Genomic DNA, 72,089 nt, shown 5'->3' on the forward strand with positions numbered 1-72,089 from the left:
GTCTGGGTCAATTCCACCCTCTGTTTTTCAAGGATGGTCAAACTCGCCTGTATCTGAAGAATTGAGACCACTCCATGTCAGAAACACAGTATTAACCTGTCCAGGCGGAATTCTATTGCGGGGTTCAAGAGTTGTGCTCCCATCACAAGGTAGAGAGCCAATCTTAACAGAGCCCAGTGCGCATCCAGGCACATCAAAGATGAAAATGCTTGTGCCAAGCTATGTCTGGTGGCCAGGCATTGACAGTGACATTGAAAGCGTGGTCAAGCACTGTCTCCACCGTCAGCAACAACAGAATTTGCTTGTTGCAGCTCCCCTGCATCTGTGGGAGTGGCCTGGTCGACCCTGGATCCGACTACATATCGGTTATGCAGGACCATGTTCGTGTGTTAGTTGTAGATGCATATTCAAAATGGATGAATGTTTACGAAGTCAAATCGTCAACACCGAACGCAACTATCGAGAAGCTACGTCACTGTTTCGGTATACTTGGCCTGTCTGAAATTTTCATTCCTGTTAATGGTACAGCCTTTACCAGCACCAAGATTCAGAAACTTAAGGATCTGAATAGAACCTGCTGTAGAGAGATAGCTCCTTGGCATCACTCTTCGAATGGTCTCACCGAGACGGGTGTAGAAACTTTTAACTCTGGTGTGAAAAAGTAATCGGAAGGCACTCTGGAATCTTGACTTTCCTGGTTTCTCTTTAGTTATCATACAACACCACATTCAACACCGTCTGAGTTACTAATGGAACGGCATCTGTGTACACGTTTACAGTTGGTGTTTCCGAATTTAGAGGGGAAGGTAACACAGAACCAGAGTAATCAGAAAGTTAACTATGGCATACACGGTAAAGCTCACACATTCAGTGTAGGTGACACGGTTTACGTGCGAAATTTCGGCAGTGGACCCTGCTGGGCTCAGGGAGACATTGTTTCATAGGCTGGTCCATTATCTTTCCGAGTACATGTGGGAGACAGAATCGTCCACCAGCATAATGGGCCATATCTGTGCCAGAGAGACATTCCAACAATTGACTGATTAACCTGTGATTAACGTGGAACCGTCGACTTCTGAGGTGTGTGATTGATCTAGGACAGACATTCCAGATGTTTCAGAGGGGTTGCCAAACCCTGAACTGCCCAGTTCCAATGATGTGCCTCATAGTGCAGCTCCAGATGCTGTCAGTCCTGTTCAAGAACCTCCAGTGGGAGAGCTACACCGCTCTAGCCATATACAAAGAGCACCTCAAAGATTTGATTTATAATCACCTGAAATTGTATATATGCTTGTTGGATGTTCAAATGTGTTTTGTGAAGAGGAATTTTAAAAAAACTAAAAAGGGAGGAAATGCAGTAACTGTATGTATTGTCCTCCCTCCTGTCAATCACAGGTCATATGATTTACTGCAGGGGCTTCAGTCAGTGAGCTGTTAGCACGGGCAATCTGGGGGCAGGGTTTTTCAGACGAGGGTTGGTTTGAAGGTGATGTGGTATGCTACTTGTAACTCCCCCAGTCCATGAATGAGGGAATTCTCTCTCAAACTTGGCATGTCTATCTTGATTGACTAACTCATCTATCTTGCAAATAAAGCTCATCAGTACAAGCTTTGCGACTTTAGTGGGGAGGAATCGTGATCTTTTAAAAATTCATTCATGGGATGCGGGCATTGTTTGCTAGGTCAGCATTTATTGTCCATCTCAAATTGCCTCTTGAGAAGGTGGTGGTGAGCTGCCTTCTTGAATCACTGCAGTCCATGTGGTGTAGGTACATCCACAGTGCTGTTAGGGAGGGAGTGCCAGGATTTTGACCAGCGACAGTGAAGGAACGGTGATATATTTCCAAGTCAGGATGGTGAGTGACTTGGAGGGGAACTTCCAGGTGGTGGTGTTCCCATCTATCTGCTGCCCTTGTCCTTCTAGATGGTAGTGGTTGTCTGTTTGGAAGGTGCTGCCTAAACAACCTTGGTGAATTCCTGCAGTGCATCTTGTAGATGGGACACACTGCTGCTACTGTGCGTCAGTGGTGGAGGGAATGAATGTTTGTGGATCTGGTGCCAATTAAGCGGTTGCTTTGTCCTGGATGGTGTCAAGCTTCTTTAGTGTTATGGGAGCTGCACTCATCCAGACAATTGTAAAGTGTTCCATCACACTCCTGACCTGTGCCTTGTAGATGGTAGAGTTGAGGAGTCAGGAGGTGAGTTACTCATCGTAGGATTCTTAACCTCTGACCTGCTCTTGTAGCCACGGTATTTATATGGCTAGTCTAGTTCAGTTTCTGGTCAATGGTAACCCCCAGGATGTTGATAGAGGGGGATTCAGCAATGGTAATGCCATTGAATGTCAAGGGGCGATGGTTAGATTCTCACTTGTTGGAGATGGTCATTGCCTGGCACTTGTGTGGCGCGAATGTTACTTGCCACTTATCAGCCCAAGCCTGGGTATCATCCAGATCTTGCTGCATTTGACATGGACTGCCATATTTCACCTTTCTCCTAACTATACTCAGTTCTGCCGAAGGGTCATGAGGACTCGAAACGTTAACTGATTTCTTCTCCACCGATGCTGCCAGACCTGCTGAGTTTTTCCAGGTAATTCTGTTTTTGTTTTGCCTCAGTACCTGTTGAGTCAAGAATGGTGCTGATATGACTTCAACCAGCAGGGAGTTTTCCCCCTGATTCCCATTGACTCCAGTTTTGCTCGGGCTCCTTGATGCCACACTCGGTCAAATGCGGCCTTGATGTCAAAGGCAGTCACTCTCACCTCACCTCGGGAGTTCAGCTCTTTTGTCCATGTTTGAACCAAGGCTGTAATGAAGTCAGTAGCTGAACGATCCTGGCAGAACCCAAACTGAGCATCAGTGAGCAGGCTATTACTAAGCAAGCACTTGATAGCACTGTTGATGACACCTTCCATCACTTTACTGATGATGGAGAGTAGACTGATGGGGCTGTAATTGGCAGGGTTGGATTTATCCTGCTTTTTGTGTACAGGACATACCTGGGCAATTTTCCACATAGCCGGGTAGATGCCGGTGTTGTAGCTGTACTGGTACAGCTTGGCTAGGGGCGCGGCAAGTTCTGGAGCACAAGTCTTTGGTACTATTACCGGAATATTGTCAGGGCCCATAGCCTTTGCAGTATCCAGCACCTTCAGCTGTTCCTTGATATCATGTGAACTGAATCAAATTGGCTGAAGACTGGCATCTGTAATGTCGGGGACCTCTGGAGGAGACCGAGATGGATCATCAACTCGGTACTTCTGGCTGAAGATTGTTGCAAGTTCTTCAGCCTTATCTTTTGCACTGATGTGCTGGGCTCCTCCATCATTGAGAATGGGGATATTTGTGGAGCCTCCTCCTCCAGTGAGTTGTTTAATTGTCCACCACCATTCACGACTGGATGTGGTAGGACTGCAGAGTTTAGATCTGATCTGTTCATTCTGGGATCACTTAGCTCTGCCTATCACTTGCTGCTTACACTGCTTGGTATACAAGTAATCCTGTTTTGTAGCCTCACCAAGTTTACACCTTATTTTTAGGTATGCCTGGTGCTGCTCCTGGCATGCCCCCCTGCACTCTTCATTGAACCAGGGTTGATCCCCTGGCTTGGTGGTAATGTTAGAGCGGGGTATATGCCAGCCCATGAGGTTAGAGATTGTGTTTGAGTACAATTCTGTTGCTGCTGATGCCCCATTGTGTCTCATGGATGTCCAGTCTTGAGTTGCTAGATCTGTTCGATCTATCCAATTTAGCACAGTGGTAACGCCACACAACACGATGGAGGGTATCCTCAATGTGAAGACAGGACTTCATCTCCACAAGGATTGTGAGGTGGTCACTCCTAACGATACTGTCATGGACAGATGTATCTGTGGCAGGCAGGTTGACGAGGATGAGGTCAAATATGTTTTCTCCTCTTGTTGGTTCCCTCACCACCTGCTGCAGTCCCAGTCTAGCAGCTATGTCCTTTAGGACTCGGCCAGCTCAGTCAGTGGTACCGAGCCACTCTTGGTGATGAACATTGAAGACCCAGATTACATTCTGTTCTCTTGCCACCCTCAGCGCTTCCTATGGATGATGTAAAGGACTTTAAAGTACTTCCTCTTCTCTTATAATGAATGGTTACAGTCATCTGGCTTTGTGCCTTCAGTGGAGTGCCCCCTGGGCCATGGAGTTGGGTGGTGGGCAGCTGGGGGAACCCAGGTTTCACCCAGTGTGTATTATCAGACAGAACGTACACGCCCACTCCTGTGTCCAATTTAAAAGTCATCTTGTGGCCATTAATCATTAGTTCAGCAGACCAAAAACGCCCTTTGGATTCTGTGACCTCAGCTAACAAAAGTGGTTGGTACGCACAATGATTGCTTTAGAAGCTGTTGTTGGGAGTAGCGTGCCTTTAAACTTTTCATCTGGAACTGAGAGCTTTCTATCACGGTAGTCTGTTTGAAAATGCCCCCGGTCCTGTAGCAGGAGTGGCACCCAGTGTTAATAGCTGGATAGGCATGGTGCCAACCTGATCACTTCTCAACACAACAGAAACATCTAACATTGGCCGCACCTGCACCCTGTCTCTTCCCGCTCTGCCTGCTGGTGGATGTTCTGGCTACCCTGCCATATCCCTTGTGAACTGGCAGCTGATAACAATCGTTTTGAAAGGAATCCGTGCGCTGTAGAGATTTGGGTGGCTCTATCGAACTTTCCCCAGCCTGTATCATGTTTCAAACTAAAGTAGGAGTCGAAGGCACTAAGGACTCAGCGGTTTCCTCGTCAACCCGCTGCCATATTAAAATGTCTTCGGTTCTGCTGCCAATTGTGTACAGTAGCACATTGACCTGATCCTTATCTCATTTCTCTATGAGCCTGGAGGCGATGTTGGCGACAGTGGAAGTGGTGACACCAGTTGATCCAGTGCACAGCCTGGCCGAGGCCCTCTGCATGGTTCGGGGGCTCGAGAAGGGGTAAGGCTCTCTCCATTTCTCTGTGCGCCTATTTTCAGCTGTTGTGGGAGTCCGTTTGCTGCTATAGGTGTTTCTCAAGTGTGCTCTGCTGAGCTGACTGCTTTTCTGCTTTCCTGCCTTCCTTGGCATCAACGGGGATCCTTAAAAAACGGTTCACACACCACTGCCACCTTGCACTAATACCATGACTGGGGTCTGCATGCCTTTGATAGAGGAGAGCTGGAAACCATGCCGTTATAAACTAATAAACATTTATTGGCTAGTTATTTACAAGGTAGGCGGTTGTAGGATTCCATCGGAACCTTTCTCTCCCAGGCTAGCTACATGTGATGTTATTGACGTTGCACTCTAACAATTAGCATAATAGCTATTAAACCTTTATACTACAATACCTATAAAGAAAGAGATCCATTTCTGTAGGAATAATCTTTTATTATTTGGTGGCTAAAAAATTAGACTTTGTAAGGCATAATAGGTGAACACATCATGTACTAGTTATTGTAACCCCTTGCCTTTTTTAAGTATGTAACATTAACTCTTTGAGTTATTGTTAGACAAAGTCCTATAAGTATTTAGTCACTATGGTGAAGCTACACACAGTGAGGAACATGGTGCTTCCCCAGCAACACTCCCCATTAGAAAAAAGAACAGTAGCTCAGAAAAGCACAAATGAAGGGGGAAAAGTCTTCACCAATATAGAATTAGTCAATAAAGCAATTTTCAATAAAAATTGATGGAATATTCAAAAGTCCTGCCATATTGGAAGACATCATGTAAATTATGGGCAGGGATTTCGGGTCATCAGGGGGCAGGAGGACCTGAGAGCAGCCAGGACATGGTCTGCTGCCCGGGATCAGCCCCCGACCAGGATTTCACACTGGCTGGTCAATCAATAGGCAGCCGGTGTGAAAGGCACATTGAGGGGCTCAGGGGGCGAGAGGACCACAAGCGCTAAAGTCTGCTCTGCGCATGTGCAGGGGGAGCGCACATTGAAAACTCCCTGAAGGCACAGAACTACCCCCGGGAGCTGAAGCAATGTGGATTCAAAAATAAAGATTTTAAAACTGAGAGAAACACGTCCTCACATGTGACTCAGTCACATGAACAGCCACATATTAAAAATGATGTGTAAAATTTTTAATATTTTTTTAAATTATTGCTGGAAACCTCATCCCACCCGTGGGTGAGGTTTCATAAAAAATCCAAAGGGTGCCTGGCCGATTCGCCTGCCTGTCAACTGTAAGGTTGGATGGACAGCAAAAAATAGCTTTCAATTATTTGATTAAGGGCCTCAGTAGGTCTCTGAATTGTCAGCAGGCGCGCACCCGCCGACTGAAATATCGTGTCTGGTTTTACGCCCGATCAGGTCGAGCATGTGCCCACTCTTGGGATGTAAAATCCTACCCTATGTTACCAGCAAATTATCAGCATGCTTACGGGACTTAATTCAAGGCCATTCTGCTTCATTTTTAATTAATGACTGAAACTCACAGAGCCAGCAACCCAGCACCCAGGGGGAGGTCAAAAAATTTCTAAGATGTTTGAAAAATTTCCCCAAATCTTTCTCCTCTTTGAGATTCCAACATCCCAGGTGTGATCTCCCAGGTGGGTCCCTCTTGTCCCAATTGAAGCTGCCCAGCTGTTTGTATCCATCAGCATTCCAACCACCAGTGCGTCAGCAGCTGGATCTCAGACCAGTGACATGGGGCCTCCTAGCCTGGGAATCGCTGCTACCTGCCATACCTCCTCCTGTGCCATCAGCTTTTTCTTTGGGAGGATCTGTGAACAGAAGAGCCACATGTAACACCAGGGGAAAGCCATAACCTAACATATCCAGGTTTTGGTCTAATTTTCAGCTACTCTTTCAGGACTTAAGGTAGGAGTGCAGTAAAAGATGGGTTGATTTTTTGTCCCTATATTTATAATCCAGTTGTACTGTGCAAACTGTAAATCAAAGAAATTAGGAATAAATAGTTAATACCATTTGTTGTAAATAGTTAATATCAGAGGCTAGGAATCCTGCAATGGGTAACTCACCTCCTGACTCCCTAAAGTCAGTCCACCATCTACAAGGCACAAGTCAGGAGTGTGCTGGAATACTCCCCACTTGCCTGGATGGAGTGCAGCTCCTACAACACTCAAGAAGCTTTACACTGTCCAAGACAAAGCAGCCCCGCTTGATTGGCACCGCATCCACAAACATTCACACCCTCCGCCAGCGAAATTTAGTAGCAGCAGTGTGTATCATCTACAAGATGCACTGCATGAATTCACCAAGGCTCCTTAGACAGCACCTTCCAAACCCACAACCACTCCCATCTAGAAGGACGAGGGCAGCAGATAGATGGGAACACCACCACCTGGAAGTTCCCCTCCAAGTCACTCACCATCCTGACTTGGAAATATATCACCGTTCCTTCACTGTCACTGGGACAAAATCCTGGAACTCCCTCCCCATCAGCACTGTGGGTGTACCTACACCACATGGACTGCAGTGGTTCAAGAAGGCAGCTCAGCCCCACCCTCTCAAGGGCAATTGGGGATGGGAAATAAATGCTGGCCCAGCCAGTGAAGCCCACATCCCGTGAATGAATTAAAAAAAAGTCTTCGGATGATGACAAGAGTCCAAATTAATTTGCAATTAAACACTGGCTGTGAAGTACAACTAATTGGGAAGCGATAAGTTCTGCCACTGACTGGTCTTGTCCCAGAATAATAAATCACAGTAGATTGATATCGACTTTGACACTAACCCTGGAGATCATCTCGTCCCTTTTTGAGCTCCAACTATAGATGAGGTAACATGTTGAATACAAGCATGAAGAAAGAATGAAATAATTTTCATTCCTATACTCCAATCTGTAATAGAGAAAGATGTGACCAAGTGGCTTGGGTTTAGCTAGCTTGAAAATAAAGATTCACCTGGAACAACAGAGTTGTACTTTTGTTATTTTCATGGAGCGGAGGGTTGTAGAAAAACGGGAAAATTTGTATTTATGTTGTGTTTTTGAAAACCTCAGGACCTCAAAAAAACAACCTCAAAACACATCACAGCCAAAGGAGAGCTTTTGAAGAGTTGTCAATTTAGCAATGTAGGAAACACAGCAGCTAACTTCCATGCAGCAGGCTCCCACAAACAGCAAGGGATAAATAAACAAACAGAGATAAATGACCAGATAATCTGTTTTAGTGATATTGGCTAAGGGATAAATCTTGGCCAAGATACCAATGAGAACCTCTGTGGTCTTTAAATGGTGCTGTGGGATATTTTACATCAACCTAAGAGGGCAGATGGGGTCTTGGTTTAATGTTTAAAGGTGACATCATTGACTATGCAGAACTTCCTCAGGCACTGCACTGAAGTGTCAGAGTCTCTGGATTCAAGCTTAAAACCATGGCTTTCTGACTCAAAGGTGAGAGTGCTACCACTGAACCAAGGTTGGCACCTTAATTCTGTTATCATGTGTCTATGGAAACTTACCAGCCAACTTTCATTATTTAACTATAACAGCTGGAAAGCTGGTCTGGCAGCATCTGTGGTGAGAGAAACAGAGGTAACGGTTCAAGTCCGTGTGACCCTTCTTCAATAACTTATTTAACTCATTTTCAAGTTTGTATATGGGCTTGTGTGTCAAAATAGAGTGGAAGTGCAATATTAACCAAAGGAAAAGAATTACAAAATGTCAGAACAACAAACCGGTGTGAGCTTTTCCCACATCAGGCGGACTCGGTGGGACTGGTGGGGGTGGGGTCGGAGCGCACGATTGGCTCGGCACCGCGATTTCACACGGTGGGGGGGCCAATGAAGGGCCGCCCAATGTGGAGCGTGAGCGGTAGCGCTGAGCACGACCTGTGTGCGTGGGTGGGGTTGGGGGTGGGGTGGCGGGGGGGAGAAGAGGGGAGGGAGAATCAGATCCAGCGCATGCGCACGAAAGAGCGCTTCACCCTCCCCGAGACACGGAGAGATCAGGGAGATTGAAGCGCTTTTTGAAGAGATTATTAAAAACATTAAAAATATAATGAAGCATTTCCTGTGTCACATGAGATGGGACGTTTTTATTTTTCAAAAATAGTCTATATTCAGTTTGTAAAAGCTGTAGGAAATCCCATCCCGCTCGTGGAAGAGGTTTCCTAAAAAACATAAAAGCCGCTTGGCCTTTTCATCTGCACGCCAGCCGTCAGGTTGGACGGGCAGCATAAATTTCAAGTTAATGAGGTCGCTAACGGCGTTAATAAGCCTTTTAATTATCGCCGGGTGTGCGCTGGAGTCGGCTGCACACCCACCAAACAAAATATCCCAATACAGGGCGATGACATCGGGACACACGCCCAACATCGTCACGCGTCATTTTACACTCCAGTGTGTCAGGCCCACTCCCACACACCGAATATAAAACCCTGGCCCACTCCCACACACCGAATATAAAACCCTGGCCCACTCCCACACACCGAATATAAAACCCTGGCCCACTCCCACACACCGAATATAAAACCCTGGCCCACTCCCACACACCGAATATAAAACCCTGGCCCACTCCCCACACACCGAATATAAAACCCTGGCCCACTCCCACACACCGAATATAAAACCCTGGCCCACTCCCCACACACTGAATATAAAACCCTGGCCCACTCCCACACACCGAATATAAAACCCTGACCCACTCCCACACACCGAATATAAAACCCTGGCCCACTCCCACACACCGAATATAAAACCCTGACCCACTCCCACACACCGAATATAAAACCCTGGCCCACTCCCCACACACCGAATATAAAACCCTGGCCCACTCCCACACACCGAATATAAAACCCTGGCCCACTCCCCACACACCGAATATAAAACCCTGGCCCACTCCCACACACCGAATATAAAACCCTGGCCCACTCCCACACACCGAATATAAAACCCTGGCCCACTCCCACACACCGAATATAAAACCCTGGCCCACTCCCACACACCGAATATAAAACCCTGGCCCACTCCCCACACACTGAATATAAAACCCTGGCCCACTCCCACACACCGAATATAAAACCCTGACCCACTCCCACACACCGAATATAAAACCCTGACCCACTCCCACACACCGAATATAAAACCCTGACCCACTCCCACACACCGAATATAAAACCCTGACCCACTCCCACACACCGAATATAAAACCCTGGCCCACTCCCACACACCGAATATAAAACCCTGGCCCACTCCCACACACCGAATATAAAACCCTGGCCCACTCCCACACACCGAATATAAAACCCTGGCCCACTCCCCACACACTGAATATAAAACCCTGGCCCACTCCCACACACCGAATATAAAACCCTGGCCCACTCCCCACACACTGAATATAAAACCCTGGCCCACTCCCACACACTGAATATAAAACCCTGGCCCACTCCCCACACACTGAATATAAAACCCTGGCCCACTCCCCACACACCGAATATAAAACCCTGGCCCACTCCCACACACTGAATATAAAACCCTGGCCCACTCCCACACACCGAATATAAAACCCTGACCCACTCCCACACACCGAATATAAAACCCTGACCCACTCCCCACACACCGAATATAAAACCCTGGCCCACTCCCACACACCGAATATAAAACCCTGGCCCACTCCCACACACTGAATATAAAACCCTGGCCCACTCCCACACACCGAATATAAAACCCTGGCCCACTCCCCACACACCGAATATAAAACCCTGACCCACTCCCACACACCGAATATAAAACCCTGACCCACTCCCACACACCGAATATAAAACCCTGGCCCACTCCCACACACCGAATATAAAACCCTGGCCCACTCCCCACACACCGAATATAAAACCCTGGCCCACTCCCACACACCGAATATAAAACCCTGGCCCACTCCCCACACACCGAATATAAAACCCTGGCCCACTCCCACACACCGAATATAAAACCCTGGCCCACTCCCACACACCGAATATAAAACCCTGGCCCACTCCCACACACCGAATATAAAACCCTGACCCACTCCCACACACCGAATATAAAACCCTGGCCCACTCCCCACACACCGAATATAAAACCCTGGCCCACTCCCACACACCGAATATAAAACCCTGGCCCACTCCCCACACACCGAATATAAAACCCTGGCCCACTCCCCACACACCGAATATAAAACCCTGACCCACTCCCACACACCGAATATAAAACCCTGGCCCACTCCCACACACCGAATATAAAACCCTGGCCCACTCCCACACACCGAATATAAAACCCTGGCCCACTCCCACACACCGAATATAAAACCCTGGCCCACTCCCCACACACTGAATATAAAACCCTGGCCCACTCCCACACACCGAATATAAAACCCTGACCCACTCCCACACACCGAATATAAAACCCTGACCCACTCCCACACACCGAATATAAAACCCTGACCCACTCCCACACACCGAATATAAAACCCTGACCCACTCCCACACACCGAATATAAAACCCTGGCCCACTCCCACACACCGAATATAAAACCCTGGCCCACTCCCACACACCGAATATAAAACCCTGGCCCACTCCCACACACCGAATATAAAACCCTGGCCCACTCCCCACACACTGAATATAAAACCCTGGCCCACTCCCACACACCGAATATAAAACCCTGGCCCACTCCCCACACACTGAATATAAAACCCTGGCCCACTCCCACACACTGAATATAAAACCCTGGCCCACTCCCCACACACTGAATATAAAACCCTGGCCCACTCCCCACACACCGAATATAAAACCCTGGCCCACTCCCACACACTGAATATAAAACCCTGGCCCACTCCCACACACCGAATATAAAACCCTGACCCACTCCCACACACCGAATATAAAACCCTGACCCACTCCCCACACACCGAATATAAAACCCTGGCCCACTCCCACACACCGAATATAAAACCCTGGCCCACTCCCACACACTGAATATAAAACCCTGGCCCACTCCCACACACCGAATATAAAACCCTGGCCCACTCCCCACACACCGAATATAAAACCCTGACCCACTCCCACACACCGAATATAAAACCCTGACCCACTCCCACACACCGAATATAAAACCCTGGCCCACTCCCACACACCGAATATAAAACCCTGACCCACTCCCACACACCGAATATAAAACCCTGACCCACTCCCACACACCGAATATAAAACCCTGGCCCACTCCCACACACCGAATATAAAACCCTGGCCCACTCCCACACACCGAATATAAAACCCTGACCCACTCCCACACACCGAATATAAAACCCTGGCCCACTCCCACACACCGAATATAAAACCCTGGCCCACTCCCACACACCGAATATAAAACCCTGACCCACTCCCACACACCGAATATAAAACCCTGGCCCACTCCCACACACCGAATATAAAACCCTGGCCCAGTCCCATACACTGAATATAAAACCCTGGCCTCTGTTACTGTATCAAAGTAAAACTTTCAAATACATCATACAGTAGAACTTTAATGGTATATTACACACACTCTTGATTTTGAATGATTGAATTATTTGAAACAACATGTGATCTGATATTTTTGTTTAGACATTGATTCATTTTATTTAATTAGTTAATGATGGTATAGGATGATATGGAAGATCAGATAAAGAGAAGGAAAGCAACTCAACACTTGGGAGATGCTTCTTAAAGGGAAACTTTAACACCCAGTTTAGGATGTAGACTGTGCGAGGAAAAAACTCATAAAGGCCGATTTCACAATAAATTTGTTGGAGTTAAATGGTGAGCGAATGAATAATTGCGCTGCTTTGGTTCCACAGTTTGAAAAACCAGGTTGCACGATTAAAGCAGCCAAATCAGAGGAATTGAACTAAAAAGAGTGGTAAAATGTGAATTTGAGTCATCCCCACAGAATCCTGAGGAAATACAGCGTTCGAATGTTTAATCCCACTGTTTGGAACATCAGCAGCTGGTCAGCGGGCGATAGCAGAGTTCCGGAGCTCCACCTACTGGTAATTCAAACTCTTCATAACACGTCTATTTGTGCAGGAAAGAGAATAAGAGCAGGTTTTATAGTTTTGAGGGCAGTGTCACTCGGACGTGTATTTCAATGCAGTTGCTTTGTTAAAATATTTTAGGACACTCTATTTGCACATTGCAACAGCCTATACACTTTAAAAGTAATTAATTGGCTGTAAATTGCTATGGGACATCCTGAGGTCACGAAATGCACTCTGTAAATGCAAGTCATTCTTTTGTTTCTTTCACTGTTTTTACAAGTCTCGTGTGAAACAGGCTGTTAAAGTAGATAATATTGAGTAAACAACAACAGCTGAGCATTGTTCTGCAAAAGGAAGGAAGTCTCCCCCTTTTACTTCCATAAAGGGAACATCTGGGATCCAAACTGAGCACACAACACGTTTTGTGTTTCATCTCCCCTTCCCAAACACTGGAGGACCATGGGAAAGAGAAATTAACCGATGAGAATTATTTTTAACCACAATTTCCTTTTGTATTTTGCTTCAATGAATGCTGGTTCAAGTAGGAAATGCAGATTTCAGATTACACACAAACAACACTCAAGACGTGAACTGCTCTGGAGCTGTTCGACAGTGGCCGACTTCACAAGGAACAAAGTTCCAAACTTATTAAAAAGTGTTCCAGTTTTTAAAAGTGAAAAGAAATGTGGTGAAGGATGGAAATAGGAACACAAACAGGAAATGCAGGGAATGACACAGCAGTCAGTTCGTAGGTTGTTGCCCAGCCTGTTGTGCATGTCTGGCATTCCTATCCTTAGCTATCATTTTAAGTTTGATGAGCATTTTATAATCCCCTCTTTCTCTTTGTAGTTCTGCCCATTATGCCACCACAACTCTTTCATCTGAGTAGCGGTGTCTCATTCATAAGCCCCCTCGAACTGACCTTATGTTGTTCAGTCCAAGAAAACATCAGGGAGGGAATTTTCCCAGGCAAGGAGAGGCAGGCTGGGGGAATTAAATCCCATAATAGTCATGTGGGGTCAGGATTCCAATGTCATCCCACCAGCTTCCAGGTTCTGCCCGGGTGGGTATTTGGTGAGCATGGAACCCACTTGGAGGTGTCAGATCAGTAACTAAAATATATTAATAGGTAATTAACTCCTACTTTAACAAACTATTCTGGCTTTGAGGGGCAATAGACCTATTTCCCGAGCTGTGTGGAATTCACCAGGCACAGAGGTGAGTCCACAGCACGGAGAGCATCTTCCGTGAAACTGACAGGCTGGGTAGGCTTTGATCAGTTAAACTGAAGAGTTCCAGCCACGGCCTGGTGAGAGGCTGCTGCTCTTAGCACATCTTCTCAGACAGTGCACCCACTGCTTGATAGGCAATTGCTAACTTCTATGTCTATCTTGCATGTCACTCAGCCTCAGCCGCACTTCCCTACTGCCAGCCCTCACCATAGCATGGGAGCGGACTATACAGCTCTTCCTTGCACTCTGGTGAAGAGCAAGTAGAGCTCTAGTCTGGCTTACGTGTGATTCCAGAACCACAGCAATGTGGCTGACTCTTAAATGCCCTCTTAAATGGCCTAGCAAGCTATTCAGTTCAAGGGAAGTTAGAGATGGGCAACAAATGCTGGCCTTGCCAGCAATACCCACATCACATGAAAGAATAAGGAAAAAACAGCAAGAGCATCATTGAGAAGAGCACCAGCTGCCTTCTCCTTGATCACATGTCTTTCCACAGGGCACAGAGGATGGACACAGGGAATCAGTTCCAAGGAACAGGGTCTAAAGCCAGAGGATCAACTCTCTCGATATGCCTGAGCACCAGGGTCTTAGGAGGTTCAGGTTTTCACGGCAGGCCATTGCTGATATCAGCAGACTTCTGGAACAAGACCTCCTTCCCAGTGGCCAGGTAACCATGTATTGCCAGTGGTCATCGAGGTGCCTGCACTGGAGGACTACCCTCAGAGTCTCTGCCTCTCTCTGAAGTTGTGTGTTCCCTTCTCCAGCATGGAGAGAAAGCAGAGGGGTAAGAGTGCTAGAAATGGCTTGCATAGAGAGGAGGTGGGCGACTGTGAGGCATGGGTGAGAGGGGGCAATAGCATGAGGTGGGTTTGAGTGTTGGCTGTTCAGATGGGGATGTGAGGTGCCTGGACGAAGAGGAAGGAGTGGAGTTATAAGGTTTGTTGGTCTGAGGAGTACTGTGCAGGAGAATGCTGGAGAAGTCAGAGTGTGGGACTTGGCACCTGAAATTGTTATACTACTCACCTTTCCCAACCTCCAGAGTTCATGGGTCCTCTTGGTGCCCTGTCTCCAGGGTCGAGGGAGCACATTCCTGTCGCTGACTTAAAACAGAAAATGCTGGAAAAACGCAGAAGGTCTGACAGCATCTGCGGAGAGAGAGACAGAGTTAACACTTCGAGTCTGTATGACACTTCTTCAGAGAATTAACCTGTTGCTGACTTCCTCGGCCATTTCCTTCTACAACTGCTCAGTTGGAGAGGTTTCCTTTACCTCCCGTCCTTGGGTAATCGAACCTCACTGAGCCCCTCCGATCCCACAGCAGGATCTCCAGGTAAGAGTGGAAGATCTGGGGAGCTACCGTCCCAGGTCTCATTTCCAGAATCGTGGTGCTGCAGCCTCAGGAATCCATGTGTGGCTCAGTCTTTCTGAGATAAGCAAGGGTCCCTTTAATTCAAAATCATTCCTTTTTCAATGATTTTGAAAGGAAATTGGATGGACAAGAGAAATAAACTTGCAGGACCCCGGGGATAGAACAGGGGAATGGGACTGACTGGATTTCTCTATTGAGAGCCACAAGGACTCAAAAGCCTCCTCCTGGGCTGTAATACTGACTGTACGGGCAGTGTTTAATGGAGGTGATGGGGGTCTCGCCCACTGGCTGGAAAGCTGGTGAAAGTCCCTTGTCACCTCTTTTAGAGGAAGGCCCACCAAATTAAATGCCACTCAGACACTTCACTGGACTGCAACGGACCCTGTTCTGAGATCAGGGGCCCCAGGGGTGGAGGTCCTGCCTGTCGAGAGTAGCTGGCCAATAAGAGGCTGGCAGCTCTATTGAATGGCAGCGCCACAGGGGAGATGATAGCTGCTGCTGGTCCCACACCCACCCGAGGCCTAGTGTCCTCGCTGGATCCCATGCCACAAGTGAGCGAGGGTAGGAAGTAGGGGGTTGGTGGTCGCAGGGTGGGGATCATTGGGGAGGTGGGTCAGCAGCAAGCGGAAGGGGCGGCTCTGATTAGGCCCCGCCTTCCCAATGCTAGGTCCCTCAATCAGGCACTATGTACCTTTGAATGAGGGGCCCACCCTGGGATCCTGCAAGCAACCCAGCACCCAGCACGAGTTTGCTTCTCATGCTCCACCAGCCTTCCCGCCACCAACTTCATCAGGGTGGAGGAGGATAGACACTCCTCCCTCGGAGTCCCCAACCACCGCCTTCCCACCTGATTAAATGCCCTCTCCGCTACCCCACCCCCCCCCCCCACCCCCACCACCAAACTTGCCATGGGGGAGGGCATTAAAGCTCTTAGACGCTGTGACTCTTTCATAAATCGAGCACGTGACCCCCATTCATTCTCTGATTGATTGGGAAACCTGGGAGCGAGATCAGTTTATCAGCTGGTGAACTATCAGTTTAAAAATCTACCCATCCAGTCCAGCCACCATGCACTTGGCAGACAGCATATTTATAATGTGATTCAAAATATTAATTTCACAGGCACTCCTTCCTGACTAAATAGTTGTGTCTCTGTGCACTCACCTGTTTACTATTGTCATGACAGCGGATCATAGCCCTGAATTACTTCTGGGCATATTGAACTTTTTTAAAGAAGACATGTGTTTTTTTTTTAAAAGACATACAAACAAAAGCTGGCTGAGAATGCCAAGTCACCACTTTCTGGAAAGTTCCTGTGTGGATTATACTTGACTGAATAGTCCAGAGAGACCATGGAATGTCGCACCTAAAAAGGTGTTAAGGCCCACTTTAGCCGGAGACACTTCAAAGGAAGAGGTGCAATGCAAAAGACTGAACTTTAGTCTCCTGTGGTTGCAGAGACAATGGAGATTAATTACCACATCTCAGCACAAACTGTCTCCTGTTGTGTTATATCTCAGGATGTGGAAATGATCTGAGTTGAAAGAAAGCAGATTCTAGGTGAAAGACATGTTTGTTTTTTCCCTTCCAGGAATACACAAGAAAAGAGGTTAAAAAGCCAGTTGCAAACCTGATCTGTGTGTTTTAGTTCTGGTGTGCTAGTGTGTCTTGTGAAGGTCACAGCAGAACAGCAACTAGGCATCCCTGCAACTTTCAGGTAAAAGTTCCTCTCTCTCTCTGTTGCTGTAGGCAAGTCAGCAAAGCCACGGTCAAAGAGGAAACAGGACAACACCTTTAGCTGACCTGCAGAGCCAAATGTGTCCAAACCAATTGCTCAACTGCCAAAGTGAGCTCCACTGGAAACACCCAACTTTACAGCCATAGCGTTTCGTCATCTACTCCCCATGGACAAACCAAAGACTGATTCATATATCTTTTCAAACTTTTATTTTTGGACTCAACTTCCCATTTTTGATCTCTGTTGCATTTTTATTATTTTTTTCTTGGGTTTTTTTAGTAATTCATAAACTTACCCTTTCTTTGACTCAAGAAAGCGTGGTTAAATTGACTCCTTCTAAAACATAAATGCATTTGGATAGGGAAAAGGTATTCATGAGGGAAGGGGTCCTTTTTAAATTCAACCTTGTTGTGACCAACTGAGGGGGTTGAATAAAGAAGGGGAGCCAGTTCATTCCTCCTCACCTGGGAGCATAACAAAATTGGGGTCCCAATCGAGGTATCTCGTTCAGGATCATAACAAACTGGGGGCGGGGACTGGTTGTAACACTACTCAGCACACCAATCCACAGGACCCTATTAATTAACTCGGGATATAAGTAATATGCATGTGCTATCATTTTAAAGTACATGGCGGAAAGTCTATGATAGGTTTCTCAGTAAATTTAATAAGTCTATCCAGTTTATATAAAACTGAATTATTTATGTAACCTTGTCATGTGCACCAGCAGATATAAAATTTGCTCTGTATTCACTCAATTATTCTGTTATCAACTAATTGCTAATAGAGCCATGGTTGGTAGAATCAGAGAATGATACAAAACTCAAGGAAGCCTTTCATCCCATCACGCGTGTGCCAGCTGTTTGATACAGCTGTTCAGTTAGGCCCATGTCCCTGCTCTTTCTCCATTGCCCTGCAAGGTTTTCCCCTTGCACATATTTATCCAACAGCAATTTGAATGTTACTATTCAATCTGCTTCCCTTTCCAGATCAAAACAACTCACTGCATAAAAATATTCTCTTCTCACCTCTGGTTCTTTTGTCAATTATCCTATATCTGTATCCTTTATCAATCCTTTTGCCACAGGTTCTCTTTATTTACTGTTCATGATTTTGAATATCACTATTAAAACTCCTCTTAGCCTTCTCTGCCCTAAGGAGACCAAACAGGATTTCTCCAAACCCTGAAGTCTAGTAAATCTTCTCTCCACATCCTCTGAGACCCTGATATCTTTCCTAAAGTGTGGTACTCAGGATTGGAGAATATACCCCAGATAGGGGCCAACAAGTGATTTATATGTTTTATGATGTTTAGGATAACTCCCTTACTTTACTCTGTGTTTATAAAGCCAAGCAACCTGCATAATTTTTAAACAACCTTCTCAACTTCAAAAATTTGTGTACATGAAACCCAAGGTCTCTTTGCTGCTGCACCCCCTTTAAAACTGTATCATTTAATTAATGTTGCTCATTCTTCCTGCCAAAATGCATGACTTGATAATTCTGTGCATTAAATTGCATCTGCCATGTGTCTGCCCATTTCACCAGTCGATGTCCTCCTGAAGTTGGTTACTATCCTCCTCATTGTTTACTAACTTCCTGAGTTTTATCCAGGGGTTGGGGTGTACCTGTCATTCAGCGGGCCTATATGCCGGCTTTCACTTAATTAGCCCTCCAGCCCCCCACAAGGCTCGGGACAGGAAACCCTGCTTGGGGATCCCCCAATGGTAACACTGCTGATTTTGTTTGTGGTGGACAGGGGCTCTCTCCTGAGACCCTGAATGAACTGTAAGGAAGACCTGAGATCCTACGTATCAGGATCACATATCACTGTCCTTCCATTTGACTTGGGGCGTTGCGTCAGAAGGGCTGACAACTTTGTGACTGTAAAAGTCACAAGAGTTAAAATTCATGGCTTAAAGATCAGAATCGAGTGCACAGGGAGTGGGGTGTGGACTGCACATGCAGTTAACATGCAAGTGGGCAGCTGCCTACTGACTTTATTAATCCAGGCATGCAGCCATCACTAGCTGTGCAAGTCATTGGCTGCACATCTATTGCAGATACAACAATCAGGAATCTGCGACATCACTGCAACAGCACCTTTTAGAGTGAAGTGGGGTGTTCTCTCCACACAGAACAAGGGAAAACTTGGTTAAAAATTAGCTGAAGGGGGGGCGGGGGTTCAAATTTCTCCCATGCTGCACTGGAGTATGTAGGGTGTAGGCAGGGGGAGGAGAATCCTCTTCAAGGGAGCAGGAGGGACATCCTCCCAGAGGGTCAGGAGGAGGGAGATCCTCTTCCTCCCAGGGGATCGGAAGTCCTCTAGGCATCTTTTTTCCAGACAGTAGGAAAAGAAATTGCCGAGTATGTCAAGGTTAAGTCCATTGCACCCAGAGCTTGGCTGCAGTGCCATAAGAAATCCAATGATATAACTGAGTTATTACAATAAGAAGCTGTCCCACTTACATCCTCATTTATAACAACACTGACAGTGGGTGCAAAACTCCCCTCCCCAATTACCCTTTGTTTCGAGTTCCCAGAATCACAGAAACTGTTTTAGTGTAGAAGGAGGCCATTTGACCCATGATGTCTGCACCTCTGAGCGTTTTAACTTAGTGCTAATCTTTTCCCCATAACCCTGCACATTGTTTCTATTTAAATAATCATCTAATGCCCCCTTGAATGCCTCAATCGAACCTGCCTCCACCACACTTGCAGGCCGAGCATTCCAAACCCGAACCACTCTCTCTGTGAAAAAGTTTTTTCTCACCTCGCATTTCAAAGGCAACGGTACTTCTTAACGTCTTTCTCAATGTGAAGCCTTTATTGAAATGATGTAAAATGACAGCTTACAGACAGATTCCCTCGTGGCAGAGGTCACATGAATACAGCAAGCCAGGTAAGACATGTAGTAATGTTGCACTTCAAAACCCAAACACCCTTCGCTCTACTACAATCACTGCACCACTCATCATCACACCTTCCTCATACTCCCACACTCACCACTATTACACCCTCATTTACCTATAACTCGCATAAAGAAAGAAAGACTTGCATTTATATAGCACCTTTCATGACCCCAGGACATCCTAGAGTTCTATGCAGCCAATTGATTACTTTAAAGTGTAGTCACAGTTGTAATGTTGGAAATATAGCAGCCAATTTGTGAACAGCAAGCTCCCAGAAATATCAAGTGATGATCACCAGATGGTCTGTTTTTCAGCGATGTTGATCGAGGGATAATAAGATAATAATTGAGATAATTCTCTTGCGCTTCTTTAATATAATGTCATTGTATCTTTATGCCCACCTGCAAGGGCCGATGGGCCCTCGGTTTAACATTTCATCTGAAAGATGGCATCTCAAACAGTGCAGCTCTTCCTCAGTACTGCACTGGAGTGTCAGTTTCACTCTTTGTGCTCAAGTCCTGCAGTGGAACTTATGGCAATCTGAGGTGCAATACAAGTTTAAGAGACTGTGAGCAGATTGACCATGCTACTGTAAGACCCAATAGCTGTGTAGCGCAGGCTATAATTTTAATGTTAGTCTAGAGTAGGGCCTGTCTGGAGAAGCACACATCATGTTAGTGCTCTGTTTGTGTAAATAAATAGTATGTGCTTCATTTTATATTGGTCTCTGTGTCTGCAGTATGTTGTAATTGACTCTCCTGCCGACAGATAAGTATACAACCGGTTCACAAGCAAAGCAACTCCACAGTAAAACATAATAGAACTTGAACACAACCTTCTGACTCAGAGGCTAGAGTGTTACCAACTGAGCCATAGCTGACACTGTCACCATGGCAGCCAGGTTCTCCAAACACCTCACAAAATACTCACTAAAACATCTCCTTCTTACTTGCAGGAGGAGGTGGGGCACTATACTAGACAGCTAGCTGGAACCAGAGAAGGATGAGTCTGTACCCATATCCTCCCTAGAAGAGACCATGCTAGCTATCTTGGAAAGGAACGTTGTGAAACCGATTTTTGGCCTTCTCACCATATTGTCCGCTCACACCACCTAACACGCCCGACGCCAGCGGGCACGGACGATTCCGACCAGAGAGTCCTTTCATGGAATACTCCAATGGTTTAGTACAACAATTTTACAAATACACTTCATTTGGTTTCATCACATTGTTTAATCCTCCTTGTGCTCTAATCCAAAAATCTCTCTTAGTTGTCACATGTGTGCAGCTGCTGCAAAACATTATGAAGTTCTTGAGATGGTGATAGCTCTTTTCTCAAGATACCCATGACCTGAGAAGAACATGGGATATGGGGAAGGATGACTCTTTGTCATGAACCCTTTGGAAGCCTGGTTCTACAAAGCTGATGATGCCATGATCAACCTGTACAGTCCTCTGGACAGGCCACACTTCAAGCAATGAGTCCTGTTTTGATTGACATGACCCAAGGGAGACACTCTCGCATCAGTGCAGGAAGAAGCCACAAGACTGATGCCTAGGGCTAGAATGTCGGCAGAGTTTTCCTGATCCCTCACTGTAGCAGCGGTGGAAGATACCAGGATCAGCCATGATTCCAGTGAATGGTGGAATAGGCTCAAGGAGTTAAATGCATACTCCTGTTCTTATTAATTGGCTGAATCCCTGCAGATAAACTCTAGCTGCTTTATGTCATTACTCCGAGGTTTCCATCAATCTTCTGTCAAAGTTAATGGTGGACGAGCAGGAGAACCCGGCAGAAATTCCAGAGGCTAGTGCCAAAACTGAGTTATGAAGAAAAATATGGCCATTCCAGCCTGGAAGTGATCGTCATAGAATGATAGAAAAATCCAATAGAGCAGGAGGCCATTTGGCCCTGCACGCCTGTGCAGGTATATATATAATTGTGACAGAAATAACCGGTGAAATTATGAAGTTGGCTTTGGGGGGGTTTAATATTTTCTTTCTCGATGAATAAGTCCCACGTGTAAAAGCTGCCACATGAACAAACCTGACAACCAATGATGCCGTGTTATGAATAGCATTAGGGATGTTTTCAATAGAAAAAATAATCTTTTGGCCCATTTGATTTCCTAGGCAATCTCTTGAGATTTACTAATCTTCCTACCAATTTTTTAATGCCTAATAAATGAAAGGAAGTAACAGAGGAAACAGCTGCCTTTAGGGGCGGGGATATGGAACTCCATTTAAAGAGACAGTCCTTCCTACTCAGGCCGTGCTTTTAAAAAAACCTTACAAACAAAACAATCAAAATGACACAACAATTGACTTCATATACTTCAAGAAGCACAGTGTTTTTAAGAAACATCCCTGCTTGAACTCATACAGCTCTTTGTGCATGCACTGCAGCTTATCTCGCTGAGGGTTCAGCAACTGAACGTATAGACTGGGTCATTACCTGGCCTGAAAGAAGAGCAAATCTCTGCTGACTGCTCTCATAGAGTTTGATGGACATCCAGCCAGGATGCCGAGCACAGGGGAAGTGGCATGAAGAAGGGCTCAAGGAAGGTGACATCATCTCAAGGTGTTTACATATTCTTCCCAAGTCCCGTCAAAGGACTGACTGCCAGTGCCTTTCTCCTCTCTGGCACGTCTTCACTGTATCGTTGGAAGTTGCTGCAGCGGCCGCAGAGACATCACGAGGTTCTGTACCAAGTGGAATCAGGCCATAACCATCTCAAAATGTTCACAGCAGCTTCTATCGCCCAGGAAGGACCAACACAACCTTAGGTTGATGTACAGGACAAGTAGACATTGCAGGGACACCGAGTGGACCCACACATCACACTTGACCATTCCAAATAGTATTTAGTAAATGGGAAGCTTTACATTTCTCCTTTGTACATTGAGTGTATTTTGAGTTTGCTTGAGGAGAGGTAGTATCAGCGCTGGGTAGAGAACTGAAAGATGGGAGAGCAGCTGGAGTGCAGGGAATGGACACTGTCCTCTTGGTTCTGCAACGTGTGACTGACCGTAAGGAAAACCAACATTAGCCATTAATAGTGGGGGCCCATTATCGGAAACAGTTCGGGATCATTTCCACCCAGGTTACCTGCCATAACTTCACCAGAAGGCCCAGGGAAACAGCATAAGTGGTGAAGTTGTGAAAGGATAACCATGTGAAAGAATATAGAAATTTGCTCATCCTATACAGCAGTCCCACATCCATTTTTCTGCTTGTACATTATTTCCACCTGTCACCTTCCTCCTTGCCTTTCTCTTCTCCTGTAGGACTGCACAGCCATAGGCCTCAACTCCCATCTGCTGCACACTCACTCCCTTCTGGAAACCAACATGATGCTGCTGTTGCACTCAGTGATGATCTTGCTGACTTTGGTTAAACTGTAGAGCAGCATCATGCCAAAGCATTCAGTGTCCTAATGGTGTGCTCCTGAGAAACTCAGGCACTGCCTAAGCTTTCATTGTATTGCATTCTACCTCTGGGACTTTGTCAGTCATAGCTGCCAAGGGTGTTATAACAGCCATTTGTCGAGCCCAACCCTGATAATAACAACATATAGACCATTGCAGAATAAAAACATCATGGCTGCTTCCAGGGTAATACCATCAATGTGGAGAGGTCTCAATTTGCATTATAGATTGGTATCCCTTTTTTAATTTGTTCATGGGATATGGGCTTCGCTGGCTGGGCCAGCATTTATTGCTCATCCCTAGTTGGCCTTGAGAAGGTGGTGGTGAGCTGCATTCTTGAACCGCTGCAGTCCATGTGGTGTAGATACACCCACAGTGCTGTTAGGGAGGGAGTTCCAGGACTTTGACCCAGGGACAGTGAAGGAATGGTGATATATTTTCAAGTCAGGATGGTGAGTGACTTGGAGGGGAACTTCCAGGTGCTGGTGTTCCCATCTATCTGCTGCCCTTGCCCTTCTAGATGGTCATGAAGCTTTTAGAAGGTGCTGTATAAGGAGCCTTGGTGAGTTCCTGCAGTGCATCTTGTAGATGGTACACACTGCTGCTACTGTGCGTCAGTGATGAAGAGAGTGAATGTTTGTGGATGTGGTGCTTTGTCCTGGATGGTGTCGGACTTCTTGAGTGTTGTGGGAGCTGCACTCATCCATGCAAGTGGAGAGTATTCCATCACACTCCTGACTTGTGCCTTGTAGATGTGGATAGGTTTTGTGGATCCAGGAGGTGAGTTACTCACTGCAGGATTCCTAGCTTCTGACCTGTTCTTGTAGCCACAGTATTTATATAGCTAGTCCAGTTCAGTTTCTGGTCATCGGTAACCCCCAGGATGTTGATAGTGGGGGATTCAGTGATGGTAATGCCATTAAATGTCAAGGGGCGATGGTTGGATTCTCTCTTGTTGGAGATGGCCATTGCTTGGCACTTGTGTGGCACAAATGTTACTTGCCACTTATCAGCCCAAGCCTGGGTATTATCCAGGTCTTGCTGCATTTGGACATGGATTGCTTCAGTATCTGAGGAGTCATGAATGGTGCTGAACATTGTGCAATCATCAGCGAACATCCCCACTTCTGACCTTATGATGGAAGGAAGGTCATTGATGAAGCAGCTGAAGATGGTTGGGCCCAGGAAACTACCCTGAGGAACTCCTGCAGTGATGTCCTGGAGCTGAGATGACTGACCTCCGACAACCACAACCATCTTCCTTTGTGCTCGGTATGGTACCAAACAGCGGAGAGCTTTCCCCCTGATTCCCTTAACATACGCATAGCAGTTAGTATGGTGTACTTATGGCTACGTGGGTTCCATTTATAACCTGGATCCTTAAGAAGCCTGACAACTGATAAACCTTCCATTCCCTTTCCAACGGGTGTCTCCTTTCCACTGAGGACAGGATAAAGGTATCTCTTTAGCAAATTGGCATCAATCATGAGTTCTAGACATGAATTAATTGTGCAAAAGCTAAATACTAGCAATGCTGGAAGAAAAACAGAAAATGCTGGAAATACTCAGCTGTTCTGGCAGCATCTGTGGAGAGAGAAACAAAGTTGACATTTCAGGTCATTCAAACTGGGACAAATAAATAGTAGACTGGTTTGTCTGGCAGATATCCCCTGTGGCCTTAAACCACAGGGCTCAATGACAAAGGGCAGAATCGTTCCAGGTTTATACTAAGTGCGGTAGTGAGTGGGTAAAACAATGTTTAACCCACCAGCCGTGATGGTGGGTTTTCAAGCCGTATTGTTCCAAACTCAGCAGATTATTTACGCAGTCCTGGGAAACACGCCATTCTCCTTCGCCCTCCCGTCATCATCTCGCCACTTCATCACGCCGGGCACCATATTTAAAGCCCAGCTGTGCGCACACATCTCCGTGCTTCCAGCCCATAACTGCTGCAGGGAAGGTGTCCACGAAAGGAATAAAGATTTCAGCCCCAAGGTTTAGCGACGCGTCACTGGAACGCCTTTTGGATGCCGTGGGCTCCTGCCGGGTGTCCTCCACCCCCACTCTGGCCGCAGGATGGTCAACAGCGTGACCAACCCGGCTTGGGAGGCAGCAGCAGCTGTGGTCAACACCAACGCCCTTCAGAAGAGGACAGACACCCAATGTTGCAAGAGGATGAATGATCTCCTCCCTTCCGCCAGAGTAAGTCACTCTACTCATCACTCCCAACTCACACACTCACAAACCCATCACACACTCACAGGGATCTCACTCACTGCCAGTTAAAAGGACATCACCATTCACTCTCTCACACTCACTGTCATTGTCCTCATCCCGTCCATGGGACCACTCACCACCCACACAGGCCAGGCACATTTATCATCTGGCCTGATAGATGTCCTGCTTACACTCTCTCCATCTCTATTCACGCAGGACAAGCTGGCACACAACAAGAGGGAGAGGGCGCAGACCGGTGGAGGAATGCCTGAAGTCAAGATCCTCATGGACTTTGAAAACAGAGCCATCCAGCTGGCCGGCGAGGATCTGGACCATTCCTGTGCTGATGGTGAGGTCGGCGCTGCTCTACCAAGTGAGGATCCAGCAGTGCAACATCCATCAGACAACCATGCTGTGAGTGATGTGTCCTGTTTCACAGGCCACTGCCAGGCACTAATTATCTCCCCTTGCTTTCACAGGCACATCTGGGAAACAGCCGACAGAGTCCATGACCCAGGGTCTCCAATCAAGCCCTGAGGGAAGCTCGGAAGAGGAATCTGAAGGCACCCTCCCTGAAGTCCCATCACAGCGTCACCCACACCCTCCACCAGCACAGACACACAGTTTGGTGGGACCTAGCTTTAGAGTAGCCTCGGGATCACAATCTGGTGAGCACATCGCACAGTCTGATCCACAGCAGGTGGAGACAGGGACTTTCCAGGTCCCCGACACTCGGAGGGCTGCTGGCGGCCAGAAATTTGCTGAGTCCGAGTCAGATGACGAGCCTCTGGACTCGGTCATGTCACAGTTGCTGGAGCTGCAGAGACAAGCTCGGGAACATCAGGAAGAGATGTCCAATGCAATCAGCAGATTGCAAGGCACAATGGAGGAGTCCATCCACCTTCAGGCTGAGGTGATAGCACCGGCATTGCCAACACACCACGGTCAACACTGGCAGGATGGCGGCCGCCATGGAGACCTTGGTCTAAGATGTCGCTCCTGCACTGCTGCTCGGGCTCAACTCCATTGCTTATGCCATCATTGGCCTCCAACAATGTGTACGCGGGAGGGGTGCAGGGCAGCTCGATCTCACTCCAGCTTCCCCTTCCCCTCAAGGAGTTAGCCTGGGGCCCCCAGGCACCCATAGGGAGAAGGATCAATAGGTGCACACCCTGGGGCCATGCACCCAGCTGACTCCGGGAGTATCCAGCCCATCCGGAACCCCTCTTCCTGTGGCATCAGCAGCTCCAGCTCCACAGGCCGAGGAGGGTGTCACTGCCACACAGCAGGTCCCCGAGAGCAGGCCAGGGCCCTCCAGGTCTCAGCCCCCCAGAGGACGCTCTCCAAGGTCATCACAGACAGGGTGTCACAGTCAGCAGGCTGCCCCCACCTCTGCTGTGGGTGTCCAGGGAGCACCAAGACCTAGTGGCAGGGTTAGGAAAATTAAGGAGAATTAGTTGCACAGCCTGGGCACGGGTGTTAATCACTTGTACATATTGTTCACCATTGTAAATAAACTCCCAATAATGTCTCCCCACCTATGGCTCCTTGTTCTGATGAGCTGTGTTCTTATCACTCAGATGTGAAGCCTTTCTGTACAAGATAAAGGCAGGTATCTCAGTCCAGGGCCTCTTCCCCGTGCTCTATGCAGCCTTCAGACAAACGTACTGATGCCTGCACCTCGATGGTGCTGGTCATTGCTGCCAGAATGTTATGGGCAGGCGTCACAGAGTTCCCTCATTCTCTCTGTGTGCTCTCAGCATCTTTAAGGTGGGGCTGGCCCCCATCTCTTCAGCATCTGTACCGGAGATGCTGTGCTCCTGAAGGGCTCAGGTGCTGAAGGCAGACAGAGGATCAGATGCTTTTAAAGTTTCATGGCTGCATCGCTATGATATGACCCTGATCACAGAGCGCAAGTGAGCTGCCCTCGGCCAGACAGGAGTCAGCCATTCTCAGAGGCTATGTGAAGATCTATGGAGTGTCCTCACTGCATGTCGTCATCATCCTCCTGCAATCGAGCGACTGTTGGGACCTCCATTGTGCCTCCATGACAGGACCGTTCTCACAGAGGGTATTGGCGCTGCCGTAATACAGACTGAAGTCAAACGTTCATAAATACGATGTGAGGATCTATGGTGTCACCTCACTGCATGTCATCATCCACCACAAATCCAGCAGCTATGAGCACCTCCTGAGCACACCTGCCACGTCTGGCCAGTGCGAGGGCCTCATCCCCTTCATCCTCGTTGACATCCTCCTCAGAGGAGGAGACCTCCATCTCTTCCATCTCCTCCTCAGCCAGCTCCCCTCCCTGTTGCAACCCCAGGTTGTAAAGGGTACAGCAGGCGACAATGCTGTGTGACCCCCTCTGTGGACTGTATTGCAGGGCTCCACCAGACCGGTCCAGGCACTGGAACTGCATTTTCAGCATCCCGATGGTTTGCTCCACCAAGTTGCAGCATTAGCCTCATTATAGCGTCGCTCTGCTGCGGTCTGAGGTTGCCGCACGGGTGTCATGATCCTGATGTATTCCTCCTGCAGTATGAAAGAGAGAGACACGTGGGTTAGCATGGGTGTTTTAAGAATCTGTCCTGGTTAAGTCTGAAGGCCCCTTAACGCATCCTGGGGAGTGCTGTCCACCACTTGGATGGCCAGAATTTAGTGACCTGCATGGCTGCCCGAAACCACACCCACCTCCGCCCCACTCCACCTGACCGATTGGCAGCAGCTTTGCCCATTGGACTGCAGGCTGTGCTCTCAGCTCAGGCACAGACATTCTCCTAACCCGCACTGCAAGGCTGCACTGTTAGCTTGAACCATGGGGGAGACTGGTCCAGACCGGGATGATGACATTGCCAAGGGGCTGTGAGCGTCCCAACCAGTGACTGTTCCATGGCTTTAGTGAGGAGATTGTACAATGTACCCAGTCATCCAACTGTTCTGCAGTTCACTAAAATGCTCAGGACTTTGCAGACTGTGCCAGCGAGGGGAGGTGAAAAGCTCTGGAACACTTGGTGGCTCTTTGATGCCTCTGTGTTGCTTGAGTGGGCAGAGAAGCTAGAGACCCGACTCCAATCAGATCAGTGTGGCTGCGCCTGAACTGTCTCAGCTGCAGCGGAATGGTCGCTTTATACAAGGTGTCCCTGATGTATGCCCGCTTCCCTCACCCACCCTACCCCCCATCCCAAATGCTTGTGCGCTATAGTCAATGGCAGGGCCACCCTTGGGCCCTCCCCCGCCCCCTTTAAATGCTGTCGTGAAACACATCGGCGTGCAATCCCACCGACATGAACAGATGACCCAGCAGAGGGGACAATTCCGGCGGTCTGGCCTAATGTGCATCTGTATTACAATGAGGTTCCTGACATCCGATGGCGGGAAACGCAGCTCACGGTGGGCGGGCTGAGTGGATGATCACAAACTGGTTTCACGCAGTCGTGAAACCGATTGCACCATATTGTCCACCCACGCCGCTGACCATGCCCGACACTGGCGGGCACAGAAAATCCCGGCCATGGAAGCTTAATGCCATAGTGATTGTTATGGCTTTGGAAGGAGTCATCCTAGTCGTTGACATGTGTGTAGATAAGCTTGCCGGAGTTGCTTATAGTTCTGTCACTGTCTCTCTTCCTAATGGAGGCATTGATATGTTTTCTCTGGTATTTCCAGGTAAGATTAACTGGGCCAGTAAATACAAGCATTTGAGTATTAGGGGAAGTGACTTTTGAGGTAACTTTAGGTTTGAAATTGTGTCTTCATGAATTGGGCCTCCTATTCCAATTCATGGTTCGCTACATTTTGTACTGGAGTAGGAATTGGTTTTAACATGAGGGAATATATTCCCTGAGGTACAGACTTGAAAACATTACGCCTTTATGAATTGTTCTCCACATCCAATTGACCACAACTGTGTGGAATAGCCAAAGGGAACTTTCACCTTGCCAGTTTGGTTATCTGCACCTTGTTTTACTGTAGCAATTGCCAAGAGTTCAGCAAAGTACATCTTAACAGAATTGTTGTTTTCCATAATGACATTCCCATGTAATTGTATTCAGAGCTTTGGATTTAACTTATATGTGAAGTTCCTTTCCGATTAATAGCGTGCTCCCTACTCTTGCCCAAATCTGCACTAACATCTCTGAATAAAGATACAAATGACCTGACCCAGGAAATTTGAGTGTGTTTAAGACATTACCACCCAAGTGGAATTAACACCAGCTTTTAACCTTTCAGACATCACTTGCCCCTTAAAGCTTAAACATTTTATGCAACTACAGAATAAAGTAATCCAAATCAAACATGTCCTAACTCACTCATGATGTTCAATAATTCAGAAGTGTTAACCTACTCAGTGTTGATTGTCCCTTGATCTTTTTACAGTATTAACACCACAAAAATTTGCATCTTTAAATTAAGTGCCCAGAACAGACTGTGATTAATATTTCAGGATCACATTCTGTAGCTCTTCAACACAGGTCACTCCAAGTTGTAAGGGTGCACCAATATTTCAGTATTATCTACCAAAAACAGGAACAGTTTTATCAAAGAAAGATAAAAAGTATATTTAGCTCGGAAATACTTTTTACAAAACGTCAAGCAAACCTTAACAGGAAGGTGGGCGATATTACTACCTGTACCACCTCGTACATCTGTATTTCTCCTAATTATTTACATTCTAATTGTCAGTATAAGCAATTTAATAATTTAATGTGTTCACTGATCAGAGCACAGAATTTCAGGCCCTGATTTCATTGATTTCCACACCCACCACCAACATCCCCCCACTCCCCTAAACCCCACCCCAAACCCCACCTAACCTCTATCTGGCAGAAACAGGTTCGAGGGCTCCTACACACCTTACTCGCCCCCACCCCCCATTGCCTCTCTTTAAAATCAGGCATTGATTTTTTTTATTCATTCAAGGGATGTGGGCTTCGCTGGCTGGGCCAGCATTTATTGCCCATCCCTAATTGCCCTTGAGAAGGTGGTGGTGAGCTGTCTTCTTGAACCGCTGCAGTCCCTGTGGTGTAGGTAGACCTACAGTGCTGTTAGGGAGGGAGTTCCAGGATTTTGACCCAGCGACAGTGAAGGAACGGCCGATATATTTCCAAGGTCAGGATGGTGAGTAACTTGGAGGGGAACTTCCAACTGGTGGTGTTCCTATCTATCTGCTGCCCTTAGTCCTTTTAGATGGTAGTGGTCATGGGTTTGGAAGGTGCTGTCTAAGAAGGCTTGGTGAGTTCCTGCAGTGCATCTTGTAGATGGTACACACACTGCTGCTACTGTGCGTCGGTGGTGGAGGGAGTGAATGTTTGTGGATCGGGTGCCAATTAAGCGATATGACTCTGGTCTCGAGGACAATTAATGTGACCCAAACCTCTGCTCGTTTTGATCAAGGGAGGACAATATATGTGTACGGTGCATGTCCCATGCTAAGCCAGAGTTTAACTTGATTAAAACTTTAAGAAAGCCTTTACAAACTGAACTAGAAGTAAGTAAATGGCTGCTGTTGGTTGATTGTGCATTGCCAACTCTGTATTGTATTTGGACAGTGTTAGTTCCTGGCAATAAGATGAAAATGCCACTATAACACTACTACATTTTCCAGCATTCAGGGCATGAAATTAGTCTATGCCAACAGGGTGAGACCGACTCATGATAAATCAGCAGCTGATTTATCACCATGTCTGATCTTTCCACTGAAGTTCATAGAAGAATAGTTCTAACTCTTAAGAATCTTTCCTACTCTCACCTGCTGCTTTTACTTGGTTTGAAATTAAAATCCTGGCAATATTTTCCAAGTCAATGGAAAATAAACAACTGCACTTTGAAAAATCAGATGCCAATTCAATATGAGCGCATGTCACACTGGGTCAACCAATTTCACCTCCTTTAAGTTTTAAATTTTGTTTTTAATATTATTATTTTAGTTCCAAATTTATAATTGTGTAAAAAAAAACATAAATTGTTGGTGATGTACAGCACTGTATCAAATAGTATCACAGGTTGTTGTAATGCATTTACTCCTGTTTATGGCACTGTCCTTTTACACGGATACTACACCTTGAAATTTAAAATGGAAACCTGTAAAATTGTGGAATGGAAATTGGTGCACATCTTTCTCCAGATGGAAAACAGGGACAATAAGGGGTGAATTCACAGGGTTCTGTCCTGCTCCCCAAAGCCTCAAACAATATTCAGGGCACTTACTTTAAACAGGTTTTACATCCTTTGAATATATTAATGAGGGGCTTAACGCCTGTTTAAATCACTTGCAGAAATGTATCAATGCTAGGGTGCTAGGAGATGTCTGCATTTTCCAGGCACAGTCTTCAGATGATGTAATGTGCTTGCAGATAAACAGTGTTTCCCAGAAGAGTCTCCAATTCATTCGATCCATCCCTGAACACTGTAACTTTAATTTCTTGTGTTGGAATATGTCTAATGTATAAGGGAAGTACTGAAGAGTTCCTAGTGTAAGTCGCTTTGGGTGAAAATGATGTTAAGTGGCTAATTAATAATATTAAATACATTAGAGAGAAATATCCAGAGATTTCTATTATTGTTATTATTATTACATAGATGGTACAGCACTATTGCAGTCACCATAGCTACAATGCTGACTGAATGGTGAATGACATAGAATACATGCAAGATTCGAGAGTCAGCGTAAAGTGAAAATGATAGTGTCAGAAAAGCGTAATTGCTGCATTAACAACAGCTTCAAAAGAATTTTCTACATCTAGGACAAGCCAGAAAAGAAACATTGGCCTGAATTTTCGCTCCCAGGTCAGGATCCATAAACCCGACCTGAGAGAAAGTGCCCTAGAAGGCCAGATTTACGGCCCGGGGGGTGGGGAAAGGGTGTTGGGGGTCTGGATGGAAGTTATTAAGAGAATAAATAAAACATAAAACAGCCCTCCAGCCCTCACACCTCACACCCCCTCACCCACTCAAACACTCTCTATGCCAACCTGTGCCCCTCTACCCACTCCCATGGCCCTTCGTACCTTCATACACTCCACGTCACCTATGCCCCTCTAGCTATCCATGGCCCCTCATACCTGCCATGCCACCTCATATCCCCTACCAGCCTCCATAGCTTTTATAGCCCCTCTGCCAACTTAGTGCCAACCCATGCACCACACCCACTGCCCTTTGCCTTTTGCCATTCTCACCCTCCATGCTGCCTCATCCAGTTTCCATCATGGGCAGACTTCAGGGCCCAAGCTGAGAAGAAATAAAATAAAATTCTAATTGCCTATTGCAGCCTTTATTAAAAAAAACACTTCCATTCATAAAAACCCATTCACTACATTTACATTCCTTCAACTACATTAACCCTTAGAAAACCAAACATTTTATTTGTGCTTAATCCTTTATAAAAACAAACATTTCATTCAAGTGCTTGACACCTTATAGAAACGAGCATTGGGATTCATAGTCCCACATCAAAGAGTCTATAACTACTTGTAGCTGTCAATCAAATAGTGAAATGGCACATACCCCACAGTGATAATGGAAGTTTGCAAAATCAATCATGCAGCTCTAACCCAGTAATAATAACTCTTAGGTTTATGTCAATATATAGAAATAAATAGCAAGCAATGTTTTTTTTAACTCTCCACACAGTTTTCTCAAAGATTTTAAGGGGGGTTCTAAATGCCTTGACAGCTTGACAGTTGTGTTTGACAGTTCCTTTTGACACTTTTGACACTTTTGATGGTTCCTTTTGCCAGCTCTCTTGACAGTTCCAATGCATTTATGCATTTTTTAATGCAAATTCAGGCCCACTTTTAACAACTCCAAAGGGCGGCTTAACCACTACCAAAGGACACCTGACCTCCCCGAAAGATGTCCTGGGGCCATATCCAAAAGTTTATCCTCTTCTCCAAAGGATTCCACAAAATTTAGTTCTGCTCCCACCAGGACTAACCCGCACACATCATGCTTCCCACTCCTGGCTATCAAAAATCAGCTGCTGTTCTTTTATATGGGCAGCTGCCTTTGCAAAATGCGCGTGTGCAAAACCTGACCCACCACCATTCCCACCCCCCTGAAAATGGCAGGTGCCAAGTTCACAGGCAGGACTTCTGGATTTTGGCCTCTGCCATTTTCACAACGATGGAGGGGCTCTTCGAAGCTGTGAAAATCCAGGCCATTGATTATGCTTTCTGTCAGACAATCTAACTCATGTGGGGGCAGGACAGCTATAAAATAACACAAAGGTGCCGTTAAAGGTAAAGCCGCTCTTCCAGCACATTCTGTTCAAATACTATTACCGACTGTTTTTCTGTTGTAAAATTGAGGCAACACAGACTAGGCCTTATAGGCAGTGTGTTCAAGGAACTGTCATTCCTGAACAGCGTTATTGTATAATTGTACTTATAAATAGTGCTTGAATGCACTTCAGTAGCGTGGTGTCGCATCTGCAGTAATTATTTACACGTTTGTTTTGCATTCATATTCTATATGTGCAACTGTTAAAAAAGAGGCTGCTAATGTTGCCTCACTGTGCTGTACACCTACATCTCCATCCTCTGGCCCCTTTGCTGTGCTCTCATGCTGTGTCATGGATTTGGTTCAGAAAATATCATCCTAGTCAATACTGAATGAAGGTCAGTGACAGTCCTGGAAACAATGGCTTGATGTTCAGTGGTGGGGTCATGGTCCAGGGGGAGGTAGGAGGAAGTGTCTGATAGTTGGCACTCAGCCTCTGCGAGGTAGAGGTCAGTATGCCAGACAGCAACAGCACCACCCTTGTCCACAGGTTTGATAACAAAGTCAGGGTTGGACCTGAGAGAATGGACTGCAGCAAGTTCAGAGAGAGATAGGTTAGAGTGGGTGAGAGGAGCAGAAAAATTGAGATGGCCGATGTCGCGCCGACAGTTCTCAATGGAAAGATCAAGGGCAGGTAAGAGGTCAGAGGGAGGGGTCCAGGTGGAGGGAGAATACTGGGTGTGGGTGAAAGGATCCGTGGAACAGGGAGAGGACTCCTGCCCAAAGAAGTGAGCACAGAGACGAAGGAGTTCAGCATCGTGCCGAGCCCGAAATCCATTGAGGTGAGGACGTAAGGGTATGAAACTGAGTCCTTTGCTGAGCACTGAACATTCAGCATCGGAGAGGGGAAGGTCAGGGGGTATGGCGAATGCACGGCTGGGGCTGGGATTGGAAGAAGGGATGGGGTCAGAGGGACAGGAAGGGGTGGAGGGTCCTGGATGGGCGGTGGGATCAATGAGTTGTTGGATCTTGCGTTCCTTAGCACCTGAAAGGAAGAGACAAAGTTTCTTGTTAAGGTATCGGGTGAGGCGAAGAATAAAATGAAATGGGGACAAGGACAACTTTGAGATAGGGTGAATCAGTGCTGCTGGAGGGAGAGGTCAAGGTCTGCTATCCTCACCCCCTTTATATCCCTTTTTCAATCATCATTTTTATTTTTTATCCACTTATTTTTATTTTTATTTGTTTTCATTTTTATTCATTGTTTTATCCCCACCTTTTATCTTATTTTCAATCATTTTTCCCCACCACCATCCCCTTCCCCCACCCCACCCCCACACGAGTCATCTGTCACTTGTTCATTCCAGAGTGCTTACCTTTGTCCTGCTATTATTACATTTTGCTTTCTTATCTTAATACCACTATCAGCACCTTCTTTAGCCCTTACCACTACCATTAACACCCACTTTGTCCTTTTGTTCATGACATCTTTGTCAATCTCTCTTTTGCCCCCACCTATTGCTGACCTTCTATCCAGCTTCACCTGCTCCACTCCCCTTAAACAGTATAAATTTCATCACATTTTTGCTTCTCTTTAGCTCTGAAGAAGAGTCATACGGACTTGAAACGTTAACTCTGTTTTTCTCTCCGCAGACGCTGTTAGACCTGCTGAGTTTTTCCAGCATTTTCTGTTTTTGCATTTGTTAAATGATATTGGAAGTGCTAGACTTGGAATATGCACTCAAACCTCAGCTCAGAGCTGAAATAGAAATATGCTGTCATTGATTCTTTTTTTTTAAATATAAAGAAAGGCATTGGCAGCTTACAAAGTAAGATTTTATTGAAATTATTCTATCCAGAAATGTTGTTATTAGATAAAATGTGGTTGACTGACATTCTCTTGCCACCCTCTCTAACAGTTTATGACTGGTTTCTACAAATACCATGATGATGCTGTCAGTCTTAGCCTCTACAATCAGCATGTCTGCTCTTGCATGCCAATTTATGATGGCAACTTGGCTTTAATCAACACACCCATGTGATAGCGCCATAAAGGCCCCTCCCTAATGTAGAAACTCCTTTGCTTCTAATTAAACCATGGCCTTTTCTTCTCCTCCATCAAGATTACAAGTCTCTCACAATTGTGCTCTGAATGTAATGGAGCCATTGTAGAAATCCAGATAATAGGTTCCAAGGACCTGCAGCTGGTTTCTGACGTGTGTAACTGACTTTAATTATCCCTCTGCCTCTCAGCTCAATTGACTTGGCCCTGGTTTATAAACCTCCTCCGTTCAAGTACTGCTGTGGAATAAGCAGTGGCACAAAGAAAGTTAAGTGCACGGAACGGTGATAAGTGAGACAAAGATGTAGAGATAATTAAATAAGGTAAGCTGATAAAATGTAATAGAAATGAGGACAAACAAAAATTGAAATCCAGTAAGGAATGCAGCAATAGAAATTTAAACAATCAATCACCAATTTATCAGTTTGGATGCTCTAGCGAGAAGGTTGATTAAAACTAACACTCTGTGGCACTGATTCAGTTCAGAAGACCATGCACAGGCTGCCACCTAAAGCCGACACCAGATTGGACACAGGTAAGTGACAGATCTGATTTTTTAAAAATATAGCATATTAAATGTCATTCTGAAATAAATCACATTGTCTGCAACACAAAAATTATAAACTACCCTTTAGTAATAGTTTGATACATATCTCAGCCATGTCCATGTTTATAGGTCACATCTTCAAATTTTTTATGGTTCTCTACCCGTATTTCAAACATACCTGGAGGTATAAAGATGAGAATGATGAAATGATTAAATGTTTTCTGTTTCTTTGATTAGAGGCTAGAACAATAAATCTAAATAGATCGATATGTTTTCTTAGAGAAGTATAAAAAAGTCAACAAATGGGTCCAATAGATGATTTCAGTATAAGTGTTCTGATGAATTCCCCCAATGGCTCAGCAAGATTGCAGGGTGATATAGATCACAAAGGTCTAAGATTCAATCTTTTATCTATGCTGAATTAGCTGATCTCAGTCAGTGTGACATTTCAGGTACTACAATTGAATACCTTCATTCCCCCTCCCACCCCTCCCTGCGATTGGAAAGGGAATGCCAGCAACCCCTGCTGGAAAGTGTGGTGATGCCTCCTTTGGTTGAACAGCCAGCAATCACTGGCAAGGCACATGTGGTTTATGTCAGGTAACAGGCACAAAAGCTTATTTAAGACCATTTGAATGTTGCTGCTTTTTCCAGAACTAAGGTTACATATTCCCCTATTGTCTCCACAAACTTGCTACCTGGGTCTCTCAGATTCTCCAATCTACGCAGGGCTGGACACAAGGTCTAACATCTATTTCATCTGGTCATCTCTCCTAATAGGTAACAGTCACTTTGGTGGAGAAAATGAGGCAGAAAGCACAATTATATCCCTCAGATTCAACCACACAGGAAACTAGGGAAATCTCAGAGGAACGCTATATTTAAGAGTCCCGAAATCAAGCTACGAGAGCCACTGGCTATTGGAAAAGCAGTGTGACAGCACAGAGGCAGGGCCCTCCCTATAGCTGCTGAGCTGCTTTCACCTGGCATGAAAGCTCTGCGTCTTCCCAGCTCAGGTCTGTGTGAAAAGGCAATCAGTGTGCCAATGAATGTAAAAGGACATCAGTTTACATTAATTAGGCTTCTTCTACCTGCTGATCAGCAATAAAATATTGGGCTAAGTTACAGGTTTGAGTAATCAGGGAGAAATACAATACAAAAAATAAAAAATACCTGGAAAAACTCAGCAGGTCTGGCAGCATCGGCGGAGAAGAGTACAGTTGACGTTTCGAGTCCTCATGACCCTTCAACAGAACTAAGTAAAAATAGGAAAGGGGTGAAATATAAGCTGGTTTAAGCAGGGGTGGGGGGGGAGAGAGAGAAGGGGGGGGTGGTTGTTGGGACAAGCAGCCAGTGATAGAAGGAGATAACTAAAAGATGTCACAGACAAAAGAACAAAGAGGTGTTGAAGGTGGTGATATTATCTAAAAGAATGTGCTAATTAAGAATGGAGAGCAGGACAAACAAGGTACAGATAGCTCTAGTGGGGGTGGGGTGAAATAAGAGTAAAAGGGCATAAAAGGTATAGATAAATGATCGGTGAAATACATTAAAAATAATGTAAATAGGTGGGAAAAGAAAAATTTATATAAATTATTGGAAAAAACAAAAAGGAGGGGAAGAAACGGAAAGGGGGTGGGGATGGAGGAGGGAGTTTAAGATCTAAAAGTTGTTGAACTCAATATTCAATCCGGAAGGCTGTAAAGTGCCTAGTCGGAAGATGACTTGAAACGTCAACTCTTTTCTTCTCCGCCGATGCTACCAGACCTGCTGAGTTTTTCCAGGTATTTTTTATTTTTTGTTTTGGATTTCCAACATCCGCAGTTTTTTGTTTTTAGAAATACAATACAAATGTTTCACTACTCTCCTGAAACGAAGGAGCTTGATCTTTTTAGAATGTGTTTCTTTGTTACAGGTGTATAGTCATTCACTTTAAGTAATGTTGTGCAATGTTGAATAGTACATGTCACACAACCGGGGCCAACCTTGCTTCGCAACCCGGGAATGCTCAGCTCCTGGGTGCAAAGCAGAGGGGAAAAGTGACGTGAAAACCGTGTAATTGGATCTCTGTTTGGTTTAACTTCTTCTGGGATTTCTCTGGTTTCCCATTTAGTTGAGGCTGGAGGGACATAAAAGGGCTTTCCATCTGAATTTGCTCCTCCAGCTGTTTTTGGGTACCTATTAGGAAGGATGATCAGAAGGAGTGGGTGCTGGATCCTGTGCCCAGGCCTGTTTAGATCAGAGGAAAACTCATGGAGGTGATGAAGTTAAGTGTCATCTTTGTTCTGTGGTGAAGAGTAACATTCTAAGCAATAGGGACCTTCTGATGGCAGTTTTTGGACAATAGACATTATCAAACAGGGGCATCCAGCAGGCCTCAGTCCTAGTTCTCCTGCTTATTCATCTATCCTTCCTACTGTTAACAATTAGTACGGTCAGTTACTCTTTTTTATTCATTCACAAGATGTGAGCATTGTTAGCAAAAGCAGCGTTTATTGCCCAACCCTAATTACCCTTGCTCCTCAGGGATGATGTGTCCAGTTGTTTGATAACCTTTGGATAGACAAATACCTGGAACATGCACAGAAGTGGCTTTACACCTCCGTTAAAATTCTACCCCATTCCCCACCCCCGCCCACAGACAAACACAAACAGCCATAACCTCTGAGCTCCCCAGTGTCGGATTTGGAGGTGACCCCAAAGATCACAGAATTGTTACGATGTAGAAGGAGGCCATTCGGCCCATCGTGTCTGACCCAGCTCTCTGAGCATTTTAACTTAGTACCAATCTCCTGTCTTTTCCCTGTAACCCTGCACATTGTTTTTATTTAAATAATTATCCAATGCCCCCTTGAATGCATCAATTGAACCTGCCTCCACCACACTTCCAGACAGCGCACTCCAAACCCTAACTACTCACTGTGTGAAAAAGTTTTTTCTCAGATCACATTTGCTTCTTTTACAAAACACTAAAACTGTACCCTCCGGTTCTCGATCGGGTACAGCTTCTCCCGAACTACTCTCTCCAGGCCCCTCATGATTTTGAAAACTTCTATCAAGTCTCGTCTCAGCCTTCTCTCCAAGGAGAACAGCCACAACTTCTCCAACCATTCTCATAAGCCTCTTCTGCACTCTCTCCAATGCATTCACATCTTTCCTATAGTGTGGCGCCCAGAACTGTATATAATACAACAGCTGAGGTCTAGCCAGTGTCTTATATAAGTTCATCATAACCTCCCTGCTCTTATACTCTATGCCCATATTAGTGAAGCCTAGAATACTGTATGCTTTAGAAGCAGCTCTCTCCACCTGTCCTGCCACCTTTAATTACTTATGGACATATACACCCAGGTCTTTACTGTCTCTCCATGTCTTTATACCAAAGTGTATCATTTGACACTTCTCTGCAGTGAACTTCATCTGCCACCTATCTGCCCACTCCACCAATGTGTCAATGTCCCTTTGAAGTTCCAAACTGTCTTCCTCACAGTTTACAATTCTCCCAAGTTTTGTATCATCTGCAAACTTTGAAATTGTCCCCTGCATACTAAGATCTAGATCATTTATATATATATCAAGAAAAGCAAGGGCCCAATACCAACCCTTCGGGAACTCCACTACAAACATTCTTCCAGCCCGAAAAATACTGATTCACCATTAGTCTCTGTTTCCCATCCCTCAGCTAATTTTGTATTCATGTTGTTACTGTCCTTTTTATTCCATGACCGATGACTTTACTCACAAATCTGTTGTTTGTCACCGTATCGAATGCCTTTTGGAAGTCCACATACACCACATCAATGGCCTTGCCCTCATCAACCATCTCTGTTACCTCTTCAAAAAACTCCAGCAATTTAGTGAGACACAATTTTCCTTTAACAAATCCATGCTGACTCTTCCAAATCAATCCATGTTTTTCCATGTAACTATTAATTCTATACAGATCTAGAAATTTCCCCACCACCGAAATTAAACTGACTGGTCAGGACAGATCTTTCCAACCTTTTTTGAACATGGAATTAATGTTTGCAATTCTCCAGTCCACCGGCACATCCCCCGAATCAGGGAACATTGAAAGATTATTGCCAGTGCCTTTGCAATTTCCACTCTCACTTCCTTCATTATTCTTGAATGCATCTCATCTGGTCCCAGCGCCTTATCAGCTTACCTAATACCTCCTCCTTATCAATTTTAAACCCTTCTAGTGACTGAGTTTCCTCCTCTGTCACCATGGCCTGGGTAGCATCTGTCTCGTAGGTAAAGACAGATGCAAAGTATTCATTTAACACCTCAGCCATGCCTCTTGCCTCTGCAAATCTTCTTTTTGGTCCCTAATTAGCCCTACTCCTCCTTTTACCACCCTTTTATTATTGATGTGCTTATAGAATACTTTGGAATTTTCTTTTGTGTTTGCTGCCAATCTTTTTTCATCATCCCTCTTTGCTTCTCATATTTGCTTTTTCACATCCCTTCTGAACCTTCTGTATTCAGCTTGGTTCCCAATTGTATTTGCTGCCTGACATCTGGCGTAAGCACACTTTTTCTTTAACTTAATTTCTATCTCCTTTGTCATCCAGGGAGCTCTGGATTTGTATGTTCTATCCTTCCCTTTTGAGGGAACATACCTTGACTGTGCCCAAACCATCTCCTCTTTGAAGGTAGCCCATTGTTCAGCTACTGTTATTCCCGCCAACCTTTGGTTCCAGTCTATTCGGCCCAGCTCCGTTCTTGCTCCATTGAAGTCCTCTCTCCGCCAGTTGATTATTCTTACTCTGGATTGACCAAATAATTTTCCATCGTCATCCTAAACCTTATGATACAATGATCACTGTCCCCTAAATATTCCCCCACTGTCACTTGATCTACTTGGCCCACCTCATTCCCAAGAACCAGGTCTATCAGTGCCTCCTTTCTTGTTGGACTGGACACATACTGCTGTAGGAAATTCTCCTGAACACAATCTAGGAATACTTGACCCTCACTGCCCCTTACATTACCACTATCCCTGTCTAGCCAAATCGATTTTGTCCTTGAATCCTCTGACACATCCTCTTTCTCCAGTAGTGCAATACTCTCCTTAACCAAAAACACCGCCCCTCCTCCATTTTTCCCTTTCCTATCTTTCCTGAACACCTTGATAACTAGGAATATTTAACACCCAGATCTTTCCTTCCTTAAGCCAGGCCTCCATTATCACCACAACATCATAATCCCACAAGGCAATCTGTGTCTGTAACTCCCCAATTTTATTAACTATACTCCCTGCATTCACTTACATGCAGTGTAACCCTGATTTAGACTTCGTTACTTGCTCCCTTACTCCGACTCTATTAACTTACTATTCTCTAGTTTAGTGTTATCTGCCTTTCCCAGCATTCCGTGCACCCTGGTGTTCCTTTCTAATCTCCCCTCCTGCTTCCCACACCCCTGCTGAGTTAGTTTAAACCACCCCCAACAGCACTCTCAAAACAACCCACAAGGAACTCAGTCCCAGCTCTGTTCAGGTGCAACCCTTCCAGCTTGTACAGGTGCCATCTCCCCCAGAGCCAGTCCCAATGTCCCAGGAATCTAAAGCTCTCCCTCCTGCACCATCTTTCCAGCCAGGTATTCATCTGTCTTATCTTCCTGTTTCTGTATTTACTTGCATGTGGCACTGGGAGTAATCCAGAGATCACTACTTGAGAGGTCCTGTTTGCTAATTTTATACCTAGCTCCCTAAATTCCGATTGCAGGGCCACATCCTCCTTCCTACCTATGACGTTAGTTCCAATGTGGACCATGACCTCTGGCTGTTCACCCTCCCACTCAAGAATGTCCTGCAGCCGTTCTGTGCCATCCTTGACCCTAGAACCAGGGAGGCAACAAACCATCCTGGAGTCATGTTGACGGCTGCAGAAATGCCTGTCTGCTCCCCTAACTAAAGAATCCCCTATCAGTGCTGCCCTTCTGCTCTTCTTCCTCCCCTCCTGTACAGCTGGGCCACCCTTGGTGCCACGGGCTTGGCTCTTGCTGCACTCCTCTAAGGATCCATCACCCTCCCCGATAACCAGGATGGAAAACCAGTTCGTGAGCTGGGCCTTTGGGGATTCCTGCACTAACTGCCTGTTTCTCTTGGACTACCTGGTTGTCACATATTCCCTATCTGCCTGCTTGCCCCTAACTTGCGGTGTGACCTCTCTGAACGTGCTATCCATGTAGTTCTCTGCCTCACGGGTGTACCTCAGTGACTCCAGCCGCTGCTCAAGCTCTGAAACACGGAGCTCAAGCTGGTGCAGCCAGTGACACTTCCTGCACGTGGGGCTTGTCTGGGTCACAAGAAGTGCCCATGACTCCCACATGCCACAGGATGGGCATTCTGCTTGGCTGAGCTGTTCTGCCATACCTTAAACTTTTAAATCACTTTTTTACTTAAACTTTAGTTACTTTTACCTACTTTAACTTACTTTAGCCTTACTCTTGTACTATTAACTCTAAACTGGAGATTAGTAGAAAGTAGAAATTTTTCTCCCTTACTCACAAATCAGCTCCCTCTCCTGTACCTATAAATTCTTACTTTCCCTGTGCTGGTTTAGAAATTTACATTTCTGTACCCATACTGTTTTCAATCTCCTGACCGTCTTTCCATTCGCATTGTTTTATCCCCTGAACTCTCACTGTTTTATCCCCTGAACTCTCACTGTTTTATCCCCTGAACTCCCATTGTTTTATCCCCTGAACTCTCGCTGTTTTATCCCCTGAACTCTCGCTGTTTTATCCCCTGAATGCCTGTTGTTTTATCCCCTGAACTCTCACTGTTTTATCCCCTGAACTCTCGCTGTTTTATCCCCTGAATGCCTGTTGTTTTATCCCCTGAACTCTCGATGTTTTATCCCCTGAGCTCTCGCTGTTTTATCCCCTGAACTCTCGCTGTTTTATCCCCTGAACTCTCGCTGTTTTATCCCCTGAACTCTCGCTGTTTTATCCCCTGAACTCTCGCTGTTTTATCTCCTGAACTCTCGCTGTTTTATCCCCTGAACTCTCGCTGTTTTATCTCCTGATGTTGGATCCTGGTCACCAGTTTGTTGGGACTTAGGGATTTGGGTCCCAAAACAAACATCCCACTTGTTTTGTGATGGCCGATTTGATACAATAGACAGAGTTGATCAGCAGACAGTTCTTAGGTGGAACACATTCTGTTTATTTACAAAGGTATTCAGCAGCTACACTTGTGTGCTTTCAACTCAAACGCTGTCTCCATACTTCTGACGACTAACTCAGACTGCTGGCTACAGTGGTAGCCCATGCTACTCCTCTATTGGTTACATAAGATCATGTGATTTCCTTTCTAACATCCCTCTTAAAGGTATACTACACATTACATAAAACCATAATTACCACACCTGAGCTCTCGCTGTTTTATCCACTGAACTCTTGCTGTTCAGGGGATAAGCCAAGCAAAAAATTATTTTAATTGGACCTACTAAATAAACCTTACCAAAAGTATGGTTCCTTCTTTATTCTAAACCTCTTGAATAGAATAAACTTTAAACACTTACTTACTGACCAGGTACTCAGCAAAGAGCTAGCTTCTTCCCCAACCAGTCAAATTGCTTCTTTCCTGTGATGTCACAATGTGTTTTTTTTTCAATCTCTTTTTGGACTCAGCGCGGGCCGGTTCCGAGCAGCTAACAGGTCCAGCTCTCCGACTGCCCTCCCCCAAGGTGAGTGATGTAGGCCGAAACCCCCCCAGGCTGTATTTATTCTCTCCCCGCTCTGTGTATCTCCTGCAGGTCCAGCTCTCCGACTGCCCTTCCCCAAGGTGAGTGATGTAGGCCGAAACCCCCCCAGGCTGTATTTATTCTCTCCCCGCTCTGTGTATCTCCTGCAGGTCCAGCTCTCCGACTGCCCTTCCCCAAGGTGAGTGATGTAGGCCGAAACCCCCCCAGGCTGTATTTATTCTCTCCCCGCTCTGTGTATCTCCTGCAGGTCCAGCTCTCCGACTGCTCTTCCCCAAGGTGAGTGATGTAGGCCGAAACCCCCCCAGGCTGTATTTATTCTCTCCCCGCTCTGTGTATCTCCTGCAGGTCCAGCTCTCCGACTGCCCTTCCCCAAGGTGAGTGATGTAGGCCGAAACCCCCCCAGGCTGTATTTATTCTCTCCCCGCTCTGTGTATCTCCTGCAGGTCCAGCTCTCCGACTGCTCTTCCCCAAGGTGAGTGATGGGGAAAGATGGGCTGACGAATCTCTCTTGGAAGTTCCCAGGTAAGAGTTTGCACGGCGATTGCCCAGAAGTGCACACTTCCTCTGGACAATTGCCGAAAATAAGGTTCAAATCGCAAATGTCGGATGGTTCTGCCAGGGTTACACCAATAGTTACTCAGAAAAAGTTAGAAAAATTAAAATCTCTTCTAACTTCTAGGTAACCATTGCAAACACCCAGACCAACCCCATGGGTCTCCCCCCACATCCCCGATACCCCCCCAACTGGACTGCCAACACACCCCCTACCTAAAGCTTCGTTTAATTGGCCATTCTCCATCCTTCCCACTCAAAGTTTGATCGGGGGAGTCAGGGCAGCAGTGGGATCTTCACCCCGGACTCTCCCACCCAATCAAACTTGCCTCCAAACTCACCTCCAAAGGAGGAAGGGGGGGGCATTAAATTTCATCTGATGTAAAAGGAATGAATGAAAGTAAACCAACATATTCAGAATCTGTGCTTTTAGATTACCACTGCAACAGGGACAATATCAATAATATTATGGGCAGGAGAGACAAAAGAAAAGTTGCCTTCAGAGGTTAATATTTTTCTCAGCTGAAATGAATGACCTGTCAACCTTTATTTATTAATGAAGTATATAAATGCTGCTTTTGGGCTTCAAAAGAACATGTCTTTCCTGTGTGCCAATACTTATTTCCAAAGGAATAAGTCAATAATTGTTGTGATATTGTCCTTACGGAAGTTATTTCTATACTGAGAGAGGGAATTCCATTTACAATGTATTGGAGGATTTGTGTGAATAGGAAGGGGGCAGGCAGGTGAGCACAATATTTGTATTCTCTCAGCTTACCCCTGAGACACAGTCTGGTTTATTGTTCATTACAGTTTTATTATAGAGCCAGTTAGACACTTGTGACAAATATGAGAAAGCAGTTTGCTGGTACAGCTGGGTGACCTGACAGTCGAGGTTCCCACACTTTGAAGGAAACCGAGTCTCTATATCCATAGACTTGGCCTGAGGAAACGGCTGCAGGCACTGAGGGACAGGCTGTCTAGGGATAAGGGGGACAAATGTGCCAACTATAATTAAACTTTTATTGTGTAACTGTTTGCTTTAAGCTCTAGTAAGGAGAAATGACCTTGATGCCAATTGTGACAATAAGGGAATAACTGCCTCTTGTCCCAGCAGTTTGCAAAGTGCAAAGTAAGACAAGCTTGGACCAGAAACTCTTAACAGTTACAGTAGGTTTTTTTTCCCCGCACAGCTGTACAATGTGAAACGCAGGAAAAGGATTTTCCTTCTGGATTTACTGATGCCCAAGATTACTTCTGGTGGTGTATATATATGCTATTAGAGCACAGGTCAATTCCAATAAATTAGAACTGAGTGTAATTCTGTTAATTGTACAATGTACTACACAAAGCGCATTTCCTCTTTCTATCATAGGGCTCATTGCTACATCACTCAACATTTCATAGGACCCGCAGGAGGCACCAAGTTTTCCAAAGCCCGGACCCATTATGTGCCATGTGTTGGGTATAAGAGGAGTAGCCCACCTATCGGCCTATAGATGAAGAGCTGGATCGTTCAGTGGGTTATAATACTGACTTTCACCTCTAAAACTGGAGCTTGGATCCAATTCAGACTCGGAGGGCAGAATTTTCCAGTCCTGCCAGTGGCGGGTTTCATGGTGGGTGGGAGCAGAAAATTCAGAGAAAGGCCAAAAATCTGAATTCCACCTCCGGGAAATCAATGAGGAACTTCCGTGCAGGCTGACGGCAGGTCGGTTTTCCCGCTGATCCATGTCGGTAATATCATTTGCAAGCATTACCATGTCATGAACACTCATTAAAAATGCTACTTGCCAGAATGCATTCCCCCTCCCAATTACGTGTCACACCAGCAGGAAGTTAGACCAGTCCAAATCAGGATATAAATGGTGTGCAGCTGTCCACCCTCACTTTGCTCGTGACTTCGAGGCAATTCAAAGCCTACCTGCAACCTCCGGCTTCACATCAATGCCAGTGTTACACCACCCTGGTGGGAGTGTAGGTTTGGTCTGTTCACCCTTTTCCACCGTCCTCTGGGAGGGTGTGTTCTGTGGGTCTCAGGCAGGGCTGCACTCTGAAACAGAGATCAGCACTGCAACCAGGGTTGGTTAGGGTATGGAGGGAAGGATGATGGAGACATGGGGGGTCAATGGGCTATGGTAGTGTTAATTGGGGGTGGGGGGATGATGGCAGACAGAGGGGGAGACTGAGGGTGCGGAAGCTAGAGACCTACATGGAGGACTAGAAGGCAGACACAGATGGGGCTGGATGGGGAATGAACTGTTCGAAAGGGAGGGGATGCACGCAGACTCCGGAATACGAGGGGTGGGGGGCGTTGTGTTAGTGTGGCACAAGTGCGATCTGTTGCACAGAGACCCATGGAGGTGGGGGAGGGGAAAGGCTTGCACGTTGTGAGAATGGATGTTATTTTTTAAATATTTTGGGGTAATATTGTGCTATTCTGTAAAGAAGGCTGTGTGTAGGCTGTGTGAGTGTGTGTGTGACAGAGAGACTAATTTAATTAGACAGAAGACAGTCAGACTGCAAGGTTTAAATCAGCAAAGGTTAAAGGTGTTAAATGGTGGGGTACAAATAAATAGGTTAGAGCTAACATTTGCATTTTTAGATCGGTTTGGAAGTTGTTTGAATTTCAAAGGAAAATGTTTGCATATTGCAGGAGTTCATAGCTAAACAATTAGTAGGGATCTCATTTTTTTTTACTGACCCAAAAGCAAAGACAAGATGGAAACATGAAGGATCTTATATTTGGAAGGGTTTGATTTTCAAAGGGGTGTGAGAGCAATGGGTTTAAAGACGAAAGAGGAAAAACATATCTAAGGAAAAATTGAAAGCTGTATGGGAGTGACCATGTGAGATCTTGAAGAGTGGGCTATGTGAAAACAGACCTGTGAAAAAGCAGCCTCTAGCCACCCCAGAGAAATATTTGGTTGTTCCAGAAAACAAGTTTTTGTTACAAGCTTTGCATTCCCATTGTCATGTGAGAGGGAGAGAGAAGTTTGTGAAATACCTCCCTTATAGCAACCTAGCCTTGCGGTAATATTGATGGATGTTTTATAGATTAAGAATCTATAGGGACTGTTACCTGAAAAGGGTGTTTATTTGTGAGTCTAACTAAGTATACATCTTTTGGGAAATGTTACAAGACTAAATGTAATTGCGTAACTTGTGTGTTTAAGCTTTCCTTTCTTTTATGGAAGGAACAGTGTTCCATTAGGCTATGTTTGCCAAGATAATCTGCTTACTATAAAACAAATTGAGCAAATTATTAGCTGTAGCAAAGTGTTAAATACCTGACAACACAGTGTGGATGTTCATCTTCACTGTGAGGGCAGTAGTTTCAATGGATTGAAAATCGGGCGGCTCCTATAACAGGCAGGTCATCCACACCACTAGATTACTGCCCACGTGGTGAAGACAAAAATTTACCCTTTTAAAAATTGCAAAGTTAAGGAGTAAGAAAAAAATGAACTATTTTCACTCAAGGGATAGTTGAGTCTTTGTGACACCATTCACGTGTAAGTTGATAACGACCAAGTCTACCTCCCCGCCATCTCTCCCAACTCTTCTGCTGCTTTGATATGGTCAAGTTGCTTGTCTGACATCCAACCTGGGATGAGCAGCAATTTACGCCAGTTAACTAACGGTAGAAAATGCTGGAAGTACTCAGAAGGTCATGCAGCATCTGTGGAGAGAGAGAGAAAGAAACAGAGATAACATTTCAGGTCAGTGACCTGTCACCAATTCTGAATCTGCTTCTCTCTCCACAGATGCTGCCTGACTTGCTGAGCATTTCCAGCATTTTCTGACTTTATTTCAGATTTCCAGCATCTGCATGATTTTGCTTTCATACTTCAGTTAAACACCGGGAAGACTGAAGCCATCATCTTCGGCCCCATTACAAACTCTGAGCTACTGGTGCCACCCTGCACTCACCTACCACCACTCCCACCCTGCCCCATCTGCTATTGTCTCACAACAATGACCTGAGCTGAGCTTCTGACCCCATAATCTCTTCATCGCCAAGGCCACATACCCCCACGACCATAATATATCTCCTGATTGTGCCTTCCCTCAGCCCATCTGCTGTTGAAACCCTCACCTATTCTTTTGGTACCTTCAGTTTCTTTTATTCCAAAGGACTCCTTCCATCCTCCACCTTCAGATCACCCAAAACACTGCAGACCGTATCCTAATTTGCGCCAAATCCCATCCACTTACCAACATTGTCTTTGTACCTATGCTGGCTCTTGGTTCCCCAATGCCTCCAATTTAAAATTCCCATCTTCTTAAATAAATTCTTTCATGGCCTGGTCCTTTCCTATCTCTGTAACATTGGTCCTCCTCCCCACCGAACCCTTTGTCCTATTACGGACAGGGCAGAGATGGTAGGATGGTCCTCCATTTTGCACCACTTGACTAACTGCAACAAGATGTGTTTTAAGGAAGAAGTGTTCGAACTCTTCAGGTGCTGTGACTTTCAAGAACAGACACAAAATAGGATTTCTTGTAAGTTTTAAATAAAAAGAAAGAATAAATGCTTATTCCTCAATGCCGGAAATGTAATCACAACGACAGCCAATCATTCACACAAGACAAACACACAGACACATTAGTTCTCACGATGGCAGGCCTGATGACTCACTTTTGGTTCACTGAAGACAAGGGAGATTGGGAGTTCCTGGCGACGAATTCACAGTGGCTTATTCTTGGCCACAGGAGTTTTCGGGCTTGGTTTTTGCAAATCAATAGGGAAAAGGATGGCTCCACATTCTCTGCCTATTAGGGTTCTACGCAGGGTCTTTTCTTTTGCTGGGTGAGATTTCTTCCCTCTGTGGTCTCTATCTAATAGAATGGCCAACCTGAGCTGCTCAAGATCTGAGTTAATAAGGTGTTCCTTACCATAAGTTAGGTTCTGTCATGCAACCATGGTAACGGTGTTCCCATTTTCCACATAATTGGCTCCTAACAATGTCAGCATGGGCATACAATGGGATTTGAAACTTGGCCATTAGCAACTTCTTGTGGTAGAATGGTTTTCTTCACATCCATCTTTGTGGAATTTCAGTTTGCAGCCACTCAGGCTGGGTGGCTATCGTATAACAGTTTCTATAAGCATCTAAACAAGAGTAGCTTCAGGTCCGCAGGAGAGAGCTATTGCATTTTTAATATCCTAACAAAGGAATTTCAAATAAGGCATTTACGTTTTAATATCCTGGCCGTACAAGCAAGCTACTTCTAGCCTCAGGCATTTTCAGACAAGGGGGAAAGGCCACCTGACCTCTTGGACTCCATCTGTCAAAATAAATTGTTCATTTTCATTCTGCTTTTTAAAGGTAAAGGGTTCACCTTTTCATAAATCTGCAGGCCCCCCTATATGTGCATGACAGTTCCTCTAATACTGGTTTCTTTCCCTTCTAGGATGGGAATTTGTGACTGTGCCTTTAGCTACCTAGGCTCCAAGCTGTGCAATTTCCTCCCTAAATCCCTTTGCCTTTCAGCCTCCCTTTCCTCTATTGAGACCCTCCTTAAAATGAATTTCTCTGACCGAGCTTTTAGTCACCTATCCTAATGATTCATAATTTACTATCAAAATAACAGGGAGGCTAATAACCTTGCCGTTATTTATACACAAATACAGATGAGGCTCGGTGCCCATTTGTGAAAATCCTAAAGTTACCATCCAAGATGGATCACTTTGCTGTTAGCTTCACAAAAACTGCATCTCACACCTGGTTCACCACTGAAATGGGTTGAATGACATGAAGTTGCTGCAGTTACACAGTAGATACAAGTTAAACTTGTCAGTAAAAGTTAGTGTCAGTCTATAGCGATGCTAACAGCTTGTTTTGAAGCCATTTAAGGTCTCAACATATTTCGTTAAACCTGGATTAGTCGTCATAGGCTCTTCAATGGTGTACTCATTCCTGATTACTGTCAATCAAACAACTGGCATCGCAAATGAACTCTTACAAGTGTAGAGCATCACTCCTTCAGATTTTAGCTGTTGGATTTTTTAATCATGATTTTATTTTTAATTTTTCCTTTCCCTCAGTCTATTTCTCTCTCTATACCTGATTTGATATTGAATTCATCCGCTGTCATTTACTCTTTCTTTTTAGTCCTTGTGTTGTTCATTTCACGATTTTTCAAACTGATTGGTTAAGGAGAAAGACAATTGTTTGCCCTGTTCACTGAGGCCACAGGTGCCCGAATTTCCTCACCAATACAGTATCAATGCGAATTCCCAGCAATGCTGGCACAAAGTATTGCCAAGATGAAATGAACAAAGGCAAGTCTAACCAATAGCAGATCTGTTACATAGACTCTAATCTGCTGCAGGAGTATATTAACTCTTTCATTGACTCAGGGTCCATTTTTATCTGATTGCACCGTCCATGAGGTGAATTGGATATTTTCCTGTATGAAAGACATTCCATAAATGTGAGTTGCCATTATTGTTGAACAGGTTTTAGGGATGATTGCCAAACCGGACAGTGTAAGTAGATTCAGAAAATAATTTTTGTACAGAGAAAGGGTTGGTAAGAACATGGTTAAACAAGATGGGTTTCTGAATAAGGAACACAGCTGTTGGCCTTTTTCTGTTCCTAACCATTCTTATTAAAGTGAGAGGAGCATCAGAGATTATTTTAATTTAACTCCTTTTATCTTTTGGTGGAATTTTGCATTGGCTCTTTTATGCTGTGGCCGAATGTACTTATTGGTGCGATATACCACCTTTAAGAGTAACAATTTGCCTCTGTTAATTTTACACTACAAGTTTCCTGGGGTGAAATCCAAACCCAGTGCTGGCTTTTCTTTAGCAGTGAGTGTAGAGGGGCTAGAACCATTGATAAGTTGGGTAGGAATCGATCAAAATAATTTACCGTCACTAAGAATGATTTAAGTTCAGAAGTGTTCTTAGGTGCAAGTGCCTCCCCGATTGCATTAACCTTGTCTTCTACAGGGTGTAACCCTTGGACATCTACCCAGTGGCCCAAAGAAATGACTTCATTTGCCTGAAAAGTATACCTTTCCTTCTTTAGGCACACTCCTGCTTATAAAAATCGTTTCAGGACTTCCTCCAGATTAACCAAGTGTTCCATTTCCGTGAATCCAGTTATTAGTACATTGTCCAGGTAGACCACAGCTTGAGGTAGTCCTTGCACCTCCATCCTCCTCTGGAAAATGGTAAAGGCTGAAGAAACACCGAAGGGCAGGCGTGTGTATTGATTTGGCCTTTGTGGGTGTTTATGGTCACAAATTCTCAGGAGGCATCATCCAGTTCCAGTTGCTGATACGCGTGACTCATATCTAGCTTGGCATGCGTTGTCCCACCGGCTAGTTTGGCAAAGCGGTCTTTAGCCTTGGGAATAGGGTGCTTTGTTGGCTGTTAGCTTACAGTTCCCACAGATCCGAAAGGCCTGATCCGGTTTAAGAACAGGGACTATAGGTGCTGCCCACTCTGAGAACTGAACCGCTTTTATGACACCCAACCTCTCTAGCCAGTTCAACTCATAGTCAACCTTCTCTCTCAGAGCATATGGCACCGGCCTTGCTTTCAAGAAATGAGTAGTTGCTTCTGAGTCAACATAAATCTTGGCCTGTAGGCCTTTGATTCTCCCCAGTTCATCCTGGAAGATGGTGTCATTTTGTTTAGCAGCTCTAGCAGGCCTCCTGCTCCCAACTGGAAGATTTCAGACCAATTTAACTTAATCTCTTTCAACCAATCAAGACCTAAAAGTCTTGGTCCTTCGCCTTCTACCTGCCATCACTAGTAATTGTGCTGTTTGGTGTTCATAATAAACAGGTACACTGGTAATACCTTTACTCAGATTGCTTCAGCAGTATACGTTTTCAACTTGGCAGAAGTTTGTTCCAAATTTAATTGTTGAGCACCTTTATTTAAATATCTGAAAGTGTGCTCTCCTACTACAGTGGTAGCAGCACCTGTGTCTACTTCCATTTTTAAGGGTTTCCCATTCACCTGTAAAGTGACAGTGATGGGCATTGCCCCCCCTTCTTTCAGGTTAAATAACGAATAAATGTCAGAATTGGTTGTTTCTGGTTCTTCCATATTATGTACTTCATTCGACTTTGTTTTTTTGCCTGGAAGCCTAGTTTTAATTCTGCGTTTCAAGATGTGCCCTCTATTGTAGCAAAAATAGACTCTACCTCTTGAAGTCGGCAATCGTTAGGAGTGTGATTGTTTCCAAGTCAATAACAATTAGTTTTTGAATTTGTTGCTGAGCTGGTTCCAATAAAATTTCGGTTAGTGGTGACTGTTTCCCGCTTTGCGGCGGACTCCTGGCTTCTCGCGCCACTTTTGGCGACTGCTAGGACAACGATGCCACTTTGAGCAGCTTGAATCGCCTGTGAATCCCGTACAGCACTTTCCACCACAAATGCTACATCTAACACTTTCTTAAAATCAAGATCCACTTCAGCTAGCAATCTTCACTGAATAGCATCATCTTGCACACTACAGACCAATCGATCCTTGAGCATATCATTCAGGGTTTCACTGAAATCACAATATTCTGTTTGTTGCTTTAATTTCACCATGTATATGGCAATGGTCTCCCCCGGGGCTCGAATCCATGAATTGAACCTCAACCTCTGCATTGTGACTGAGTGTTTGGGTTGAAAATGTCCCTCAATGAGGTCTATCAATTCACTGAAGGCCTGCAAATCGTGGGCACTGGGGGCCGTCAAGCTTCCAATTAGATTGTAGGTCTTGCTCCCACAAATACTTAGGAGAATTGATCTCCTCCTTTTCTCCCCCATGATTTTGTTGGCTTGAAAGTAGAACGCGAGACGTTCTATACGTTGAGACCAGTCGTCTGTGGCTGGCTCACAGGGATTGATTCTGCCAAATTGTGGCATCTTGGATGAGTATATATTCCTTTCTTTTACTTATCTTGGATACTCAGAATCGCTGGGTGAAGGACAGCGCCAGATCTGATTTATCCTCCTCACCAGTTTCTTATAGGGTTGATTTTCCAGGCAACTTTTCCTGGTGGAAAAATTGAACTTTATTTATAAGGCAGCAGCAACAACTATGTGCATGCATCAAGCTCCATAACTAGAAAAAGAGCTCCCTCCTAAAGGTTCCCCGGGCTACCAACTGATTGGTTTACACAGATCATGTGATCTTACAACACAAAATTATTCTTAAAGCTACAATCCTACATTTATCAAAACTATAATTACTACAGGGACAGTGTGTTCCAGCCTAACAACAGGTACATAAACCAGAAGCACTTTCAAGTCCCCGACATTGACATTGTTTCATTTTAATGTGCTTAAAATTCCACAAGCTTCAAGGGGTCATTTTTTGGAGGGAACCTTGTCCTCTGCCAGTGCCAAGACTTAACGGAATGTGCCTGTGAGGTTTGCCACTGCCGGCACTTACTCAGGAACCGTCCCCCCAAAAAAACAACTAGTCATATAAGTGAAGCTTCACTTTCTGAGGATATTGTAATTACACAACTTGCATTTACTATGAAAACTATTATCCAGACACCAAGTATACTCTGCAGCTTTCAACAGCAATATGCCAGCAATAAAGGAAATGAAAATTTACCTTATCAACCAAAAGAAACTCACATAATTCTTTAAAAATAGATATTAAAGTTAGCAAAGAATTAGGACAGCCACATCTTGCCATCCCAAAGCCTGATAGATTTAGAATAACATTGTGTCAAGTCTGAGATTCTCCTTTGTAATCTCACCCCGAATCAGGCAGGATAGTGATAAAGAATTAAGTAAAATTCAGGCACTAATGCCTACCGCCAACTCATTGTCCGACTCTGTGTCCTCGGCCCAACCATCTTCAGCTGCTTCATCAATGATCTTCCTTTCTTCATAAGGTCAGAAGTGGGGATGTTCGCTGATGATTGCACAATGTTCAGCACATTCATAACTCCTCAGATACTGAAGCAGTCCATGTCCAAATGCAGCAAGACCTGGACAGTATCCAGGCTTTGGTTGACAAGTGGCAAGTAACATTCACGCCACTCAAGTGCCAAGCAATGACCATCTCCAACAAGAGAGAATCTAACCATCACCCCTTGATGCTCAATGGCATTACCATCACTGAATCCCTCACTATCAACATCCTGGGGGTTACCATTGACCAGAAACTGAACTGGACTAGCCATATAAATACTTTGGCTACAAGAGCAGGTCAGAGGCCAGGAATCCCGTGACGAGCAACTCACCTCCTGACTCCCCAAAGCCTGTCCACCATCTACAAGGCACAAGTCAGGAGTGTGATGGAATAATCCTCACTTGCCTGGATGAGTGCAGCTCCTAAAACACTCAAGAAGCTTGACACCATCCAGGACAAAGCAGCCCGATTTATTGGCACCACATCCACAAACATTCACTCCCTCCACCACCGACGCACAGTAGCAGCAGTGTGTACCATCTACAAGATGCACTGCAGGAACTCACCAAGTCTCCTTAGGCAGCACCTTTCAAATCCATGACCACTGCCATTTAGAAGGACAAGGGCAGCAGATAGATGGGAACACCACCACCTGGAAGTTCCCCTCCAAATCACTCAGCATCCTGACTTGGAAATATATCACCGTTCCTTTACTGTCGCTGGGACAAAATCCTGGAACTCCCTTCCTAACAGCACTGTGGGTGTAGCTACACCACATGGACTGCATCGGCTCAAGAAGGCAGCTCACCACCACCTTCTCTAGGGCAATAAATACTGGTCAAGCCAGCAACACTCACAACCCATGAATCAATAAGCAGCTGACTGCTTCTTCCCCATCTACCACATAGAGCAGGGCCTATGGATTTCCCTCTCATCCACCTGCGTCATTGACACCTCCCAGGGCGGCCGTAAGGATGGTGGAGTTGGACGCTGTGAGTGGCAGTAATGACTGCGAGGTTGCCTCATGGAGAGAGAGCCTTGTCGTGGCCTTCAGTTCCTTGATTTTGCACCCTGACCATGCTCAGCGCATAGTTGCTGAAGGCCCTAGCCTCTGCTGAGGCCTTTGATGGTAAAAGTTGCCTCCAATCTTCAGAGTGTCTTTGCCCCTTTAAAGTCCACTCTCCAGCTTTTCTGATGCTGCAGCATTCTCACCAGTGCAGCACCATCATGAGCCTACTTTTAGCACTGGCAATCTCCCTCTTTGTGGCAGGAACTTGCCAGACATTACAGGGAAAAAAAACCTCTCTGTTTTAAAATATAATTTTGGCTGTCCTGTTTACATTTTAGTTCTTTCTGACTAGCTGACTCAAGAATTGCATGCGTGATCACCTACACAAGTGAAGCAGTAACTTTGGGACATGAACTTTGCAATGTTGTAATGTATGAACCACCTTCAGGATCACAGATTACCCCACCTATCATCACCCAGAGGATTATTTCAACAGATCTTACAGCTGCTGTGTTTATTATACATTCCAGTGAAAGGCACTCTCCTGTAATATTGGGCTTACAATCCACACAATATTTTCTTGGTGTCAATACAGTATTACATTTTGAATGTCTAATCTTTTGAAACCAATAGTACTGATTTCAACAAATATTCCTCAGATACTGTTTACTGCTGGGATATGACAGGAACTAGACGGGTAAACTGGTTAATGAGGGGGTTTTTGGTTGCTGTACTGCCACCCAGTGATCAGATCAGCTTATTGAAAAATTTCAGTAAATTGTGAATTTCTTTCACTGCGATCTTCCCTTGGAGAATAGGGTGAAGCAGTGGAAGGATTCAGGATCTGACAGAATGCTCCTTCCATGGCCATTACTATTTCTACACCAGAACTCAAACATCCTATACATGAGGTGTGTTTTTAAGGCCTCCGAAAACCCATAGTCAGAGGGAAGAGCAATATCACGTCTACCTGGTGGGAAATTGACCACACTGGCTGCCTGTTTTGGATCCGACCTTATTTTACTTTGCTTTGAACTGAATGGAAAGTAAAATGCCCTTGTGTTAGTCAGTCCTCTTTGCAGGAGTGAATGAGAGTGCTGTGGAGTATACAATAGGGATTTGTTTTGTTGTGTAGGCCATTTAGAAAGGGCACAGATTGCTTGGTATGTTCCCATTTCTAGATGGAGATTGCACAGCATATGCTTCACGTGTCTACAAGCTATTGCACATTTTGTGGGGGAGAGGTTACATCTTCAACATGTCAGTGAGTTGCACTTCCTTACCTTTGGCAAAAATGACATTAGTCTGTGCACCTGATGAGTCAATCCCAGGAGACAAGGGGGAGAATTTTTAGGTCGGTGAGCGGGGGTGGGGCCCGCTCGCTGACGTGTAAAATGATGTGGGATGGCGTCGAGTGGAACTCCCGACATCACCCTGCCTCATTTCCATTTTCAGCTCGGTGGGGGTGCAGCCGAATCAGCTGTGCACCCGCCGACCTGTCAACGGCCTATTGAGGCTATTTAAAAAGTCATTAACCTCATCAATGGACCTGCCTGTCCAATCTTAGGGTTGGTGGGCAGGCCGGGAGCCCTGGCGGGCTTGTGAAAAAACATGAAACCCCATCCACGGGCGGGATGAGGCTTTTTGAGGGTTTTTAATTATTTAACAAAGGTTTCAGTGTCAGGGAAATGTTGTTATCATTTGCTTAACATTTTTAAATTTGGAGCCAATCTCCCTGAGACAGCACTTAGCCTCAGGGTCATCAGTGTACTCTTTCACACGCACTCTTGGCTGAGGGAATCCACCACCCCCCCCACCGCCCGCACAGGGAGTGCATAGCCTTAACTGGCCCGCCCACGTAAAATGGCGATGCGCCCCCGATTAGGGGCGCCGATCGGAGGCGGGTCTGCCCATGCCCGCTCCTGCACGATGATGGGAAAATTTTCCCCAAAGAGATTGAGGTCAGGGAGAATTTCAATGTTGCTCATGACCTTAATGCACCTCAGAGTGTTGACCGGAATGGAAGAAAACTCACCTCTGCCGGGTCAGAGCCATAGCATAGATTAAATCCATTTTACATCCATTTTAAGCTTGCTTTGACCAGCCTGTTAAACTGTCAAATAACGTCCAATGATGGTATCTCAATCTCGCTCCTTTGGTCATATTGGCATTGTCCTGTGGGTAATCACTGTGGCAATCGCAAGGAACAAACAATCACGTACATCTCCATCAAAAGACACAAAAAGCTCCAAACTCAGGTGACCTTAAGCACAGAATGGAGATCCAACACAAGGAACAAAGCATAAATAGCACAAATTCAGCACAGAGGGCTGGTAAAGAATAGGATCTTCATCACAAAATGAAGACACACAGAGATAGTGAGAAAGAAACCCATATCTGCTGATTGTGTCACATAACAGCTACTTCTGTTACATAAACTTGTGATTAATGATCTGTTACATTAAAGGTTTTTCTTTCAAATGAAGAATTAATCGAGGCTCAAGAACATTTTAAACTATCTAATACTCCTGTCTGTACCGTTTCGTCTTGCAGAGCTGGATTTGTTTATTTTGAATGGGTAGCTGTTACACCTTGGGGTTTGTTTTACTTCCCTCCCCCACTTCTTCCCAAAGAGGCTGCAATCGTACTGGCCTTAGTTGTGCCAAATGTTCCTGTCCCGGACCATTCATGTGGCCCAGGACAGCCCCCAAAATGGACCTGTTCCGGGCCTCAGAGATCTTCGGCTGTGACTACCAGCCTCAAGGCCTCCTGGCTGCTGCAGGATAGCAGTAACCAGTAGGTATTAAAACATGTTAAAGGTTACCTTGGGACTTCTCTTCAGCCTGTTGCTGGGTGACACAGAACCAGTCCAATCTGGTCAAAGGCCAATGTCAGTTTATCAGGCCACCCCTCTGTCTGTCCACGCTAGGAGGCTGGGGATTGAGGCCTGCCCTCCTGGCACCATACTTACTTGACAGTGAAGGGCCCACAGCTTTACACATTTAGGCCCAAACCCCTTTCAACCTGTGAAACTTGACGCTTCCACGATCCTTGCCGACTGGTGACAGATTTTTGGAATTCAGGGGGCTGCTGCGCATGACTCTCCATTTATATCAGTCAATGGTGAAAATAGTGGGCAGCGGTGCCTGAATCCCAACGCGCGCATCATATTTCAGGAATTTTCAATATGTCACCATGGAGAAGTTTTTGTGTGATGTATGTTAGAAAGTTTACTACTGAGCTGCACTTGAGTTCACAAGCCTAACGGAAGTAAAATGTTACACCCTGAGCTGAAGGCCAGAATGCTAGGGCTCAGTTTCTCACGGTCACAGTCAGAAAGAAAGTAAGATAACTCTGAAAGTAGGAGTGGGACAATCCACCAGCAAGACAGAAAGAGATAGAAATCTGTTATTATGTACAGAAAGCAGGGTGAAACCAAGGAGAATAATTGAGCTTTGATCACAATCAGTGCTCTATGTTAATGTGCCTTTAAATAACAATTAACAACTCACTTCTCACCAAGTGTACACTCTGTCCTCCTCGAGATAGATTGAGAAAGTTCATGAGCAAAAGACATGACTTTCTGGTTCAGATCACAAGGAGGTGCTGTTGTCACATCCTCAGCTTATGCTGCAGTATAACTTGCTATGGGACAGTGTGCACTAACAGAAGGGTATATGATCCAGAGTGATTGACACCACTAATCTCAAAAAGGTGTCTACAACAGACCACAATTTGTAATGATGCATGTGCAGTGAAGCCATCCAACCTGAAACATGAAGTTAGAAGATTAACCCTAAGGACCCTTTAAGAAAAATATAACTAAAAAATGACTTGGTGACTAATGATAGTTAGTGTTGGAGTTGAAACTTTGCAAGGAGGGACAGAAATATTTGTTCTGGGATTTGAAAATAAACACAACTAAGATCAGCAACTCATACAATAAAGAAATCAATACAATTGTTATTTTTTTGCAGTTCGTTTATTCGTAACTAATTTAATCGTTTTTATATGTTGGCTTTACTAATAACTGTGTAGCTGTTGAGAAGAAGAGAATAAAATAAACAATGGGCTGAATTGTGAAAGTGGGTCTGGCGGAACCCCGCAGAAGTATAATATCCGGCCTGATGTCAGGTCACCCACCCGGCATCACCACGCCGGTCTGAGTTGTAGGAAGGTGGACAAGCTGTAAGGAGCAAGGGGCTGCGAAGGGGAGGCAGCAGAAGGCACTCAGATGTGGTTGAAAACTGTACCTTGCCAAGGTTTACAGGGTGAAAATGTCATATCTTCAGATGTCGGAGCGACAGTGTCCCCACAGACTTCGCCTTTCGTGAGAGACCGTCACGTTCCCCATGTGACATGCCTGCCCCTGAGATCACCTCCAAATGTTTGGGTGGCCACTCGATGGCTGCGGCATTAGAAGTCACAGTTGCATTGAACTTCTTATGGTCAACTGTGGAGAGCTGAGTGGGATCACCAGCTCACAGCACATCATTGCATAAAGATATCCATGATGTTATATTTAGATGTGCCCATCAATATATCTCCTTCACAACCAAAGACTTTGCAGCTATGGCTGGTTCCCTAAGAGTGCAAGGGATCATTGATTGTACCCATGTAGTCATCAAAGCGCCAGCAGGGCAGCCAGGGGCTTTTATAAACTGCAAGAGGTACCATCCCATGTGCAGATTGTGTGGGGCCATCATCACCGAATCATGCAAGCGTGTGCAAGGTACTTAGGAAGCAGCCACGATTCATATGTCTTCAGACTCACAAGTGTCAGGCATGTTTACAGGCCGGGATGCATTGGATAGACGGCTGCTTGGAGACAAAGGTTACTACCTGGAGAGGTGGCTGATGACTCCAGTCTGAAGTGCTGGGACAGAACCTGAGCACCATTATAACGAAAGCCACACAACAACCAGGCCCATCAGTGAGTCTGCTCAAGATGAAATTAAGATGCCTGGATAGATCTCTCCAATATGCACCAGTCAGAGTCTTCCTCATGGTAGTTATCTGCTGTGCGCTGAACAAATTGGCCCTCCAGAGAGGGGAAACACTTTCAGAAGAGAAGTCAAGGGAGACTGCCCATTCCTCTGAAGAATCAGGGGAAGAGGAGGCTGAGCCACAGCAGGCAGACAGCCGGAGCTCAAATACCCAGAGGTGCATGGTATCTGTGCTGGTGCCGGGTACAGAGTAAGAACACGACACTGTGCCCTCTGAGGCATCCTCTTCCTCCTTAGAGGTTAATGTTAGTCTTTCGGGGCTAGTGCCAGCAACTTCAATGTTGTACCTATGTAGGAAACAGAAGAAAAGAGCGTTAGGGGTATTTTCAACCTTCAAGGTGAGTGCACTGAGACACGCTTTCTAATTGCAAACACTTGAACCATTGGGAAAGATGACTCAGTATTTGAACCTTACACCATTCAACATAGATTCACACCTTCCCCCCAGTACAGAAAAACCCTCAAAGTCAAAAACCATCAATCCTTCATTCCTGACAGTTTGCCCAGTGTCATGCATCCTGCTCACCACCCCCACCCCTTCCCAACACTGCCCCCCTCCCAGCCCTCTTAACTCACCTGTTGGATGTTGAACAGAAGTACCACCCCGGGGCCTTCCTCCTATCTCATCTCAACCAATTGGCTGGACCAATCATTGGCTGCCAACTGCAGCATCAATGGGAGTCAATATGGCCAGATTTGGAAAACCAGCTCTGGTCCTGCTTCTCTCCCTGGCATTATGCGCCCTCTTCTCCTGCAATTAAAGAGGGATATTGTAATGATGATGATGCTGTGCTACAATCATACCTTCCAATGTATGGCCAAGATGTACTCTATCAGCAGCACATTTTTCTCAATGTTGTCTGCCAACTATGCGTTGCATTCCACACGCCCCCTCCCTTCATAACCCACGTAGCCAAGCAAAGTGGCATATGTGAATCAGGCCACCTTACACACTTGGTTAACAAACAGGTCAGTCCCATAATAGACCAAGAACACAATCTTCCATATACATCCATCCCCTGAATGATGACGGACTCACCCTTGCAGATCTCGGAAGGTCATTGAGGTATTTGCAGCAGATTCTCTGGATGACCCTAAGGCTGCTCACCTCCTCTGCGATCTCCACCCAGGCTGCTTTGGTCAGGCTGGGAGGTCTCCTCTCCCCATCAGTGGACATGAGGACCTCCTGCCTATCATTTATAGCCTGGAGGAGGGCACGCAGGATGTCATCGTCAAATGTTTGGCCATCTGTGGAGAGACACAGAGAGTTAGCAGCCTGATGTTTGATAATTCCCTAAATACTTGATATTCCACAGGGTTATGGGTCAGCTGCATTACAATGCTATTTGTTCCCTAACAAAGGTCCCGATTGCTTCCCAGCTAGAAGGACAATCACACACATTTATAAATCATCATTTACCTACTGCAATGGTTAAAATAAATTCAAAATCTCCAACATAAAGTTTTGATGCACCTACACAATGTTTCCTGGTGCTGATGCCACAGTCCCAGTGCCTTCATTATCCGATTGGGCATGCTGCACACCATCTCCTAAAGCTCCCCACCAGGCGCCATTAATTGGCCATTATACATATTATTTGACACCTTTTAAAGGCAGAGGTGGGAGTCGGTGGTCCCCTGACTTCCGGAACCAACCCCCCCCCTCCAAATGCTGAGGTACAATGACTTTTAAAATGAATCTACCAAAGCACAGTCGGAATACCAAACAATGTTTTAAGAGATTAACTGAAAAATAATTTATTTTACCTGCTTTTGTCAATCTGTAAATTATAAATCCAGCATTCACTGAAGATTCAATGCATGGCATAAAGATTACAAAAACAAAATCATGGATTTCTTATAGCATTAATCATTAGATTTTACATTCTGGAGAATCTAAAGACTGTCAATTGGATTTGCGGGGAGAGAGAGAGGGAAGAGTATCATAAATGACATTATGTCTGTTTTGAACCCCATCTTTATTTAAAAATCACTAAAGCTCTTGTCTATTAAGAAGAAGCCAACTTCTGGGAGGAGTTGACTGGTCCAGCGCACAGCCTGCCTTCACTTCAGACTGATGGGATATAAATCTCCTTTATAAAAACAAAAAGCTAAAAGCTACTGCGGATGCTGGAAATCCAAAACAAAAACAGAATTACCTGGAAAAACTCAGCAGGTCTGGCAGCATCATTAGTCATCATCAATTAGCACTTTTCTTAGACAAATATCACCACCTTCAACACCTCTTTGACCCTTTTGTCTGTGACATCTTTTGATTATCTGCTCATCTCCATAATCACCACACCACACCCTCAATGTCTCTCGCCACCCCCCCCACCCCACCCACCTTAAACCAGTTTATATTTCTCCCTTCTTCTAACTATGCTTCAGTTCTGCCGAAGGGCCATGAAGGCTCGAAACGTTAACTGATTTCTTCTCCGCCGATGCTGCCAGACCTGCTGAGTTTTTCCAGGTAATTCTGTTTTTGTTTTGTAAATCTCCTTTGTCTGCTAACTGCAAAATGTGTTTACACAGTTTTACACCAGTTCCTAGTGGACACATTCCTATAGTACGAAGTTGCCCCTAATTTGCACTAAATTGGAAATATCGTTGAGAAGGGCTGTGTGCTGGCGCATGTGGGAAATGGAGAAAATGTCAAAAACATTGCTAGCAGCGTGACTGGCAGACAAAGCTCCCGCCTGGAGTATAAAATATACCATCTTAAGACACCAGGAAGACTTTGTGCCAGAATGAATTGAAGCGCTATTCTTTTCCCACAGACATCATCTTCCCATAATGTCTGTCATTTCTGTGTCCGGTCTATTCGAAAGTAATAGCAAGAACAATTTAAAACCAGTGAGCTGTGAGACACAGTGGAAAGAGCAGAGCAGGTAGGGGCTATGTTCATATTGCCATTCTCGGATATTTCTAAATCTTTATTTATCATTATTTTGCTATATTTTCCAGTTTATCAGAACATAGGAATATAGGAACAGGAATAGGATATTCAGCCCCTCAAGCCTGTTCTGACATTCAATTAGATTATAGCTGACCTGCATCTTAAATCCATTTACCTGCCTTTGATCCATATCCCTTTATACCCTTACATAACAAAAGCCTAATAACCTGTGTGGAAAATTTCAATTGACTAAGCCTTTTGGAGGAGAGAATATCAGGTTTTCAAGAGGCTTTGCGTCATACCAGGCAATGCTTAATGCAGAGTTGACCACCAAGGTGCAAACCATCGTCTCACAAGGTGGACGGCTGCCAAAGAGTTGTGTGGAAAAGTACTTCCTGATTTCCTCCTGAGTGGCCTGGATCTAATTGTTCACCTTGTTCTGAATTTACTCTGAATCTCTCTGAACCTACACTATCAAAACTCGGAGTCATTTTAAGATCAGTGGGAGCAATGAGGCACAGAAGAATGGAATTGGCACATACTGGCTGGAGTTTTACACCCCACCTTCCTCCCCGAGACCAGGCTGGGGGGCAGAGGAAGTGTAAAATTGGGTGGGATGACGAGAGGTGCCGTGCCCGTTATCTTCCTGCCACCACTGACTTACCAAAGGCAGGGTAGGCGGCTGGTGGAATGCTCAAGCCAATTGAGGCCCATCAGTGGCCAGTCAAGGGCAACTTTACCAACGGCGAATAGACAGTAAAATCTGGTGGCCTCCCTTTGGGCTTGTGTGATGGGGGTTCCCTCCTGAATGGGCACCCTGTGATCCATGACCCCACCCCCACTACCGCCCCCCACTGGAACAGTTCCACATGCCCTTGCGATCACCGCCTTGTCTGGCCAGGGTGTGCCTGATTGGCCCTGGCAATCCCTGAACATACTTACCTGCACTCCAGGTCTTGATGGCTGCTGCACCAGGGTCTGTACCGGCAGTGCCCACTATTCCCGGTGCCTTGGTGAGGGATTGGAGCTCATGGCCAGAATTTTACAGCCCGCAGGCAGGCGCACGTCCAACCTGAATGGACGTGAAATAGTGCAAGATGACGTCGGGCGAGCGTCCTGACATCATTGCGTACTCACGCTCGGTGGGCGACAATTAAGCAGGCAATTAAGTTCATTAACGATGCAACTAACAGCGATTTGACTTGGCCCGTCCACGTTTTCGGTTGGCGGGTGGACCATTCTCCCTGGCAGCATTCACATTTTTGCTCAAACCTTGATCTAGAGCGGAGTGAAATCTCCGCCGGGAATTAAAATAAAAAGAGATATCTGGGGACTGTGTTTTTATGAGCTATGCTTCCAGGTGCTTGACTGTGCTGCACGGGCATATCTTGCAGCATTTTTGTCATTTCCTTTACTCTGTGGAGGTCTCCAGCTCCCTGGGGGCAGCTCCCTGTCTTCAGGGAGCTCACCAGAAGCGCTCAGTCAGGTCAGCGCCCACCCTCCTACCACCTCCACCCATCAGCGCTGAGCATTGCAGCGCGTGTTTCACGCTGGCTGGCCGCTAATTGGCCGCTAATTGGCAGTTAATTGGCCAGCCAGCGTGAAATCGCGGTCGGGGGGCCGATCACGGCCAGAGGCCCATTTCTGATCCTCTTCCGGGCCCACTGATCGGGAACACCCACAAACAAAAAATTCATGCCCATGTCTCCAGAGAATGAGTCCAGTCCTCTGGATTACTAGTCCGTAATTGAACCACTTACTATTGTACCCCATGATATATTTGTCTGTATATTTGGTTAGCAGCTCTTTTTGATTTAAGAAGTCCATAAAATTTCAGTCAATTCAAACATTTTTTTGAAAAATATTCTCAGCATGTCTTCTGACTGAAGCCATCATAGAGGGTTAAATAGGCCAGTACTGAGCCATGGATATTCAGGAGCACGTTGACATGCAAAGGTTAACATTCAGGGATTTTGTGACTGGTCCAGTCTATATTTCAATTTAGGGCAGAATTCCATGACTATTGTTTTTCTATCTTCTGAGTAGGGATGGTTCAGTGTGCAAATCTTATAAACCTACCATGTGTCATTATGTTTGTTCACTTATCCTTTTCCTATCAATAAGCCTGTTTGTCAATTTATTACCTAAGCTGCTGACTAGTGAAGTGCTTCTCCTGCCCCATTTCAAGGTCCATGTGATATAAGCAGTCGCCGAAATACAGTAACAAGGAACAGAAATACAAAATGCTGGAAATGCTCAGCAGGTCTGGCAGCATCTACAGAGAGAGAAAAACGGAGTCAGTGTTTCAGGTTGTGACTGAGGGGAGGATTTTCCCCTTGTCGGCCGGGTAGGATAGGCAGGCTCAGGAGTGGTCCTGCATTGGTCTGCCAGCCACGATCAGCCCTGACCACAACTTCACGCTGGTTGGCCAATGAACAGCCGGCCAGCGTGAAACACGCGCTGATAATCTCAGCGTTGCCGGGAGGTGGGGGGGGGGAGCGAGGGGAGTGAGCACTGAAGTGTGCGCATGCGCGTGGGGAAGCGCACACTGACAGCTCCCTGAAGGCACAGAGCTGCCTCAGGGGAGCTGAAGATTTTTAACCCGAAAAATAAAGATTTTACATGTGAGATAAACATGTCCCCACGTGTGACTCAGTCACATGAAGAGGGACAGGTAAAAAAGGATGCTGAAAAATTCTTGTGTTTGTTTTAGTCACTGTTGGAAACCTTATCCAGCCCGTGGATGAGGTTTCGTTTAAAAGTACAAAGGCTGCCTGGCCTATTCGCCCGCCCGACAACTGAACGGTTGAACAGGCAGCAAAATATCCAACTTTATCAATCACTTAAGGGCCTTACTAAGCTTCTTAATTGTCGGAGGGCATGCTGCTGTCTTTCACACGTGCCCACTGACACTGGCGAGAGTGCGCAATGATGTCAGGGCGCTCACCCAACCTCATCACTCTCGATTTCACTCCCATCTGGGTTGGGCACCTGCTCGCTAACGAGACAAAAAATTCTGTCCTGGGGAAAGTTGGAAATGTAACAGCTTTTAAAAAGGTGAAATGGGAGAGGGTGGGAAAAAGAACAAAAGTAAAGGACTGTGGATAGGGCTGAAGATGGGAAACACCATTTAACTCCCAGCCCTACAGAATATTTCCATTTTCCATTTTTATTTCAGATTTCCAGCATCCACAGTATTTTGCTTTTGGTACAGTAACAAGGAGTCCTATTAAATCCCTGGGCTTACTACAAATCATCTAGCTGTAGGGAAGGTGGAAGTGGAGTCACAGAGAAAGAGGACTTAACTATAGAAGTAGTCTGAACTGATCAATGTCTGAAAAGTAGGAAGAGTAAAGACCCAAAGACGTAACATAATCTTCTGCCACATTAGTAGTGGTCATTTCTTCTGTTTCATCACAATCCTGGGTAAGTCCTCTGATGACACTTTGGCCATACGACCAATCCATTACAAACCTCTTATAAGTAGAATCACATCAGTAAGCCTCCAGCAATATACTCTGATAATTTGACCCCTCTGTTGGAATTTCCTATTGCAGCTCCACTAGGGCTGCTGGTGACTTTAGCTCAGCTCGCTATAAAACAGCTGCAACATAGGGCAAACCTCTTCCGAAATGAATCATACAGTGCTCTCAATCTATCGTAACACCTTAACATTCAAGTGGGAGCTCCAGTTTTGTAACCTTCACTGACCACTCAAATTAATCTATACACTCAACAAAGAGTTAACAAAACTGAGGAGATCTCATGATCCCAGGTTGCATGCATCAAGAAAGAACATGTCTTAGGCCAAAACATGGAATCCGCTCATTCGACAGACCAGTTTGTTCAGCCGGAGTTGTACATTCAGCTTGCAACAGAAGGATTCCTCTGTGTGTTGTATCTTTTAGAGGTAATCTCTGCAAATGCTTTAAACATGTCATCACGTTAAGAAGCCTGAGGTATTCTTTTTCCTCAGTTGGAATTTTGAAGCTGACTGATTTCACTTCAGAAGTTCAGAACTAGAATCTCATATAAAGCATGGAACTGAATCAAGTTTTCAACAGTCTTACAATTATTCAAAGATTGACTTCTACTTGTCAGCCCACAATTAATCTTAAAACTAAGCTGACCTTAATAGGCTTTCTTAAGTATTTGCATAAGTAGCTTTCTGCGATAATGCAACGAGGCAGATTTTTTGCTCCCCTCCCCACCCTCCCACAGCTGGACAGAAACACCTCACCCAAACTGCACCTACTGCTTTCCAGTCACAGGGTAGTTAGGAACTGCTGCAAAGTGAAGCTCACAACCAGTCTGGAAAATCTTCACACACTCCCAACTCAATTCCAGAACTGTGGGATCAAATAAAGTCAGCTGGACTCGATTCCTGTGCCCAGTCCATTGGACTCGAGCATTAATGTCATCAGGAGTGGGCTGATGAAAACCATGCTGAAATATGTGACTTTCTAGAAATAAACAAGCAGCCTTCGTTGCCTGACAGAGCAACCCAAGGTCACAAGGCAGCATTCCAATAGCTCAAGGCTGATGCACAAAAGCAAATCTGGAAGATAAAGGGACATATGGTGGGAAGAGAAAGCCCGAGGCATCCAACAACATGCTGACTATCCTGACGTGCAAAGCTTTTTTTGAAGCCACCAGGGCCATCCATAGACCAAGGTCAAATGGACAAAATTCCTTTCCTCACAGGATTGTGTTTCTCTTCTTCAGGATGACAATGCCGTCCATCAACACTGGGAGGAACATTTCCAACAAATCCTCAACCGTGAATCTACAGTGGCAGCTAATACTCTCCAGACCATTCCCAAGTACCTTGTTGTAGAATCTATGGGTGAACCACTATCGATGGGAGAGCTGCAACAAGCAAATAGATGAGAAACAACAAAGCCTGTGGTCCCGATGGGATTCCAGCTGAACTCTTCAAAGCTGATGGACTTTTGGACACAACAAGACTCCATGCACTCATCCTATAGATCCAGGAGGAAAAAGAACTCCCCTGACTTCAGGAATGAGACAATTGTAATTATCTTTAAGAAGGAAGACATGTTATAGAAACTATCAAGGTATTTCCCTCTTGTCCAAAGCGGAGTCAATCCTGACGTGCATTCCCCTGAATCCCCTACTTCCTGTGGCTGACAAAATCATTCCAGAGACAGAGTGAGGTTTAGACTTTCCAGAGGAACCTTTGACATGGTTCTTGTTGCCAGACAAATCCAAGAAAAGTGTCAAGAACAACACCAGGAGCCCTTCATTGCATTCATCAACCTGACCAAAACAAAACCAAATCATGAGCCTCTGTTGATTGTGCTTCAAAGATTTGGATGTCTAAGAAACTTCATCACAATCCTGCAATTGCTTCATGACGCTATGACCACCATTGTGTTGAGTAGGGGATCTGAAACAGACACTTTCAAAATCCGGACTGGGGTCAAGCAGCACTGTGTGACAGCCCCCATGCTATTTACAATCTACCTGACAGTAGCTATTCACCTCATCAAGGTTCAACTGCCCTCTGGTGTGTCACAACAACATGCATTATGTCAAATAATGATTTTTAATCCGCTGTCTGGAAAACTGAACCAAACTTTTAAAATCAGAGACTTTTCAAACACAGGATAAAGTGTAACTTGGACTTGCTACACAGATAGCTACCCTAATTTTCATCACTGCGATCTCCACATTGCAAACCACTGAGATGGAGACACCATGTTTGCAAAGACCTATCAAGGACAATGACCTCAGGAGAATATGAATGAGCCACATAATCCATCCCCATTAGCAAAGCATCAAGTCAATCACCTGGGATATTCAACACAGGGTTGCCAGGCATGAACTGATTAAGTTACAAGGGGGAATACACTAGTTATTACCATGTTTGAATCACTAGGTGTTGGTCATGTGATAGAGTCATTCTGTGTGTGTTTAAACTGCTGCTCTCTCAGTAGTAGCAGGACAAGCAGCTGAGACACAGGCAAGAGAAGAACCGAGTGGGGTCTCTCCTTCCACCCTGTCTCTCCCACCCTGTTGTGGTCAAATGAGGAGAGGAAAAAGAGGGGAGCCATTTGACCCCTCCTCACCTGATCCTAACAGAGGTTAGTATTAAATACCGCCTAAGTGGGAAACTCTTTAACCTCAATCACCTCTGTGTCAAAACTAAACTGACCATCACTGACATACCTGATCTACAGTTTGTGGATGACTGCAGTGCAGATGCCCACTCTGCACCAGTTGTGTAAGCCACTCTCAATATCTTCAATTCTGCACACAAGAAACTTGGCCTGCCCTTGAATGTTGCCCAAACAAACTCATATATCAACCCAAATTTAGTCTGCCAAATATTCCACCCCCCATATATGTTGAAGGATGGACTCTAGATTATTTTGAGCACTTCCCATTCTTTGGTGGCCGCCTCTCTCAAAAGGCCACCATTGATGAGGAGATCCTACACTGGATCAGCAGCACCAGCTCAGCCTTCCACAAACAACAAAGGCATCCACAAGTCAACAGAAGTCCTAGTGAACAGTGCAGTCGTCATCATCAAACTCCCTTTATTGAGTGTGACCTGGACTATGTATCAGCGACACATAAGAACACTAGAGAAATTCTATTAGCAATGCCTCTGCGGCATCCTCCGGGTTCATCGGTGGGGTTGTTGAGCAGACACTAGTTCCCTTCTTGAAGCCAGCTCCACAGCATTCAGGCTAAACTCCTGCAAAATCGACACTGATAGACAGGACACTGCCCCGATAGCTGAAACCAGATTCTGTTTTCTCAACTCTCATGTGACTAACATTCTGAGGACGACAAAGAAAACGCTTCAAAGTCACTCTGAAGTTCTTGAAGCGTGGAAGCATTGACATTAACGACTGGGAGGAGCTTAGTACCAGTTGTTCAGAATGGTGACAACTTGTCCATCAAGCTACATCATGCACCGAGTCCCAATGCCTTAATTATGAGGCAGAGCAGTGGTGAGGAAAGAAAGAAAAGGAAGTCAATCCTGCACACTGGATCCCACTAACTTGTGGGATATCCTGCCCCATGTGCTCAAAGATCTGCAGGTCAGGAATCAGCCTGTTCAGTCACATGAAGAGCCATAGCAGAAACCCATGACCCTGAGTAGATATTATCCTCGAATCAACAGACACCCGACGACAAGGAACTGCTCTTCCCAAGGCATTGATGTCGGCCTTGCACCAGCAAAAGGGGCAGGTAAATGAAGTCCAGTTGCAGCATCACATCAGGCCAGGGAGCTTAGAGCCTTCTGCCTGACAATGTGGATTGGTAGCAACGTTAAATTTCTGGGAGTTTCAAGTCTTTCATGTGCCTCTGGACCCCACAGACTAGAGGACCATGCGTCAGGCCACAGCATCTGTTTTGGATGCCCCTGCCCTCAGGTGCCCAGCAAATGTAAAAACAGGGAAATGAGGCAGAAAAATGGGATGAACCCTTCCTACCTCATTATTATAGCTGTGACTACAGCTGCAGCCAAGTCCCACAACTCGGGCAATGTAGAAATCCAAGGGCCCAGGGAAAATGAATGGAGACCTGGTGATCAGAGTTTGTGGACAAGTGATGGAGCAGGACGTTAGTCAAAGCCACTATGTAATGGCAGAGGTGCTGCTGCATAATGTGGTTGCTAGGAGGGTTCCCCAGTTTCCCAGGGCACCATCTCCTGAAGGCAGCGTTAGTGACAGGGATTGGTAGCTGCAATCATCACCAGTGACTGCTGTAACCAGAATGCCAGTTCCAGATGGACTTCATCCTAGCATCTTAAAAGAGGTGCTAATGAGGTAGTAGCTGTGTTGGTGTTAATTTTCCAAAATTCCCTAGATTCTGGAAAGGTTCCACCAGGCTGGAAAGTAGCAAATATAACCCTCTATTCAAGAGGGGAGGGAGGCAGAAAACAGGAAACTATAGGCCAGTTAGCTTGACGTCTGTCGTGGGGAAGGTGTTAGAGTCCATCATTAAAGAGGCTATAACTGGGCGCTTAGAAAAGCTCAAGGTAATTGGAACGAGTCAGCATGGTTTTGTGAAAAGGAAATCACATTTAACCAATTTATTAGAGTTATTTGAAGGAGCAACATGTCCTGTAGATAAAAGGGAGCCTGTAAACGTACTGTACTTGGATTTCCAGAAGGCATTTGATAAGGTGCCACATCAAAGGTTATAGCGGAAAATAAAAGCTCATGGTGTAGAGAGTAACATATTAGCATGGAATAGAAGGTTAGCTGGCTGGGAGAAAACAGAGAGTATGTATAAATGGGTCTTTGTCTGATTGGCAGGATGTGACGAGTGGAGTCCCTCAG

The 72,089-nt window shown here is 45.4% G+C and overlaps 1 long non-coding RNA gene across 1 annotated transcript; it reads left to right on the forward strand.

The window, feature by feature from the left end:
* The first annotated feature begins 36,532 nt into the window (after positions 1–36,532).
* Positions 36,533–44,935, forward strand: LOC144680459 (uncharacterized). Its single transcript, XR_013576563.1, has 3 exons — positions 36,533–36,683; positions 44,340–44,366; positions 44,857–44,935. It is a non-coding gene; the product is annotated as an uncharacterized LOC144680459 (long non-coding RNA).
* Positions 44,936–72,089: the final 27,154 nt, after the last annotated feature.

The sequence above is a fragment of the Cetorhinus maximus genome, chromosome 5 (assembly GCF_964194155.1).
Source record: "Cetorhinus maximus chromosome 5, sCetMax3.hap1.1, whole genome shotgun sequence".
NCBI classification, from domain to species: Eukaryota; Metazoa; Chordata; class Chondrichthyes; order Lamniformes; family Cetorhinidae; genus Cetorhinus; species Cetorhinus maximus.